This window comes from Sapajus apella, unplaced genomic scaffold (assembly GCF_009761245.1).
Source record: "Sapajus apella isolate SASKATOON/1434 unplaced genomic scaffold, GSC_monkey_1.0 scaffold6, whole genome shotgun sequence".
NCBI classification, from domain to species: domain Eukaryota; kingdom Metazoa; phylum Chordata; class Mammalia; order Primates; family Cebidae; genus Sapajus; species Sapajus apella.
Genome location: NW_022436946.1, coordinates 12,191,200 through 12,263,288, shown reverse-complemented (window position 1 = coordinate 12,263,288; position 72,089 = coordinate 12,191,200). Strand labels below are relative to the sequence as shown.

The following is a 72,089-nucleotide window of genomic DNA, read 5'->3' as shown; positions in this document are numbered from 1 at the left end:
AATTACCATTTTAACCTTGCTGCTTGTTATTGGTCTGTTCAGGTTATCTAATGCTTCCTGACTTAAGCAAGGGGTTTGTATTTTTCCAGGAATTTATCCATCTTTCTAGGTTTTCTACCTTATGTGCATAAAAGTGTTCATAGTAGCCTTGAATGATCCTTTGTATTTCAGCGGTGTCAGTTGTAATATCTCCTGTTTCATTTCTTAGTGAGGTTATTTGGATTCTCTCTTTTCTTTTCTTGGTTAATCTTGCTTATGGTCTAACAATATTATGTCCTTTTCAAAGAACCAGCTTTTTATTTCATTTATCTTTTATATCATTTTTGTTATTTCTATTTCATTTAGCTTTGCCCTGATGTTGGTTATTTCCTTTCTTCTACTGGGTCTGGATTTGATTTGTTCTTGTTTCTCTAGTTCTTTGAGGTGTGACCTCAGATTGTCTGTTTGTGCTCTTTCAGACTCTTTGATGTAGGTGTTTAAGGCTATGAATGTTCCTCTTAGCACTGCCTTAGCTGTATCCCAGAGGTTTTGATAGGTTGTGTCATTATTGTCATTCAGTTCAAAAAATTTTTTAATTTCCATCTTGATTTTGTTTTTGACCCAATGCTCATTCAGGAGCAGTTTATTTAATTTCCATGTATTTGCATGGTTTTGAAGTTTCCTTTTGGAGTTGACTTCCAGTCTTATTCCACTGTAGTCTGAGATAGTGCTTGATATAGTTTCAATTTTCTTAAATATACTGAGTCTCATTTTATAGCTTACCATATGGTCTATCTTGGAGAAAATTCCATGCACTGTTGAATAGAATGTATATCCTGTGGTTGTTGGATGAAGTGTTCTGTATATATCTGCTAAGTCCATTTGTTCCAAGGTATAGTTTAAATCCACTGTTTCTTTGTTGATTTTCTGTCTTAATGAGCTGTCTAGTGCTGTCAGTGGAGTATTGAAGTTCCCCAGTATTATTTGTTTCTATCTTCTTGCTTAGGTCTATTAGTAATGGTTTTATAAATTTGGGAGCTCCAGTGTTAGGGGCATATATGTTAGGATTGTGATATTTTTCTGCTGAACAATGCCTTTTACCATTATATAATGCCCCTCTTTGTCGCATTTAACCACTGTTGTTTTAAAGTTTGTTTTGTCTGATATTAGAATAGCTACCCCTGTCCACTTCTGAATGAAATGCCTTTTTCCACCCCTTTACTTAAGTTTATATGAGTTCTTATGTGTTATTAGAGTCTCCTGAAGGCAGCAGATAGTTGGTTAATGAGTTCTTATCCATTCTCTGGTTCTGTATCTTTTAAGTCAAGCATTTAGGCCATTTACATTGAGTGTTAGTATTGAAATGAGAGGTACCATGCCATTCATCATGCTTTTTGTTGCCTGTGTACTTTGTTGTTCTTTGTTTTTGCTTTTTAACTTGTATTTTTGTTTTATACGTTCTGTGTGATTTACACTCTAAAGTGATTCTATTTTGATGTGATTTCAGGATTTGTTTCAAGATTTAGAGCTCCTTTTAGCAGTTCTTATTGTGGTGGCTTAGAAATGGTGAATTCCCTCAGAATTTGTTTGTCTGAAAAAGACAGTATATTTCCTTCTTGTATAATGCTTAGTTTTGCTGGATACAAATTCTTGGCTGATAATTGTTTTGTTTGAGAAGGCTGAAGATAAGGTCCCAATCCCTTTTAGTTCATAGGGTTTCTGCTGAGAAATCTGCTGTTAATCAGATACATTTTCTTTTATAGGTTACCTGGTGCTTCTGTCTCACAGCTCTTAAGATTTTTTTCTTTGTCTTAACTTCAGATAACCTGATTAAAAAAGTGCCTAGATCTTTCTGTGATGAATTTCCCAGGTGTTCTTTGTCCCTCTTGTATTTGCATGTCTATGTCTCTAGCAAGGCCAGGGAAGTTTTCCTCAATTATTTCCCCAAATATGTTTTCCAAGCTTTTAGAATTGTCTTCTTCCTCAGGAACACCGATTATTCTTAGGTTTGGTCATTTAATATAATCCTAGACTTCTTGGAGGCTTTGTTCATATTTTCTTATTCTTTTTTCTTTGTCTTTGTTGGATTCAGTTAATTTGAAGACCTTGTCTTTGAGCTCTGGATTTCTTTCTTCTACTTGTTCAATTCTATTGCTGGGGCTTTCCAGAGCATTTTGCATTTCTAAAAGTGTGTCCAAAGTTTCCTGAAGTTTTGATTGTTTTTTACTTAAGCTCTCTATTTCCTTGAATATTTCTCCCTGACTTCTTGTATCATTTTTTGGATTTACTCACATTGGGTTTTGCCTTTCTCTGGTCACTCCCTGAGTAGCTTAATAAGTGGCCTCCTAAGTTTTTTTTTTTTTTTTTTTTTTTTTTTTTTTAGGTAAATCAGGGATTTCTTCTTGGTTTGGATCCATTGCTGGTGAACTAGTGTGATTTGGGGTGGGGGGCAGTGTTGACAAGCCTTGTTTTGTCATATTAATAGGGTTGGTTTTCTGGTTCCTTCTCATTTGAGTAGGCTCTGTCAGAGGGAAAATCTAGGGCTGAAAGCTGTTGTCCAGATTTTTTTTGTCCCATGGGGTGTTCCCTTGATGTAGTACTCTCTCCCCTTTTCTGTGGATGTGGCTTCCTGTGAACTGAACTGCAGTGTTAGTTGTCTCTATTCAAGGTCTAGCCATCCAGCAAGTCTACCCAGCTCTGGGCTGGTACTGAGGGTTGTCTTCACAGAGTTCTGTGACATGAACTTCCTATGGGTCTCTCAGCCATACCCATACCTGTGCCAGTGGAGGTGACAGAATAGTGCCTGTTCAGTTGGAGGTGGTGGAGGGTGCAATGGACTCTGTCAGGGTCCTTATGAGCTCAATTTTCTGAGCTATATATGTGCAAATAAACTTCACTGAAGACCAAAGCTTTAAGTTAATTACATTAAAAGGCATCCTATTTCCTCCTATACTAGTTTAACTATGAATCAAAAAATATATGTGAGCACATATAATGAATAATTTATTTGGCTAGAGCATAGAGTAAGTGAAAATTAATGGTGGAAAGTTAGGTTGGGATCATCATATTGTGGATGGAAAAAAGGTTTAATGGAGAAGTTTATAAATTTGGCAGGCAATAAAAGGTATTTTCAAACTAGACTTTTATAAAATTACAATACTAAGCCATGATTATTGTACACAAATTGTACATTCTTATTAATCCTTCAAAAAGTTTTCTATGCAATCAGTTTTTTTTAACAGAGGCTTGGGGTGTTCTGAATTGGGATCTCAGGAAGGTTGATTTAGAGATTATATGAAGGCTGAATTCCAACGGAAAAGAGAGGATAGAGATTAAAGGCAGAGATCTGGCAGTACAAACATTGACAGGACTTGGTAACTAATGAGTGGGAAGTGCCAGAGAGATGATCAGAGCCAGGATGTAAGTCTGTGTGAGTGGCAGAAGGATGCTGTCATTGGCTGAAATATGGAACCCAAGAAGAGGGAAGTTTGTAGATTTGTTTTGGAGCTGTGGTGAGTTTGGGGTTACTGGCAGGATCCTCATTTGTAAATACACAGAAGACCAACATAGAGCTCAGAAAAAGGCTGAGGATAGAGGTGCAGGTTTGCAGTTCATTCACTTGGAGATCACAGTTGAAATACCTGGGATGGGTGAGATAAGTGGGTTGCATAGTGTTAGAATAGACTAGTTCCCAGAAAACAATTAAGAAATTGAGTGGAAGACGAGGGACCAGTGAAAGTAACCAGACGTGTGAGAGAAAAACCAGGTCACTGTATTGTTCTAGAAACAAGAAACAAAGAAAATATGAAGGAATGTTCATCAAACACCACAGAAATGGCAAGCCCATTGGGTTTGGTAACAAAGGAGTCATTGGTAAACATTGAAAGAACAATTTCAGTAGATCAGTGAGCTAGAAGCCAGAATGGGTTGGAAAGAGCACTGGAAGTGCAGATTTCAAGGGGGTTTGAAGAGAAAACAGATAGTAGATTTATTTTTTCATTCACTTATTCCCTCATGCATTTATTTATCCAACAAGTAAATTAAATAAATAGTGTCTCTGCACAAGGCAATGTGCTAAACATTGGAGATAGGTGCCAGCCCTCATGGAACTTATATTCTAGTGGGGACAAAAAAATGAGTCAACCGAAAAATAAAGTAATTGGGATAACTATAATTAAGAAAGTAATTATGAAAATGAGCAAGCAGGCACAGGGAGAGAGGCGGAGGGGGAGACTTCTGTAGACAGGATGATCAAGGAAAAGTTAAGAAAGGAGATTTTTTTATTTTAATAGGAAAGAAAGAGCCCATTTGTAGGCATGAAAGAAAAGATGAAGTGGAAGAAGAAACAAAAAGTGGAAGGCAGGAGCAATATTGATGGAGCGAAGCACAGGAGAAATGGGAGCCTGTTGGATCCTGGGCATGAGGTCTTCAGTGGACCTTGGAGAGGATCGGGGACACTCTTTCTTGAAACAAGAGTGAAGAAAGAGAGGAGGCATAAAGATCTTTCTCTGGAAAAGAAGTAGAGGAAAGAGATAGAAGGTTCCACATGAGGAGGAGTTAATCTGAGTAACGTAGACCATGAGATCATTCACCAAGCCAGAGATTGTCCTTTGGTCTGGTGACATATTTGAGTGACTGCTGCAGGCCAGGAGCTGTGCTGGGCACCAACTGTGCAGAGTCAAATCACACAGAAACCTATTTCCAAAGAGTATATAATGGCTTTAAACAAAAGAGATTTGAAAACAAATTATTACAACTAAGTATAGTAAGTGTTGTAATGGAAGTACCCACTGGGTGGAGTGGAGCACAGAGAAAGGAGAGATCAGGACTACCTAGGGAGGAGGGAGGGAAGGCAGTTCAGAAGAGGCTTCTTGTAACTTGTGAGCTGCATCGCAAAGATTTCAAGTATGTTGGGAGTTACCTGGGTGGGAGAATTCTGGCCAGAGGGAGCACCATGTCAAGAGGCAGCCAGTAGCACAGTGGGTTAGAGGAAGGGCAAGTTTGAACTGTTAGAGTGTAAAGCTCAAGGGAAAAATAGGGCAGGTGAAGGAGGTGGCATGCCTGGGCAAAAAAACAAAAAACAAAAATGGAGAGGTGAGTGAGGGCCAGGTTACAGAGGTCCTGTTTTCTGTATAAGGAGGCTAGACTTTCCTCCTACAGCAATGGAAGTCATCGATGAGTTTAAAACAAAGATTTCATGTCTGAGGCCATGTGGAAGAAGAATTGGAAGAATTCCTAATGAGAAGTAAGAAAAGCAATGACAGTGACAGTTTGAGTTTGGGAAACAACTGTTGGATAGAGAGAAGGCAATTGAAAAGAGAGGGGCTTAATTGATAGAATTAATGAGATTTGGTTTCTGTCTGAGTGTAAGGGTGGGGACGGAGGACCCAGTGGCTTCCCGGGCTCCTGGCATGGAGAAATCGAGGCTGGAGTGCCCATACCTGAGACAGTAAACAAATGTAGAGGGGAAAATGGGTTGGGAGTTATGATGATAAAGTCTGAAATTTAAAAGTGGTTAAGAGGAATGAAATAACCAATCATGAGTGGTTACAATAGGTAATGGTACAAGGGTCAAGTTGAAGCCAGCCACATGAATGAGTAGTAACATCACCAGGAGGTGACCTAAGCTTCCTAGCAAAGCTCAGGAGTGAAGTAGAGAAAACAGGTTCATCTTTCCTCTGGAGCAAAATGTGGGAATGTGAGAGTGAAAGAAGGCCAAGCAGAAAAAGAACTATCAGGCACCAATGAAGGTGCAGCTCAATGTGATTGAGCTTGAGCTCTGCACCAGGATAGGTGAGGGGCTGGAGGAACGCCTAGTAAACCAAGAGTTCCAGGACAGTGAAAGGAACAGAAGTTATTTCTGAGGTCAAACAGAAGTTCAGTGGGAGACAAAGGGATGAATGACTATGGTCAGGGTAGAGAATTTCAACATTTAGGCTGCCGGAGGTAGAGCATTTTCAGTTAACCTTGAGTTCCAAGACATGGCTGCATTCCAAGGGGGCGACTTGCGCTGTTGTGTCTCGAGTAGTGTCTGAAGTTAGATTTGAGGATTTGTTGAGAGAGGACAGTGGACATGGATGAGGAAGTCACTGTGACTCATGGAAGGAGGGGGGTAGAGAGCACCCCCTGAAGAAGATGGAGATGTATCGTGAATGCCCTGCCTGCGGTCTATGAGGCTGGGTGCCATCTGCCTCCTGCCAGCCTCCCTTCCTGTGGCCCCGGCCCAGCCTCCCCACTCCAGCCCAGTGGGCCTTCTTTCAGTTCCTTGAATGTTATGGACTTTATTTCACCCCAGGGCCCTCACAAGTGCAATTTCCTCTTCTCAGAATTTCTAACACCCTTCAGCTTCTGTTCTACCTTCCTCCACTCCCATCAGATCTCATTTTGAATATTACTTCCCCAAGAAGACTTTCCCCAAATCCTCAGGCCTCAAGTCTGTGTTAGAACCCTCTGTCAAATTTCCCCCTATTACCTAGTACTTCTTAGCATTTACCACAATTGTAACTTGGTATTTCGTAATGAAATGATTTGCTTACGCCCATCTCAGTGGATAAGCTTTTTGAGGGCAGACACCCTACCTGCCTTGTCTGTCAATATAATTCAGTCCCTAATAGAGGACCCATTGATGCTTTTTTACCTACCCCGGTCTGTGAGGACTGGAAGTGGCATGATGCAATGTATACGGTATTTTGATATAAAATATTGAACTAATATTCCATAAAATACATTTAAAATATTAGATTAAATGCGTAAGTGCATGCGAAGGTAAATGGTTCACTGGATGGTGAAATAGCTAATCTCCCAAATTAAGACTCTACAACTTATAAATATATAGGCTGCTGCTACCCAAAGGACAATCTCTCAGTTTCTCCTGGACTGATCTCCAGAGCAATCTTCTTTAAACACCAGTTTTATCACAGGACTCATGCTTAAAATTTTCAGAGGCTCCGTTTCCCTTCCCTACTGCAGCTGAAGTCCCCAGCAGACTTGCAGTGGCCTCTAGCGTGTCTGGGCCCCGGCTCTCTTCTGCTCATGGAAGGTTAGTTCCTTCATGATTCCATTAACCTGTCAGGCTCCTTTTCCCACCTTCATGACTTGGCCCACATTGCCTCCCTTCCTTGGAAGCCTTCACCTTTCTCCAGAACACATTGGACATTGTCCCTGTCATTTAAGACCGGCTTCAACTCTCAGTTCCTCCCTGGCACTTCAGCCTCTGGTCGTTTCTTGTCTCATTGTCTTAGGCTTCTTTGAATTCCTTTAGCCCCTGAGAACCACAACATAGTTCACAATGTGTACTGTCCTGGGTAGCTCAGTATAGGCTCTTGGGAGTTATCTCATACTAGATAATAAATTCCTCATCAAACCAAGGGAAACCAAAGCTTAAAATAACTAGATCACCCTTGTCTTCACCCAGACTATGATGCCGGTCAGGTTATCTGTTTACTGAAGCCCGAACACCCTGAGAAATCATTTTGCCTTAAGGATTTCTTTTCAAATTCAATACGTTTTATTTTATTTATTTATTTATTTTAATTATTATTATTATTATTATTATTATTTTTTGAGACAGAGTCTCACTCTGTCTCCCAGGCTGGAGCACAGTGGCGCAATCTCAGCTCATTGCAACCTCCGCCTCCCGGGTTCAAACAATTCTCCTGCCTTGGTCTCCCCAGTAGCTGGGATTACAGGCACCTGCCCACCATGCCTGGCTGGCTAATTTTTGTATTTTTAGTAGAGATAGGGTTTCGCCATGTTGACCAGACTGGTCTTGAACTCCTGACCTCAAGTGATCCACCTGCCTCGACCTCCCAAAATGCTGATTATAGGCATGAGCCATCACAACTGGCTGAAATTTAACATATTTTGAAAAATATATTTTAGCAATGCTTTCCTTGTTTTTTCCCCTAGTCTCCTGTGAGTAAATAGTTAATGGGATGTGTTTGGGATGAATTACAAACAATCCCTTTCTAGAAAAATCAACATTGACTGCCATAAGGATCTTACTTAAGGTCATATGATATTTACAAGTGAAGCTGGACTGGGGATAGGAATTCCTGGTATTCTGTGTATTTTTCTAATTGACTGCAGTTACTCTCATAACATATGAAGACATTGTAACAAAGTATGTTTAAGGCAATTTGGGACTTTTTAAAATGACTCTTATTAAACTAAACAACTATTTCCAGTGATTTTCTTGGCTGTGTATGCCACAGAAATTAGGCAAACTCTGTCTTTGAATCGCTGAAGGCATATTTCTGATAAAACGAAAACAGTTTTCATTTTTAAAAAACTCTACTTATTAAATCAGTAAAAACGAAAACAAAAAGAAAATCTACATAACAAATGCCAGTTAGTTACGTATGAGTGGTTAAGGGCTCACTATCATTATATTCATGAAAATGTTAATTATGTGCAGGGCTAGAATCCAAAACATATCTATAACTCCTTAGGAAATAATGTAGAGGCACATAGTCACTAAGCAGCTGAAAAAAAAAAAATCCTTGGAAGATTTAGAGAATGTAAGATTATTTTGCTTAACCAAGAGAAGTGACACTGAATGGCAGTCAAAGCTTATGGATACAGTTTGGATATAAAGATGGGCAGTTCATGTAACATTCTTCTTTGAGAAAAGGTAACATAACGTTTCAAGGTTCAGTGTCCCTCTTGCAAGTTTAAAAAAAAAACAAAAAACGTGGTGGAGGCAATTCTGGAATATCCAGGAAATCTGATCTCACGAATGAGGAAGCTCCCAAATATGGGCATAGAGTAAGACCAATTTTCCAGTGCAAATCCTCTGAGGTATATGTAGTTGGGAATACCCTTATTAAAAATTCCTTTTCCAAATCCAGTTTTAGAAGATCCGTTTAGTTGCTAGACAAAACAGAAAAAAAGGCTAAAACGCTTTTAGATTACTGATGGGAAAAAACAAGTCATGGCATGGGGAATCACCCAAAGTTTTCTATAGACTCATAGGATCCAAGTAACCAGAGGCACTAATTTCAGGAGCCCTGGGTCTAGTGACATTTCCTTCTGATCCATAACGGGCACCTTTCTGTTTCATATTGTCTGTGCACAGTCCACATATGAGGCCAGGGTCATCACCCACACAGAAAAGAGACAAAAATACATGTGCCACCCTTACCCGCTTCTGCAAATGAATCTACATCAAAACGCAGGATACAGTCTGAATTTGCACAGTATGCTGTGTGACTAGACAAGGACTCTGGCTTGAGAGGTTAGTAAATGTGAAAAACGAAGGCAAAAAATGTTATTTCCATTTGCACATGAATAAGATTTGCTATCCATCATAACCCAGTGGTGTAAAAGGATTGCAAATCCCCAGAGCCCCATTTGCTCCCTGGAAGGAAATCCCTGACCCTACCATCCCCAAGTATGGCCAAGCTAATTTTATCCAGAGGACCTAGAGAGCCTGGGGTAAAGATTCTCAGCCTGGTGACTAAGAACAAGGATTCTGCAGCCAGATGGTGCTGCCACTTAAAGAAGGCATGGCTTTGGGCATGTTATTTACCCTCTCTTGGTCTCAGTTGCCTTATCTGTTAAATGGAGCTAATAATAGTACTTACTTTACAAAGTGATCATGGGAGTAAACTAGACCTACATATTTTCTGCTTAGAAAACACTAGACCATCGCTGAGCAGAGGATATTAATCAATGCTATATAACTGTCAGCTATCTTCATTGTTCTAATAACTTTAATTACTCACAGCGTCCTTGTGCTTTGCCAACAGTTCTCCCGAGGGTTTCTGCTGCCTGCCCTGTAAAGGCATCTTCATAAGAACTCTGCGCTGACCTCACCTGCACTCTATAGAATTGTATTTCGTTCTGAATTCCTCAAAGTATTTTCCTCAAAACTGTATGATTATTGATAACTGCAGTGTAGCGATCAGCAAATTCTCTCAGGTCATCTTAGAGTTGGTTGGCTCTGAGGTCCAGGTTCTGAGGGGCTCTTGCCCTCACAGCCTGCTTCAGTCAGTGATGCTAAGATCGTACGTCTAACCTTGTAATTCATCTGTCAGGTATCACAAATGCTTTGCATGCATTCACTAATTTCTTTTCTTGCCACAATCACCCTGTTTTTAGCCTCACTTTGGACATGAGAAAATTAAGGTACGAGGACATTAAAAACATCATTGGGTCACCCTGCTGGAAGTGACAATCACAGACAAATCTGACCCCTGCCCTAGATGAGGTGCTCCCTCTTCTTAGTCACCTGCCTGCTACCCTTCATGGTTGCTGGTGATTTCGCAAAACCTCAGAACCTGGGCTGTCCTATTTGGGAAGCTCGTCAACTCCTTAGGATCAAGGACACTGAATTTTCTAGACTGGGGTTCAGGGAACTATGGCCCATGAACTAATTTTTTTTACATTTTTAATAGTTGAAGAAAATTAAAAAGTATTTTGTGCCATATGAAAATTATATGAAACTCAATTTTCAGTGTCCATGAATAAAGTTTTCTTGGCACACAGCCACACTCACTTATTCACATATTGTCTATGGATAATACATGGCTGCCTTTGCACTTCAATGGCAGAGGTGAAGAGATGTGACAGGGATCGTATGGCCCACAAAGCTGGAAACATTTACTATCTGGCTACCCTGCTGTAGATTCTTGCTACTCCACATGTGGTGCAGATACCACCAGCAGCGCCAGCAGCTGGGACTTTCTAAGCCAAGTACTACCTGTACGGATTACTGGAAGGAATAGAAATACTGGCTACACTGAACTCATCACAGTCCCTGCCACCACAGAGCAAGCAAACAAATGGAAACTAAATGGTAGCTCATAAAATTGTGAACCCTGGACATTTGGGACGTGTGACTTCCTTAGTAAGAAGTTCCACAGAAAGTGAGGAAACTGGAGAAACATTTTCATTATATTTGATCAAAAGTGAAGATCAATAATGTGTAAAGCTGTCACAGAATGAGTAAGGAACTTCCTGGCTACTCCTCATCCTCCCAATTTCCCCCACCTATGCCCTGCACCCAGCCACTGCACATGCCATCTGCAGCTTCAGCCCCACCCGAAGCTCTGTAATAACCATGTCCTTAGTCATTGCTCAGGTGAGTTAGCATCAAGTCAACCCCACTCAGACACCTGCTTTCACCACGTGTCCTACATTCTGAAACAGGGTGTCTGCCTTGTGCCTCATTTATTCACTCAACAAATGCTTAATTGCCTCCCATGTGCCAAGCAGAGGGCCTCCTCTTGGAAACAATATAGCAACAAGCAAAACAGACATATAGTTCCTAGAAACAAACCTTCCCCTTCCACCCCAGTGAGTCAGTTCTTTTGTCCAAGTATCTGCCTTGCTAAAACCCTAAATATTCCATTTCCTCAGAGAATAAGTCACAGATTTGCTCTCCCAATTCTTCTAGGAATGAGGTCCTTTGACATCTAGTCCAGCCACCATCTCCTGCCAGCTCCGTAACTATGCATGTCTTCATATGCTTCTGCTCCCAGACTCCAGGCCCTTTCCCCCATTGGACCATCGATGTGATGCTCACCTTTCAAATACCTGGCCCACCCACCCAATGCTGCTTCCTAGGCCCTAGGCTCTCCAATCCTACTTGGAGCATCCTCCCTGACAGAGCAACCCTTTGGGTACTTTAGTGACAAATTTTCATTCTTTACACAGCAGGCATCACCAGCCTGTGTGGGAACAATCCCATGCTGATTGCATAGATGGAAACTATAAAAGGAATCCTGGCTTTGTTCATTCACCTTTTTTGATCATGGGGTAGTCCTTATGTTTGGTGACTCATGTTGAAAGGCCCTGAGTGTTCTCTTCCCTGGGCAATCAGTTTCCCCTGATTCATTGGCCACATGTTTTTCCCTTGGGGAATAACTAATTTCTAGGCCATTTTTCCTACTTGCTGATGTATTTCTCAGAGGTTGAATAGGTTACCTGGAAAAGGCCAAATGGAAGTGTGACATAAATAAAGTTTGCTGCCAAATGAAGGCATTAAAAAATTAAGACAATTTAGCAGAGTACTCCTTGGATATTGATGTGATGGCATTTCCAGATCACATAAAAATAAAAACCTTATCCTCCTGCAAATGCAGCTGAAAAGATAGTTAAATTTCCTAGGATATTTTTCAGACTGATTTTCAAGATAGACCAGGAACTATAGCCCTCAGTCAAGGTGTAATTTTATTAATGAAAACAATGCATACACTAATAATACCTAGCATGACAATGCTTCTGTTCCAGATGAAGGAGCATGCTCTGACATGCAGTCAAATCATGTTTCAATTTATTTTACAGTTGGTTTTATTTAGCTTCTTCAAAATGGGCTAAATTAAGCATTGTGGTTAGTAGCACAGACTCTGAAGACAAGCAAATTTCCAGCTGCAGTTTTACTAGTTTCTAGAGCTGTGATATTAACCCTCCGTTCTTTTGTCTGTACCATGGGATAAAGATACCTACTTCAGAAAGTTAAATATGATAAAGCAAATAAAACAGTTAGCTCAATAGCTACTATACAGTGGGTGTGCTGTGAGGTCTATTACATATGTGGATATGGGGTGCTGAGCATCCAGACTCTCCATGTGATTGACAACTGAGCTATCTTATCAACCCTGCCGCTATCCTATGGAAGGAGATCCTCTACCTTCCAAACAAAAATAAAGTAGCTTTGAAAGCTATAATGTATCTTTAATATTTTCTTCCTTCCATCCAGAGTTGTGGAGAGAGATGTGAAATGTAACTCTTATGCAGCCACCTCTTTCTGGGTGCTGATACTTCCCTTGATCAGCAGGGCAGCCATACCCTGAATATCTCCTGTCCAAAAATGGCCACAGATATCCCGATGGGACTTCTGGTTGCCTCAATTCACCTTTCGCAGAGGTGAGCAGGACACAGTGAGTGTGACATAAGTAGAAAAAGAGTTCCTATTTCAAGGGTAGAGCCAAGTGTGAGTCACAACCATGGAAATTTGAGATTTCTGAAAGACTGTTTTATCTTATTAGATTAGTCACACATAGTCCAGGATATGGTGATAAGTGTGCATTTGTCATGCTTTAATTTTTTAAGTGTGTGCTATGACCAGGTACTGAGTATTATCTTTGTTTAATCTTTAAAATAACTCTTTACAGGAAGTACCATTATTATCCTCTTTTCATTTTTAATCACTCTGTGACATCTATACATAGAAACTTCAAAATACTACTGAGAGACACAAAAAGTTAAATAGAAAGACATATCATAGGCTTTGGTAAAAAGGTCCAATATCATGAATATGAAAAGTCATCGTAAGTTAATCCATAAATTTAATCCACTACCCCTCACAAAATAGTAATAATTTTGTTGGGAGTTGGGGGAAGACTAGAAAAATGGATACTAAAGTTCATATGAAAAAATAAACAAGTAACATGAGCCAGGAAAATTCTAGAAAAAAAAGTAGAAGATCCTCTATTAGATAGTAAAGCATTTTACAAAATTCCAATTTAAACAATGCTTTATTTGCACAAGAACAGACAAAAAATCAGTGGAACTGACTAGAAAGTCCAGGACATCAAAATAAACACAGAAGGGCTGAGCAAAGCGGCTCACGCCTATAATCCCAGCACTTTGAGAGGCTGAGGCGGGAGGATCACATGAGGTCAGGAGTTCAAGACCAGCTTAGGTAACATGTCGAAACCCTGTCTTTACTAAAAATACGAAAATTAGCCAGGTGTGGTGGCAGGCACCTACAGTACCAGCTACTCTGAGGCTGAGGCAAGAGAATCTCTTGCACTTGAGATGCAGGGGTTACAGTGAGCCAAGATCATGCCACTGCACTCCAGCCTGAGTGACAGAGGGAGACGCTGTCTCCAAAAAAAAAAAAAAAAAAAAAAAAAAATGCACACAGTAATTTAGTATATGCTAAATTCAGTTAGCAACTGACATATTATTTAGTAAATGCTACTGTAACAACTGGATAGCCATCTGGAGAAATAAAATAAAATTAGATCTCTACCTTACAGCTTAAAATAAAACAAATTCCAGATGGAACAAATATTTATATGTGAAAAACAAAGTCATAAAATATTTTTTTTAAATCGGGACATTTTATTTATTTATTTTTTTAATTTCAGAGTGAGAAAGTCTTTCTAAATATAACTTTTAAACCCAGAAGCCATAAAACAACTTTTTAAAAACTCTGCTTGGTACTCTGGAAAAACAAGCAAGATGAAAAATAAAATAAAATAAAATAAAATAAAACTATACTTGGAAAACTATGCCATATACAAAGTTAAAAGACAAACTGCATATACAAATAAAAATACATGTATATTTGCAATCCATACAACAGACTAAGGGTTAATCCCTATACATAAACAGTTGTTAAACTTTGATAAGAAGGCCAGTGTCCAAGGAAAAATGCACAAAAGACTTGAGTTACAGAAAGGGAAATAAAAAGTTATTTAAAGCTGGGCACAGTGGTGCATTCCTGTAATCCCAGCACTTTGGGAGTCCCATCCACTGAGGCCAGAAGTTCAAGACCAGCCTGGTCAAAACAGCAAGATCCTGTTCGTCTCTACAAAAAATTAAAAATATGACTTGGGCATAGTGGCACACATCTGTACTCCCAGTCACTCTGGAGGCTGAGGCAGAAGGATTGTTTCAGTCCAGGAGTTTGAGGCTGCAGTGAGGTATGATCATGCCACTGCACGCCAGCCTGGATGAAATATAAGACCACATTTGAAAAAAAAGAAAAAGTTATGACCCACCACATTGCAGTGCTGGCTCCTGTAGAAATAGACTGGAAACTGCCTAAATGTCCATCGATAGCTAAATAGTGGTACACTCATATCATGGAATGCTGCGCAGCCATTAAAAAAAATAACAATGTAAATTGCTTGTGTTGATATGGACAGCTCCAAGATATTTTCAGTTAAAAACTATGTACCCAGAGAAAAGAACCTTCCAGAAGTTGAGAAACTTGCCCAAAATAACACTGCTATAAGCAAGGTAGTTGGTACTAGAACTCAGCTCTGTCTTAGTGCAGAGCCCTGCTTGTACCAGGTGCTAGGCGCTGCTGTTGTTATGCTGTGCTTTTCCCTTAACATCTGTCAAAGACATCCAGGATAAGCAGGGAGGTAGGGTTTCCTGGATCCTCTCAGGATCACTGAAGCCAACTTGAAGCTGAGAGATCTAGTATTGGTGATATGGTTTGTCTCTGTCCTCACCCAAATCTCATCTTGAATTGTAGCTCCCATAATTCCCACTTGTTGTGGGAGGCAGTTCCCCATACTATTCTCTTGGTAGTAAGTAAGTCTCACGAGATCGGATGATTTTTATAAGGGATTTCCTCTTTCCCTGGCTCTCATTCTTTTTTTGCTGGCCGCCACAAAGATGTCCCATGGCTCTTCCTTCATCTTCTGCCATGATTGTGAGGCCTCCCCAGCCATGTGGAACTGTGAGTCAATTAAACCTCTTTCCTTTGTAAATTACCCAGTCTTGAGTATGTCTTTATTAGCAATATGAGAACAGACTAATACAACTGGGAAACATGAAAGTTTATTCCCTCTGCCCTCTGCTCCTTGGAAAGCATTTTGTACCCTGAAGAAAGCTAAGTGCTTACGGCAAAATCTTTTCCGTAGATTCTGAAGGAAAAAGCACTCAGCAAACTAGAGCATTGATAGTAGTTGAAGGGCATGTGGCAACATCCCAAGTCAGTTCACAAAAGGAAATGAAGGCAGAGTTCTTATCTAGTTAAAACAGCTTGGGGAAAGAAAATGGGGCAGGGGTTATTACCTACCTTGGCATTTGGCCCAGAAAAGAAAGGTTGCTATTTCTTTTCTTATAAAAACTGTCAGAAAACCTCAAATTATAATCCTTGCTTTAGAGCTATAGGGAATTTTTCTTCCCTGAATCCCAGGGTACTTGACACATATGAATTACTTGGCTCTTAAAATGCTTCCTTAAAAACAATTACTGCATTAGTTTTTGTATAGATGGAGAAGTTAAATAAGATTAAGGTTTGAAGAATTTACAAAACAATGTGAAGGTCCAATCTCTGGCACCTTTTCCGGAACTCCTGACTTTAAGTGATCTGTCAGCTTGGCCTCCCAAAGTGCTGGAATTACAGGCATGAGCACCCACTAACACACCTGGCTAATTTTTGTATTTTTAGTAGAGACAGGGTTTCACTATGTTGGCCAGGCTGGTCTCAAACTCCTGACTTCAGGAGATCCACCTGCCTCAGCCTCCCAAAGTGCTGGGATTACAGGCGTGAGCCCCACACATGGCCAAATCTCTGGCATGTTTTCTAACCTCCAAATTCGCGTTCCCTTGGTTTATTGTTTATTGCACTTATGAAGTGGAAGAAATCCCACACGGCAAAGGCACATTGGTATATCCGAGATGCTCTGGGCTTTTTGTTTTTTGTTTTTTTTAAGTTGTTGTTGTTTGTTTGTTTTTACTTCCATCTGTTTTAAAGTTTCCATGGTAGCATGGTGGAATGTGGTCTACTGAGCAGTCAGGAAGCCTGGGTTTTATTTCTGGTCTGCACTAACCTGCTGTGTGTTCCTGTGCATTCTGATGTACCTCACTGAGGCCCAGTTTCTTCATGAGGAAGAAACTCAATGAGAAAATTTGTGTTAAAGTAGATCAGTTATCAAGAATTGCAGTATTACATAAAGTCAATGGAAGCAAGGCTGCTTTGGTTGAATTTGAAGAGAGACCATGTAGCCACATCCTTTCTTGCCCATCGTATGGCCTGGAAATAACCTTCATATCCTCTCCAAGGAACTCTAAGATTCCTATGTAGAAAGTAGCTTGAAAATCATCCGTCTTGATGGTTTCTAAGATCTCAAACGCTACCATTCAACAGTTCTATACCTATAAAAATAAGTAAACGTATAAAGGAATTCTTGCACTCCCTTACAAAATACCCGTTACCCCAAGATATGGAAAACAACCATAAAATACCTTTTTGTAGCTTTTAGTTTTATTAGTTCCAAGCAAACCTTAGAATAAAAGACTTTTCCGGCTGGGCGCGGTGGCTCATGCCTGTAATCCCAGCACTTTGGGAGGCCGAGGCAGGTGGATCACAAGGTCAGGAGGGCAAGACCAGCCTGGCCGAGATGGCAAAACCCCGTCTCTACTAAAAACACAAAAATTAGCTAGGCGTGGCGGCATGGGCCTGTAGTTCCAGCTACTCGGGAGGCTGAGGCAGAAGAATCATTTGAACCCAGGAGGCGTAGCTTGCAGTGAGCCAAGATGACGCCACTGCACTCCAGCCTGGGCAACTCCATCTCAAAAAAAAAAAAAAAAGACTTTTCCTGTCAATAAAGTGAGCAAATAATAACTAACATTTATTCAATGCTTACTATGTGCCAGTCACTGTTCTAAGCACATTGTGTGTATTAACTTATTTAATCTTCCTAATAACCATAGGTCCTATTATTATCTCCAGATTTTCAAATTCAAAACTAAAGCAGAGAAGCAAGTAACTTGCTCAAGTTCGCTTAACTAATAAGTGGCAGAACGAGCTTTGAACCCAGCAGTATGATTCTGACTCTATACTCAGATTCCTATACTAAATGTTATCCACTGTAGTATTAAATCATACACAATTTTCTTGATGGAATCATAAAAAGATAAAATAGTGGAGTTGGAAAGACTTAGGGACCAATGCAACCAGATCTTTCGTTTTATAAATGAACAAAATGAGGTCAATTTAAGAAGGGAAAAAATAATCTCTTAATCTCTTGGTTCAGCTGAAAGTTCCACCATTTTTTCTAAAATTTCTCAAAATGATTTCTATAAGAATTTGTACCTTAAAGACATAATTTTTTAAAAATGTAAAAACAGGTATTGGCAAGGCACATTGGCTCACACCTGTAATTCTAGCACTTCAGGAGCCCAAGGAAGGAGGATTACTTAAGGCCAGGAGCTCAAGACCAGCATGGGCAACAAAGCAAGACCCCAACTCTAAAATAAATTACAAATTAGCTTAGTGTGGTGGCGTAAGCCCGTAGTTCCAACTACTCAGGAGGCTGAAGCAGAAGGATCGGTGAAGGTTACAGTGAGCCATGAGCATGCCACCATACTCCAGCCTGCGTGACAGAGTGACACCTTGTCTCTAAAAAAATAATCTATAGAAATTCCATTTGACCCAGCAATCCCATTACTGGGTATATATCCAAAGGATTACAAATCATTCTACTATAAGGACACATGCACACGAATGTTCATTGCAGCACTGTTTACAATAGCAAAGACCTGGAACCAGCCCAAATGCCCATCGACGATAGACTGGACAGGGAAAATGTGGCACATATACACCATGGAATATTATGCAGCCATCAAAAACGATGAGTTTGGGTCCTTTGTAGGGACATGGATGAACCTGGAAACCATCATTCTCAGCAAACTGACAGAAGAGCAGAAGATCAAACACCGCATGTTCTCACTCATAGGCGGGTGTTGAACAATGAGAACACATGGACACAGGGAGGGGAGCACTACACACTGGGGTCAGTTGAGGGGAAATAGGGGAGGGATGGTGGGGGGTGGGGAGCTGGGGAGAGATAGCAAGGGGAGAAATGCCAGATGTAGGTGATGGGGAGGAAGGCAGCAAATCACACTGCCACGTGTGTACCTATGCAACAATCTTGCATGTTCTTCACATGTACCCCAAAACCTAAAATGCAATAAAATAAATAAATGGGGGGGAAAAATCTAATAAAAATTTTAGAATTTGAAAATTAAAAAAACAAGTATGAACTCAGACAAACAGAAGATTTAAGTCTTAGAGTAAATGATCATTAGCTTAAAAGGTTATTAATGTTTTGTTGTTTTGAATTTTTTAATTTAAATTATCCAGTTTAGCTCTAGAAAAGCACTTTGAAAGCAGCAGCATCCAGAGTTCTGCACTGATTGTTCAGTCATCGCAAAGTAACTACTGTAGCAAGGGAATAAGACATAGCAGGCTGTGCAATTCCAAACAATTACAGTTACAATGCCCAAGGCCAAGAATTTTTCAGCCACCCAAGAAGTACAATAATTATCTCGAAGTTCAAAGCCAGGGATGTATATATGAATTAAGTTCTTTCATAAAAAACCTTTTTCAAAAATCTCAAATCCCATACTTGCTCACATTAGAATGTTTGACACCATTGAGAACCAACCAAACAATGACTGTTTAGTTCAGCCAGAGAACCTAAGAACCAACAGGAAAGCCTCTAGAATCAAGGCATCTCTTACAGGTTTATTTCACAGCTGAATTGTAACAAGTTGAGTTTTCTGAGTGGTACTTCTGCAAGATATCATAAAAGTAACTTGTTTAAAGAAAAAATACATTTCATTGTAGAGATGAAACATAATGCCCCTTGAGTTGTTTTCTCTAGAGAGCTGAACATGTCTCAGAACAGATTCAGTAGATTTATTTCAAGTATAAAAATTGAGGAACCCCTCCCCAGCCCTCTCCTACTCCCTGCAAAACATATGCTGAAAATATGGCAATTGCGGGCCGGGCGCAGTGGCTCACACCTGTAATCCCAGCATTTTGGGAGGCCGAGGCGGGCAGATCGCGAGGTCCAGAGACGGAGACCATCCTGGCCAACATAGTGAAACCCCATCTCTACTAAAAATACAAAAATTAGCCGGGTGTGGTGGCACATACCTGTAATCCCAGCTACTCAGGAGGCTGAGACAGGAGAATCACTTGAACCTGGCAGGCAGGGGTTGCAATGAGCCAAGATCCTGCCACTGCGCTCCAGCCTGGTGACAGAGTGAGACTCCATTCCCAAAAAAATTTAAAAAAAAAAAGGCAAATGCAACAGTTTCTTCTAAGTTTCCAAATGCTCTCTAATAACAACTAGAAATCAACAAGGCTAAATTCTGGGGATTTCATGAGAACAGGACCAGCTAAGAAAAATAAGAACTTTTTTCCATTAACATAAAACAAAAGATTAACACTTTTGCATATAAGTTCATTTACAAATAGATTTTTAAAAATTAAAGTGCATGAAAAAAAATTTTAAACTTCTAGACATTAATATGGGAAAACAGCCCATATTACTGTAAACAAAACAATAATAAATATTGTCAACAAAAAATAAAATCCTAAGCCCCTGAACCATTGAATCCCTACTTTCAGGCAAGGGGATTTCAAAGAAACCTAAAAAACTAGCTCAGACCATGATGGGAAGGAAGAGTGGGGCATACTTCATTATACTCTACCCTCTTTGGAATTCAGGCACAACTGACCCGCATTAACATTACGACAGAGATCTTAAGACTGACGCAACACTCTTTGTAGCGATAAGATAGCAATGTGAAGCAGGCCCTGAACGAAATCGGAGTATTTTACTTCCAAACATATTTATTTGACATATTTTGAAATGGCCTGGCAAAGCTGTCTCTTATGAGGAAAATCTCCATCCCCAGATAATTCTCCCGACTTTCCAGGTCTTTTCCTGATCCAGGAGAGATCCAACTAAGAATCTGACATCTTTTAAGGTCTGATAAGAGATATTTACCACCTATTACTGTTCCAGAAGCCTGATATTTGGAGGCTTTATCTTCATCACAAGAACCTTGGCTTCCACAAACCCCCTTATCTTAACCCTAAGCATTTCTTGCTTAATGCTTTAGGAAGAAGCTTAACTGGGCCGGGCTGGTGGCTCAGCACTCTGGGAGGCTGAGGCAGGCAGATCATCTGAGGTCAGGAGTTTGAGACCAGCCTGGCCAACATCATGAAACCCTGTCTCTATTAAAAAAAAAAAAAAAGAAAAAAAAAGAAAAAAGAAACTTAACTATTTCAACCAATTCCACTCAGAAAACCTTTGAATTCAACTATCACCCGTAAGCCCAACGCCCTCCATGAAGCTGTCCCACCTTTCCGGACCAAACCAGTGTATATGCTACATCCATTGATTGATGTCTGCCTATCAATTCTGTCCCCCTGAACTGTGTAAAATCAAGCAGTAACCCAACCACTTTGTTTGGATACATGTTCTCAGGACCTCCTGAGACTATGTCATGGGCCATGGTCCTCACATTTGGCTCAGAATAAATATCTTTAAATATTATACGAGATTGGTGTGGGGTTTTTTTGTTTTTTGTTTTTTGGTATTTTTTGGTCAACAGCATATAAACATCCATACTAAACATACCTGGCAGAGGGTCATTGCATCTCTGCCTGCAGATGGTTATTCATTGAAACATGAAAGGGGGAAATAGCTGGTCTAGACCTCCTCAGGAACACACACTCTTTTTTAGAGTCAGACTATTTTCTTCTTCAATGAGTTAAGTTTTATTAGAAACACTTACTAGTATATTAGGAAACTTAAAACGTAAAAGCAGTACCTCTTCTTCTCTGATCTTCTGTTTATTCCCTTACCTACATAAAAAGATAAATCACTTACGACGATTAACCCAACACTTCAGCTCAGTAAACTTCATTAACATGTTTGGACTCTCAAAATACTATATTTCCTCAATTTTATGACATACTTTTTTTAACATTTTAAATTTTCTAACATTGTGATTAGTTTACATTTTTATATAAAAGGCCTCAAATGCCAGGGAGTGAAGAGAGGTGGTTCTCATTGCCTGTGCATTTGCAAGCAAGCTTAGAAATGTCCATAGGAAAGGTATCTCTTCATTCATTCATCCAATGCTTTCATTCATCTAACAAATTGTTATTCACTGAATACATGTTTTGTATCATGCACATTTCTGGGAACAGAGAACAATAATAGGCAAGAATCAATGATAGGTTCTCAAAGAGTCTCATTCTAGTAGAGAAAGGTAGATGATAAACAATTAAACCAATAAATAAAGAATTTCCAGTTGTGATCAATGCGGCAAAGAAAACAAAACAGAAAAATCGGGCCGGGTGCGGTGGCTCAAGCCTGTAATCCCAGCACTGTGGGAGGCCAAGGTGGGTGGATCACGAGGTCGAGAGATCGAGACCATCCTGGTCAACATGGTGAAACCCCGTCTCTACTAAAAATACAAAAAATTAGCTGGGCATGGTGGCACGTGCCTGTAATCCCAGTGACTCAGGAGGCTGAGGCAGGAGAATTGCCTGAACCCGGGAGGCGGAGGTTGCGGTGAGCCGAGATCGCGCCATTGCACTCCAGCCTGGGTAACAAGAGCGAAACTCCGTCTCTAAAAAAAAAAAAAAAAAAAAACCAGAAAAATCAGGAAGTGGGGTAAGTCAGGGAGGTTTCTCTGATTAAATAACATGTAAGCAGAAAGCTGAGTGCTGAGCAGTTGAGAGGCCAGTCCTGGTAGATAAAACAGTACGTGCAAGGGCCCTGAGGCAAGCCGGCCTGTGCTCAGCAAAATAAAGGAACATGGAGACTCACCCTGTTAAGTCGTTTCCATGGCTAGCCAAACAAGAAGTTCCATTTAGCTTAAATTTGGATTTCTATCTGTTGAACAAAATATCTTTCAAAAATACATTATGATGCTGGACTAAAGCTAAAAGAGAAAAACACAGAACTAAAGTGTATTGTTTCTGATAAAGCAATGGCCTTTTTGGACCCCATGTAAACATAAAGCTGTTTAAATATGTCATGGAACTATAGACCAACTCTCATGATCAAAGGCTTAGATGGAGCCACATTCCTTTCCAAAGCTAGAATAGCTGCCTGTTATGGAACAGAGCATCTTAAAAGGACTATCTCTGTTTCCAGCAGATCTTCAAGAGAAGCTTAAAGGAGTACGTAATGTTATAGTCAATTCTAAATTACTGTAGGCAGATTACTGTAAACAGCCTATCTGAGCACTGCAGTACACAATTGTCAAGCATCAAAATCAGCTCAGAGGAATCATAAAACTCCAAGAAGCCTTCAATCAAACATGAATGGTGACAGAGAAGAAGAAAGAGAAATGTCATCACATCAATAAATGTAGGCTAAGTGAGTAAAAAAAGAAACGTGTGTACATTTCATACAATGAGGTTGTCCTCCTTCCAATCTTGTTATTAAATCCACAGTGTGTCTTACAAACAGGGACTCTCAGAATCGTAGAAATGTCACAGCTCTTGCTCTCTCCTCCCACCGCCAAAGATGCTGAAAGGAAAGAAGGCCAAGGGGAAGAAGGTGGCTCCGGCCCCTGCTGTTTTGAAGCAGCAGGAGGCCAAGAAAGTAGTGAATCCCTTGTTTGAGAAAAGGCCTAACAATTTTGTCATTGGACAGGACATCCAGCCCCAAAGGGACCTCACCCACTTTGTGAAATGGCCCCGCTATATCAGGTTGCAGCGGCAGAGAGCTATCCTCCACAAGAGGCTGGAAGTTCCTCCTGTGTTGAACCAGTTCACCCAGGCCCTGGACCGCCTACAGGTACTCAGCTGCTTAAGCTTCCCCACAATACAGACCAGAGACAAAGCAAGAGAAGAAGCAGAGACTTGGCCCAGGCCGAGAAGAAAGCTGCCGGCAAAGGGAATGTCTCCACTAAGAGACCACCTGTCCTTCAAGCTGGGGTTAACACCGTCACCACCTTGCTGGAGAACAAGAAGGCTCAGCTGGTGGTGACTGCACATGACGTGGATCCCATCGAGCTGGTTGTTTTCTTGCCTGCCCTGTGTCATAAAATGGGGGTCCCTTACTGCATTATCAAGGGGAAGGCAAGGCTGGGATGTCTAGTCCACAGGAAGCCTTGCACCACTGTCGCCTTCACATAGGTTAACTAGGAAGACAAAACACTTTGGCTAAGCTGGTGGAAGCTATCAGGACCAATTTACAATGACAGACACAATGAGATCCCCTGTCACTGGGGAGGCAATGTCCTGGGTCCCAAGTCTGTGGCTCCTATCACCAAGCTCGAAAAGGCAAAGGCTAAAGAACTTGCCACTAAACTGGGTTAAATGTACACTGTTGAGGTGTCTGTACATAAAAGTAATTAAAATATGACAAATTTTCCTCAAAAAAAAAAAAAGAAAGAAAGAAATATCACAGCTCTTTCTCCAGCCTCCTAAAGTGCTTGGAATTTCCAACATTAAGCTCTAGAAAGGTCTGTAAGAACATTTTCTCAAGAAATACAACACAGTAACTCACCGCAATCTGTTTGGAAAATGAGCATAATTTATCTTACCAGCCAGTCCCGGAAAACAGGTCTCTGAAAAAATGGAAGCCTTTAAAATTCCTTTTTTATGGAGATGGCCGGCAGCCAAAGGAGCAGGATTATGGAGACCCCAAACGAGATTGAAGGGATTGAGGGACAAATGAAGAGAAAGAGGAATGTCAAGGTAAATTTTCACAATAGCTTGCACTATTCCAAGTAACAGGAGCTCATTTATCTCAGAAACACCTGGCTTACTGCTAAAACCAACACTGCATTCTAGCTAGTTCCTAATAACACCCATTTCTGGGCTGTCATCCTATTTGGTCATTAATAGCAGCCTCCACAGACACAGAAATGAAACTAAGAATTAAATATTTATATTCATGATGTAAAATAAAATTACTTTGCCGAGTGTTTCAGCCAAGTGTTGACCGGAAATGAAACGGAATTCACAGGGACAGTATGTTTTCTGACAAGTTTGAGATTTCAGCATCCATGCCTTCAGGCAAAGTGGAACAGGAGGAACTGTACTTGTCATTACACCAACTGCTTCCCTCCCAGTGGAGGGTCTTTGTTCCTGGTACTGTGACACACTGGGTCACTAAGGACTTCAGTTGTCCCTCTAGCATGGTGGGTCTTGGGTTTCTCTATTCAGCCCACCTGTAAAGGATCTGAGGTCCCTAGATAAGAAGCAACATTCAGTAGAATTTGGCGTTCATAGGATGATGGAATCTATGACATCATTATCCCAGTTCTCACGGTTCTAATCCACAGAAGGCTTCTCTTGATTCTCAGAACCAGCACTTGTAGTGCCCTTGAATGTGCAAACATTACTCTTTAGTAATGTTTGAAGCAGGATTTGAAAAATCTGAAGCATGATTCAAAGCTACCCTATAATAACTAAGCTGCCATGCTTACCTAAGGCTGCTTCCAAATACGTTTTCCATGAGTCTGCCTTTCCAATAGGGCACAGTGCAGGGAAAGGGGGAGGGGGCAGTTGTAAAAAAAGACACAAAATGTCCAATTTTAGTTTGGCCCATGACTGCCATGCCCTGGAATTATGTACATTCTCCAAAAGAGACTGTCACTGATTTTTAAAATATATAATTTAGAGGCCAGGTGCGGTGGCTCATGCCTGTAATCCCAGCACTTTGGGAGGCCGAGGCGGGCAGATCATGAGGTCAAGAAATCGAGACCATCCTGGCCAACATGGTAAAACCCCATCTCTACTAAAAATACAAAAATTAGCTAGGTGTGGTGGCATGCGCCTGTAGTCCCAACTACTAGAGAGGCTGAGGCAGGAGAATCTCTTGATCGCAGGAGGCGGAGGTTGCAGTGAGCCGAGATCACGCCACTGCACTCCAGCCCGGTGACAGAGTGAGACTCCGTCTCAAAATATCTCTCTCTATATCTATAGATATATATGTATATATAATTTCTTTTTTATTTTTTTTAATTTTTAGTGAAAGGGGTCTTACTATGTTGCCCAGGCTGGACTCAAACTCCTGGACTCAAAGGACCCTTCCCTCTCAGCCTCCCGAGTAGCTGGGACTGCAGGTGCCTGCCAGTTAAGAATCAGCAACCAATTCAACTATTGCTGACTCTTGATTAAGAAAGCTCATGAACTATGTTTGAGCTGAGCAGGGTCACCTCCCACTTGTCACACGTGGCGCTCTCGCTCTCTTTCATCAGGTTCCTCCTGCTCCCCCCACCTTGGCATGCACATCTTTTTTACTGCATGGTACAGGGATACAGGTTGCAAGCACAGTCTCAGAAACCGTTTAATTCTGAGAGGTCACGTGTGCTCATTTTACACAGCTGATGACCCATAAACCCTGGCATTGGTGTGAAAATGGCACATAACTTAGCAACTCTCCAAAAATATTTCACATAATCAGAATTCCTTTTTCATCTAATAAGGAGACATATTTTATCTCCTAAGTGTCCACCAGATGTTAATAAACATTCTCTCTTCATTAAAGAGCTCTGTCTATCTTGGCAAGGCCTGTAGCTCAAATTAAAGTCTCCTTCAAGGCTTTTGGGTACTCTATATCTCTTTGGTTCCAACTTATTCAACAAATCTCTCCAAATTGTATTTCCCCTTTTTTTTCAGAAGAAGTCACTCCACTATACCCTCCCCGTCTCTTCTATTCTTTCCTTCTGATTCATCAAGAAAATTGTCATTGGTCTTGTCCATGTGTTACATAATAGAAGGGGAAAAGCCAAGGGCACAGCTCAACACAGCTGCTGATTTGAAAGGTGGAAAGGGCAGTAAAACCTGCCTGGAGGTGGGAATGGGCAATTCACAAGCCCAGTAGCAGAATCATGGAAAGTGGAGTCTGAACAAAACCGAGGGCTACAGACCACTCCTGCATCTGACTGCTATTACCTTGTCATTAATCCTGGCAGGCAAGATGACAAAGCAGCTACGTCAGGACAGTCAGCAGTGGCAGGTATGAACATGGCCCCTCGGGCTTGTCACTCCTCCTTACTGCACTCCCAGCTCATCACACCACACAGCAAGACGTGAGCCAGACAGGGCAGTGGAAGCTGCAGGAGGAATTGAAGCCATGGCGCCAGACAGAGCTGAGAGGGAGCAGGCCAACTCTGTTTATAAAGGAGCACCCTCCGGAGAGCGGTGTGAGCATTAAAGTTCCAGGCAGGGTGTTTTTTCAGATGCGTTATCTTCTTCTACCAGCTCAGCTGAAGCCCAGGAGGTTTCCTGAAGGTGGAACCAAGACCCTTCTACCTCTGAAGCCGCATTCTGTCCAGGATGCATGCTGGGCTGTTTGATTTGAGAGGCTGGGGATCAGGGCACCAAAAGATCCCTGTCTCACAGGATCTTTCCTGAGAATGCTCTAATAAGACTGATCAATATGGGCTTTGGAGTATCACAGGCTTAATGCCACTGGCAACTCTGCCCCTTTTGGTTGTGGAAACTGGGCAAATGCCTCAAGCTCCTTAACCCTTCATATAAAAATCATCATTGTTTGCCAAGACCTGGTACCCAGACATCTTCATGCAAGAGGAGGTGGCACTGAAAATCAACTTGCCCGAGTCCAGGGTGCAGGTATGGTTTAAGAACCGAAGAGCTAAGTGCCGCCAGCAACAACAACAACAACAGCAGAATGGAGGTCAAAACAAAGTGAGACCTGCCAAAAAGAAGACCTCTCCAGCTCGGGAAGTGAGTTCAGACAGTTGAACAAGTGGCCAATTCACTCCGCCCTCTAGCACCTCAGTCCCAACCATTGCCAGCAGCAGTGCTCCCGTGTCTATGTGGAGCCCAGCTTTCATCTCCCCGCTGTCAGATCCCTTGCCCACTTCCTCTTCCTGCATGCAAGGTCCTACCCCACGACCTATACTCAGGCTTCAGGTTATAGTCAAGGATATGCTGGCTCAACTTCGTACTTTGGGGCATGGACTGCGGTTCTTATTTGACCCGTATGCATCACCAGCTTCCCGGACCAGGGGCCACACTCAGTCCCATGGGTACCAATGCAGTCACCAGCCATCTCAATCAGTCCCCAGCTTCTCTTTCCATCCAGGGATATGGAGCTTCAAGCTTGGGTTTTAACTCAACCACGGATTGCTTGGATTATAAGGACCAAACTGCCTCCTGGAAGCCTAACTTCAATGCTGACTGCTTGGATTATAAAGATCAGACATCCTCGTGGAAATTCCAGGTTTTGTGAAGACCTGTAGAACCTCTTTTTGTGGGTGATTTTTAAATATACCGGGCTGGACATTCCAGGTTTAGCCAGGCATTGGTTAAAAGAGTTAGATGGGATGATGCTCAGACTCATCTGATCAAAGTTCTGAGAAGCATAGAAGGAAAAAATGAAGGGCCTTAGAGGGGCCTACCAACCAGCAACCTGAAACGGACAAACCAATCTACTTAAGATCCTGTCATAATTTTAGATAATTGGTTTTCCTGATTTGTAAAGTAATCAAACGCATTCTTGCCACGTGCAACCAAACACCACCAAAAATAAAATCAAACAAAACTAAGTTGTGAAGGAAGGGAGGGAAGATCATAGCCTTCTTAAGCAGAGGTGTTCCAATGTTTTGGCCAATCCTTGGTTGAATCTTAGGAATGAACAGTGTCTCCAGCTCATTCACGTTTCATGACCAACTGGTAGTTGGCACTGAAAAAACTTTTCAGGGCTGTGTGAATTGTGCGACTGATTGTCCTAGATGCACTACTTTATTTAAAAAATAATGTTCATAAGGAGTCAATATGTAGTTTAAGAGACAATCAGTGTGTGTCTTATAAATGGTACATCTGTGGTTTTTAATCTGTGCTAGACTTCAAAACTGTGATCTCCTGTTATTGTATGCAACCTTGAACTCCACCTCTGCAGGGGTTCTTCTGTGATTAAATTGTTTATAATTATAAGCAAAATTCAGAGCAACTGAGTACTCATCTAAAAAGATTACCTTTGGCTGGAGGTGAGCTGCACTGAAACTTTACGACAAAATGTCTCTGGACAAGGAGAGTGAGAGAAGAGAAGCAAAAGGACACTAATTCATCTGTAATTCACTGTGGTAAGCCTAGCAGTAAAGAGGCATTGGTCAATTGCCCTGACCCTGATGGATTATTAAACTGAGATCATTGTCGTTTATGCTTGCAGATGTTAACTGGAAAAGTTATACATGCATAAACCTTTTCTTCCTGGATTTGGCAGATATGTGTAATTATATTAAAATTATATATATATATAATTATAATTTTAATTATATTAAAATTATAATTATATAAACCTATATACAGGTCTAGCACACACAAAAAAATCATATACGTATTCTTAAATGTAATTAAAGGGCCCATAGTACAGAGTATTTCCATCTGGTTCTAGTTTAGTCAATTTAGTAAATGGTCCAAAGGGTCCGGTGCTTAGAGGGCACTAAGGCAATAAAAGCGCCCTAAAACTGCTCCCTGCACAACACCTGCACTCCCACTGCCCAGGGGGCTACACCCATCTCCACATGAGTCACCCTCCCTGTGCAACGCGTGGGGTGGTGAAGGGAGCTCCAGTATTATCAGCCATCAGCACCCTAGGGTGAACTGATTATCAGGACAACTAAAAACACACCTACTAAAGCCTTGGAGACACGTGCCAAGCACCGTGATGGACTAGAAGCGATTTCTAAGCTGAAATGCTGCTTGAATGCAATGCCAGCTGGATGCTTGGTGGGCAGAAATAGAAAAGGGGAAATGAAGCAAGCACGGCATAGGGGTGAGGGTTGTTCTCATTCCTAAGTTTACCTAAGACTGGGGCCACGGGGTCGGGTGTGCCCTGGGACCTACATCTCACACAGCCTGGGGTCCAGAGCTGGCAGGAACAATGCAGTCAGCGACCAAAGGTTGTCACTGCTGGTTTTTCTCCAAATCCCCGCCCGGGTCCTGTTTGGGGTTCCCGCCTAAGGGCTTATCACGTGCACAACCCAAACTTTTCAAAACCGGCGCAAGGCCTGCTGGCCCGGGCGCCAGGGTGGTTTTTAGGGTTTTCTTTCTTTCTTATTTCCCTTCTTCTTCTCCACAGTTGATGATTTTCTGCAGAAAAACAACTGCGAAAAAGAACCTATTTCATTTCCAGTTCCCATCACCGCGATTTCCACATGGATGTGACGTGACCCCAGCTTCCGAAATGCCCAGGTGACTCACGCGGGGACACCCCGGGGCGGGGCGAGGGAGTTTCTCCAGCAGGAACCAGGCGGGGCTGGGAAGGGGAGGGCCGGGAAAGAAGGGGCGGGGCCTGGGGCTGTGCCGTGCCGTGCCGTGCCGCGCCCGCACTCCCCTCACCTCCTGCGCCCCCTGGCGGCCGACAGCTGAAGGGACGCGATTCGCAGCCCCTGACCAGAGAGTGTCACGTGACTTTGGAAAGTCCCGTGGAAATCCCCGTCAGTACATCTGAAACGGGGAAACGCAGACTGCGCAGTCTGCAGCCTCCGTGGCGGGCCGAGCGCAGCCAGCCGCCAGGAGAGATCACACCCCCGGCCGACCCTGCCAGCGAGCTAGCCCGACTACGGGCGTCCATGGAGCGTCGCCTCCGCTGGGTCCCTGCCCCGACCCCCGCCTGCGGCGCGCGCCTGTTCTGACCAGGACTTGGGACTTTGCGAAAGGATCGCGGGGCCCGGAGAGGTAACCGCCGCGCCTCCCCGAGCCGCCTGCCTTGTGCTCACCGCGGCCAGGGGCTGCGGGTGCATGTTGAGCGGCGACCCCCAGGCTGGCACCGTCTACCTGGCATTGGTTTTGCAACTGTCCTTGTGGGGGAGTTTGTTGGCCGTTTGTTTCTGTCTGGGTTTTGAAGTGCTGGGAGTTGAGGTCGCCGCTCCAGATGTTGGAGTGACATCCCTGGATACCTCCAACCAGCTGTTCCTTTCAGATAATGCACCGAACTTAAGCTGCAGCGGACTGGTGTAGAGGCGCCCCTCGGGCCCTCTGATCGGGTGGTCGTTGGTGATTTGCTTCTGGAGTCGTTTTTGGAGTCAAGCGCTGCATGCCTATGGCCACGTAGGAATTGCAGAAGCTCTGGGGCTTTTTCCCAGATTGTGCAGAATCAGCCCGACGGGGCGTGGGGTACCGCAGTGGCCGGCTGCCCTGCGGAGGTGTGGGGGCGGGGCTTCAGTTTCAGAGACAGCTTCGCAGACGCTCAGAGGTCGGTCCACGGGGGCTGAGGTCCCGGCGCGGGGTCCAGCTTTTCCAGTTGCAGCAATGTGAGAGAAATCTGCATGTAAACGTGGGGTGCTGGCCTGCCTTTGGGGGGCGCCACTTTAGCAGCGAGCTGCAGGCCTCTGCTCCAGCCCCTACCCCACAGTCAGACTGTCTTTGTCAGCTGGGGTCGTCCCACTTCCTGCCACCTGGCCTCTCAGGAAAGCAGTGGCATTAAGTAAGGAAGGAGCTTAACTCTTTTTGAGCCCGCTTTGTTTTCAGCTCTGTTTGCCTCAGATCTTCTTTCCTTGGAAAGCCAGTCTGGTCAAGTGTCTCAGGGCAGCATTTTGGCAGAATCATCGCTACTTAAAGGGGCTTCTGGACTCGCAATCTTAATGTACCAGATTATTGAGCAGCCAATGAATGCCTCATTCTCATTGTTTAAGGTGCTGCTTTGATTTTTTTTTTCAATTCTTTGTACTATTTTTGATTTTTTTTGGAGAGGCATTTCCCCAAATTTGGATGAGGTATTTGTTGATAAATAATTCATCAATTTCCACAACACGGACAAAAATGCCCCCCTATAGTGGAAAAATAAAACAAGGAGGAGAAGAGTTTGAGGAATGGAGAATTTCTTTAGAATCCCGTTAATCCTAGTGACAGAAATTGAGAAATTAAATAAGACGGTGAGGTAACAAATGTTAAAAAAAAAAAAAAAAAGCTAAGGGTAATATTGCATTGTTTGCCACTTTAAAATGTATCTGAAACATTTGTTCTTTAATCTTAACTGTGGAGAAGTCCAAGAACTAGAAACCTGGGCAGTGGGTTTTGATTTCTAAGGATTTGATTTCAGTTTTACAGGCTGTGCAAGGCTAAACCTCCCAGTGAGAGCCCACTGGGGTATCCAGTATTGACATTTGCATATCTTGCCTATGGTCTACAGCCCTCACTATTTTAGATCTTTGGTGAAAAATCTTTAGATTCGGAAGAGAAAAATAAAAGAGTCAGACAAGCAAAAAGAGATAACACCTCTTTTGTTTAAAATCTTCCTCCTGCCCATCTCTTTCCATCTGATTGTGGCAGGCACTGTAGCTGCAGCTTTGGTGTTGTGGGATTGCAAGGGGCAGGTATTGAAAGACCTGGCTCCTAGGCTAAACTTTGCCCCTGAATAGCTGTGGGATCTAAGCAGTACCTGTAACTCCATTGCCTTAGCCGCACACTAAGGTAATAGTGTGGTTTCAAGGAAGGAAATAAGGTCATCTTTGACTTTTAGTCCCTCATCAAGCATGGTGTTGGCCTTCATTAGGTGGTCAGGTAGAGCTTGTTGGGTGGGTAGGCGGGGGGATGGATGGAGGGACAGACAGATGGATGGACAATATTGTGAAAGAGACTTTTGCTGTGCCGCAAAGGAAAGGTATATGTGTTATTTTTGTCCTGCTATGATTTTGCCCAATTTCACCTGTAGAGGATGGCTGATATCAAAGGAAAACACCGTCCGATCTGGAGAGTGACTCCCCCTATGCCTTTCCCAGCAATCAGATTAAGAATCCCAATCTAAAACTATCACCAGAAAACTCCTCAGGAGAAACCATGGGTCATCTAAGTCCAACCTCTCTTGAGTGGGCCACAAGAATTTAGACCACCTTATCAATGGCGTTAAGGGAGCCTAGACCCACCCAAGAGTAGCTACCCTAAAATCTAGGTTTCTTCTCCTCCCTCTTCCAGAGGTTTAACATTTTATCAACCGGAGAGTTGCCCTGACAAATAGGTTGCTGCAGAGGTGGAATTAACAATCACTGAAATTTCCTAGGGGATGTCTTTGTGCTCTGAAAACATCTTCATCGTCTTGGAAATTAGGAAGTGTGGCCAGGCACCCAAAAAGGGCTGGTAAACCAGAGCTGGCTCTCCACACGGTTCCATACTGGAGAGATCCCATATCATGTTAATTCACATCATCCTGCGCTGTTGGCATGGGTTGTAGATGCTGGTCTTTGCCCCCTTTCCTCCTTCATTTGCTGGAGTGGCCTCCTGGTGGAAACTTATTCCTTGTCTGCTTCTAGACTTTCATTCCTTCTACTAGTTGCTTACGCTTAAAGATTTCAGGGTGAAAACTGGGCAGACATGCATCTGTGTTAGGACCTGGAGGGTGATGACAGAATTTTATTGGCAGTTGAGTTGAAATGATTGAGCTCCAATATCTGTTCTTGGAAGTATAGAATTTATTGTTCTGTTATTATTTTGTGATTTTTCATTTTTTGTTTTTGTAGAGACCCAGGTCTCAGTATGTTACCCAGGCTAGTCTCAAACTCCTGAGCCCAAGTGATGCTCCCACTTCGACCTCCCAAAGTGCCAGGATTATAGGCATGAGCCACCGTGCCCAGCCTATTATGAGTCTGTTTCTTATTCTGATATGAAGTCCGGTGGGGAAGTTCTGAAGGAATGTTGACTGCTCTTAAAATTGCAGCGCATCTTGCTGGAAGTGGTTTTTTTTTGTTGATTAGAAAACATTCGGCTTTAACTCTTTATAAACATCAGAATAAACTTTATGAATAAACACTTAAATACTTCTCTTTGGGGCTAAAGAGGAAACACCAACCAGCAGCCTAAATGACAGCATAAAATTGCAAGATTTTTCATAAAATAGTTTACCAGCATAGGGAGGGAGTGATTACTCAAGAGTTTGCCCAAGAGCAGGGTGGCTTGGTGGTGGTCTGAAGGGGAGGAGCTACAGACTTGTCAGGGCTATGTTGAGCCCTTAACTGGCATCTGGTACTCCCCAAATCCAGTGCTGTTCGGCGTGGTCTCAGAATGAAATGGGAGCTTCAGTTGATTTTGAGGAGCAGTACCTGTTGCTGACAGACAGGCTTGGCTCCCTGACAAACGTTACTGAAAACACGGGTTATTCCCCTCCTCCTCAGTACCCACTCTCTGCCTTCCGTCCCTTGTTTAGACTAATCTTTTAAAGTGATGTAACTTAAAACAGCCCAGTGTGAGTTAATCTCTGGGCCAGCTAGTATCCCGGGAGTAGAGGTGCTAAGATCTTTTGCCTACAGATCAGGGTAATGACAAGATCAAACACTGGGGTTTCCTGCAGACAGGTATATAGGAGTCATATCAAAGTCAGGTTAACGGAATGGCTTTTTTTTTCTTTCCTTTTCAGGTGTTGGAGAGCACAATGGCTGAACAGGTCCTTCCTCAGGCTTTGTATTTGAGCAACATGCGGAAAGCTGTGAAGATACGGGAGAGAACTCCAGAAGATATTTTTAAACCTACGAATGGGATCATTCATCATTTTAAAACCATGCACCGATACACACTGGAAATGTTTAGAACTTGCCAGTTTTGTCCTCAATTTCGGGAGATCATCCACAAAGCCCTCATTGACAGAAACATCCAGGCTTCCCTGGAAAGCCAGAAGAAACTCAACTGGTGTCGGGAAGTCAGGAAGCTTGTAGCGCTGAAAACGAATGGTAAGACTTGCTCTGTTGTGCTTCTTTCACCTGGGTGATAGCTTCTGCCTGCTGGGTCCCCATTCATGGAGCTTGAATAGCACAAGCCCAAACTCAAATCTCTTGAGATTTAGTATAGACACCTTAGTGTAGAAACTCTATACGGGACATGTGATAAGAGCTGACTTGTTTTGTGAATCTATTTATTAAGGCTATTTTCTGATTGTGTATATTGCAGAGCACATTGAGGCTTGGAGAATGCATTTCTAATACTCCAATTAAGTGATTTGTTTCTAATTCTTGCAAATGTTTAATCATCTGTAAAATACCCTTCACTGGCCCGTAATGGAAATGTTAAAAGCCTTTAAGTTCAAAAGGAAAGCATGGTGTGAAAACTGGTAGTACGTTTGTTTCCCACTGTCATTAGAAAATGCGTGTGATGTTCTTATGCCTCTCAAATTGATAGCATTTTATGGGTTAACCAGTGAATGGCTGTTGAAGACATGAGGAACTTCTTTTGTCTCCTCCTCCTCTCTGGCCTGTATTCTACTGCCTATGCCCTGCAGTGTGAAACAGATAGATAGCTGAGGTTTTTAGCATGAATTTTAGACTTCACCTTCATTATTTTTAGGAGTTCCCAGTCACTGAAATCCTTCCTGCCTGTGCTGTTCTGCCAACGGCCTTTACCAGGAGTGCTATTTCCTATTCCAAGCTTTACTGTTTTGTTTTTTAATCATTTCCCTTGGCTAAGAATTTGTGCATCAACAGGAGTGTCTGTTGCATACTGTTTCATGCAGGCACAAAATTCTACTCTGTGGATGTGGATAATAATTACAATAAGCAAGTAGACTGTACAAGATCAATTAAATGCTCATGGACTACATAAGACCAGGAATCTCAGATACTTAAATCTTTGACAGTCCCAAACCATCCTAATAGAAGTGAGATGTCCAAGAGCAGAAAATCATTGTTGACAATGATTACCATAAGAACACTAACTTAATTAACTTAATTGGTACATTAACTTTGGCCTTTTTTGACTTGGGTAACTTAGAGTGATTGGTGGATATGGGTTTTTAAATTTTGATTCTGGGGGCTCTTGTACATTGCTTCAACATCTTGCCTAGATTTATGAAACACTGATTCTTAGAAACATAAGTAGAAAGAAAACTAGGGATAGCTACTGTCTGCATTATTCCTGGCATTAAATTAAGTGATACATAGAGGCAGGTAATTATGTAAAGTCATCATCATGGGGTTTATGTGCCTGACAATTTGTGGTTTTAATGCTCTCCCATTTTGTTACCAAAAAGAGATAGAGTAAACTTTGGGGGAGTTGGAAAGAAAGATTCTGCTGAATTAAAAATGTGGTAGGAAGGGGAAAGCCTTATTAAGAAAATTAACTGATTTTTTGCTTTGTTTCCTTAAGATAGGAAATGCTCGATTTCCACTAGGGAAAAAAAGGGAACATAAATAGGAAACACTTACTTTGCAAACATGTCATTTAAATCAACAAGGAGTCACACTACAGATAAAACTACAAAAGCAGGTGCATTTTGGTAACATTTTTTGGGAAATCATTTTTAGACTCAGAATCCTTTTGTTTGTTCACTTTCTAGAAAACTCCTTAAGATTCTAAATGTGGAAGAAAGGATATCGGGGAGGGAGGAATACAAATGACTTTTTTTTCTTTGATTTTGATTAGCACCTTTTTTTAAAAAAATTAATCTTTCCCCTGATAGGAGGCTTATTCAAAGGCAATATCTGGGGAGGGGGTGATTCACAAGTTTGCATTTGAGGATATGAGACTGTGGTGAATGAGGAAGGGAGTAGGTGGCATAAAATTGAAACTTCATGTGAAAAATTCCAGCGTCTATTGGCTGCAGCGATTTCACTTGTATAATGAGTAGCCCTATTCCAGCTCACCCTGACCACACCCACTTGGAAAGTCCAGGGTGCACCTCGCAGTTTAAATGTCTACACACCAGAACAAAAAGTACAATAGCTGTTGCTCAATTGCTAGTCAAATAACTTAGCACTGGGGAATTCCAGATGTTACTTAGGGAATTTTATACTGGTGCATCTCAATAAAGAACTGAAAGTAAGCACAAGAAGAAGAAAAAAAGCCTTATCTTTGCTCTAGATTTTGCAAAGGGGAAATTTCAACAGAATGCAATCATTGCTCCATGTCTGCCAAGGCACAAGGCTTGGGCGATCTTTTTTGTCCATTTGTTTGAATACTTACTTAGCTAGTTTTTCTAAACGTATAACTTGAAGGAATACTGGCTGTGGATACATATTTGAGCGGTTTTTTGGTCTCTTTATGGTTTGACTATAATTATAATTTGATAAAATTTCAAATAGCATTATTGCCCTACTTATAGAGTAATATAAGAAACAGTTTAACTTTTCTTTATAAGGATTATTTTGTATTTGCCAAAAGATACTAAGGAGTTAACTGTTTTTGTTTTAAACATTTCCCCAAAAGATTTATTGTTTGGAGGTTGAAAAAAATGCAGCCCATTGAATTGTGAGTTTTAAACTGGAAAGGTCACAAATTAATTGCATACAATTCAACCTGCTTTTTTTCTTCCTCAAAATGTCAGCCCTAAACACTGAATTATTTTCAAATGTAGACACCCAGGTGCTTTTTAACTTTTGTACTTTACAGTTACTAACAAGCAGGTTTGCATAACGCGTTTTTGAGAGCTGGACTGGCAGGCCATAGGTGATTCAGTGTTGCCAACCTCACTTTACACACCAGGATAAGAAACTCCCAGGGCCCAAAGGCTAAAGGGGAATGGTCAAGTCATTTGCCATTGAGTCATAGCCAGACCATCCCAGTCTAGCAAGCCATGCCTGCTTCCTGGTTTGTGCATGTTGCCCTGTGTGCTCTTCCTTAGGGTTAGACAGCAGCAATGCCTGTGCCTTCACCAGCAAATCAAGGGATCGTAGAAAGGGATGGGACCTTAGAGATCATCACTCAGTGCCCTCATTTCACAAAGAGGAAAAATGCCCAGAGAACCTAAGGAATTTCCCCCAGGTCACCTAAACGAGTTGGGAGCAGAGTTAAGCTAGATCTAAGGTCCCCTGGTTCCTTTGCTGTTGGTGTCATTCATTAAAAAGAAGAATAAAAAGAACTGGTTTATCTTTAAAGCTGTCATTATCTTGTGAAATACCAATTTGTCCTTGACTAGGAAATTAAACCAAATTAAACCACTCAATGCCCTAGCACAGTAGCAGGGCTGGTTTATTCTGAAAACCTTTGCTGGGTCTTAAATGCAGATAACTTGACTTTCCTTCTCTTCTCCTCCTTTCTGTCCTCAGGTGATGGCAATTGCCTCATGCATGCCACTTCTCAGTACATGTGGGGTGTTCAGGACACAGACTTGGTACTGAGGAAGGCGCTGTTCAGCACGCTCAAGGAAACAGACACACGCAACTTTAAATTCCGCTGGCAACTGGAGTCTCTCAAATCTCAGGAATTTGTGGAAACGGGGCTTTGCTATGACACTCGGGTATGTAGTGCCCCCTAATTATCTATTGACAGAACTCCATGGTGGGCATAGGGTACCCCTGGGTGAGTCCCTGCCCTCTGGTAGCATCTAATGGAATAGGTCATATGAATTTGGCTAAGTGAAGCATACTCAGTGGAAAACACCAGAAACCTATGGGACTAACCCAAGGCTTTTGCCACTGCTTTTGGTTAGCAGATTCCCAGCTGTGGATCTGTTCCCTCTAGCAGCAGGTCTTCTGCTCATGGCCTTTCCCATTGGTGTTTTGTTGTTTTTCAGTTTGATTGCCCTTAGCTTTGCTGAGCCAGCCAATAACATGACAACACGTGCCTCACCATCCTCAGTCACAAGTTTGGAATTTTTGTGAACATTTGGATGAGGGGCTGCAATGTGATACCTCATCAGGGATTTTTTTTTGAAAGCAGGTGCTGTCCCTGTCCTCCCCAACTTTTGAGTTTGCCTTGTAGTAGAAAAAAGTAAAGGAAGAAAACCAAAATGGGACAAAAAGGGTGATCATTTGAACGATGGTTTCATGAAAGGAGAAAAATAAGCTGAGTTATATAAGTGAATAATTGCAGAGTGATGTCAGAATGACTTTTTAGTATAGGAGTACAGGGTATATTCAAGCTTTTTTTCCTCTTTCACCCTCCTCCCCTTAGAACTGGAATGATGAATGGGACACCCTTATCAAAATGGCTTCCACAGACACACCCGTGGCCCGAAGTGGGCTTCAGTACAACTCACTGGAAGAAATACACATATTTGTCCTTTGCAACATCCTCAGAAGGCCAATCATTGTCATTTCAGGTGAGACGCCTGCAGATCATGTATCTGCACTTAAATGCTTTCAGCTTTAATGCCTTGGCCCTTAGAGAAAACCACACTGCCCAAGTTCAAGCAACAGAGTTAAATGGAATTTGATGAAAGTCGCTTTAAGGGCCTCATTTTTCTTTTCTTTCCTTGAACAGACAAAATGCTAAGAAGTTTGGAATCAGGTTCCAATTTTGCACCTTTGAAAGTGGGTGGAATTTACCTGCCTCTCCATTGGCCTGCTCAGGAATGTTATAGATACCCCATTGTTCTCGGCTATGACAGTCATCACTTTGTGCCCTTGGTGACCCTGAAGGACAGTGGGCCTGGTGAGAAAACTGCATTAATTCACATTTGTAACTTCTGTGAGATACTGAAACATCAGAGTTTTCTCTTTTGCTTCTTATTGAAACACTCTTATTTAAGTAGATTATTTTTATCTAAATATATAGTGCTGTGACTTGGTTAGTAAGAGTAATATAATAGCAGTAATCATAATACCCCCATATCGTTTTGACTATGACTTGGCAAGTCAAGTCCTTTCATACATGATAAATCAAGGTGCATAATGCCCTTAATACAGTGCCTGGCATGGAGCAAGTAAATGCCTGTCAGGTTAGCTTTTTTAATTTCTTTTTGAGACAGGGCCTCCCTCTGTCATTCAGGCTAGAGTGCAGTGGCACAATCATGGCTCATTGCAGCCTCCACCTCCTGGGCTCAAGCAGTCTGCCGCCTTGGCCTCTCAAATTTACAGGCATGAGCCACCATGCCTGGCCTGTTAGCTGTTATTTTAATAGCTTCATGTGGAGTAGGTACTCTGCTTTAGGTGTATTATTTTATTTCCTTTTTATCCTCATAGCATTCTTGTGAGATGTAGGCCTTGGTAGCCTTATATTTTATAGATTAAACAGTTAAAGCTCAGCGAGGTCAAATAACCTGCCTAATGCCATACAGCTTATTAGTGACAAAGCCAGGATTCAAACTCAGGTCAGTCTGATTCTAAAGCCTGAGACTTTTAGCCAATAAGATCCACCACCTCCAGACTGGTTGATGTTCTGTGAGTTTCCTGGAAGCAATGCCTTTTTTTTTTTTTTTTTTTTTTTCCAAAAATTAATTTTTTTTTTTTTTTTTTTTTTTTTTTTTTAATTTATAGAGACGAGGTTTCTCCATGTTGGTCAGGCTGGTCTTGAACTCCCAACCTCAGGTGATTCGCCTGCCTTGGCCTCCCAAAGTGCTGGGATTACAGGTGTGAGCCACTGCGCCCGGCCAACAGTGCATTTTTATATTAGAGTGTAGCACATTCTGTTTTCCCATTTGGGTTTCACTGTGGCTCAGAACACTTTTCTGTTCTGTAAATTATATCTGTTACACATTTTCAAAATGAGATCTACTTACATATGGCATTGTTTAGTAGAGTAGTATTTTACTTATGTGTTATTCTTTTTCCTTAGAAATCCGAGCTGTTCCACTCGTTAACAGAGACCGAGGAAGATTTGAAGACTTAAAAGTTCACTTTTTGACAGATCCTGAAAATGAGATGAAGGAAAAGCTCTTAAAAGAGTACTTGATGGTGATAGAAATCCCCGTCCAAGGCTGGGACCATGGCACAACTCATCTCATTAATGCTGCAAAGTAAGCAGTTTATGTTCAGCTCTCTCCTGTGTCATCTGTAGCTAACTTCAACCTCAGCCACGTGAGCTGCTGCCACCCTGAAGCTCAACAGTAGAGTGATTTGCAGCCAGTTTCTGCCAATGGGAAACAAATTCAGAGTCTTGTGCATGGTTAGAGAGGATTATCTAAGGCACTACTAACTCTGGTTTCAAATCGAAACAAGTAATTTATCCATAGTGATTTTCCTGTATATCTGGACACTGAAAGTTAGAATTGCAGAATTATGAGTTTTTAAAGTGCATTTACACATCCAGGATAGTTGTTGTTTTTTGTTTTTTTGTATTTTAATTACTCCGGTACATATTAAAAAGGCTAGCAAGCGAAAACACTTGGAAACAAAAGCCTTTCTGTCTTGGCTTCTTGGTAAGAACAAGCACATCAGACATAGAAGGGACTGTAGGTTGTTTATGTTGCAGCTCATGATTCTGCCATGTGGAAATGGGAGGAAAGCCCCAGAATGCCCATTGTGTAGGTATCCGGTCTTTAAACATTGGCTTTATGTTGAAGAGATGCCTGTTTCTGAGCACTTGAAGAGCATCTGTCTCTCAAAGTGGAGATTAGCAAATTACAGAGTCAACAGTAGACAGACAGTGCCTTTGAGTGTGTCCGCGTCTTAGTCACTCATGGCGGCTAATGCTGGCGAAGACCAGACACAGGTTTAAAGTTAGTAACAGCAAAATACCCAACCTAAAAAGTTTCAAAGTAGTTTGTACTATAAAACAGACTAGTCCCCAAACGAATAGCCTGAGTCATGTTTTACTCAGAATTTGGTCTCTGAGAAATTAGAAAGTAAACTGATTTTTTTTGAAGCCCTTGTTTTAAAACTATTATAATTTTGGGTGGACCAAGATTGATTAAATGAAACTGTGACTTTAAAAATAAGGGTCTTAGCAAACTACCTGACATCATTCTTGACTCTAGAACGTGTTAGAAAATGTGTCGGATCATGTTATGTGAAAAGTGTGAGCTCTTCATCACAGGCCTGCACTTCAATGAATGGTTCTACGATTCTTGCCGTAATCCACATTCTAAAACTTTGTCCTATGGGCTAGTGATGTAAAACTTTGTGTGTGATTTTGTTTCGTCTCAAATGTATTTTTTCCTTTTGGCCTTCAGGTTGGATGAAGCCAACTTACCCAAAGAAATCAATCTGGTAGATGATTATTTCGAACTTGTTCAGCATGAGTACAAGAAATGGCAGGAAAACAGCGAGCAGGGGAGGAGGGAGCTGCTTGCCCAGAATCCCATGGAACCTTCCATGCCCCAGCTTTCTCTCATGGATGTAAAATGTGAAACGCCCAACTGCCCCTTCTTCATGTCTGTGAACACCCAGCCTTTATGCCATGAGTGCTCAGAGAGGCGGCAAAAGAATCAAAACAAACTCCCAAAGCTGAACTCCAAGCCAGGCCCTGAGGTGCTCCCTGGCATGGCGCTCGGGGCCTGTCGGGGAGAAGCCTATGAGCCCTTGGCGTGGAACCCCGAGGAGCCGGCTGGGGGGCCTCATTCAGCCCCACCGACAGCACCTAGCCCCTTTCTGTTCAGCGAGACCACTGCCATGAAGTGCAGGAGCCCCGGCTGCCCCTTCACACTGAACGTGCAGCACAATGGATTTTGTGAACGTTGCCACAACGCCCGGCAACTTCGCGCCAGCCACGCCGCAGACCACACCAGGCACTTGGATCCCGGGAAGTGCCAAGCCTGCCTCCAGGACGTTACCAGGACATTTAATGGGATCTGCAGTACTTGCTTCAAAAGGACTACGGCGGAGGCCTCCTCCAGCCTCAGCACCAGCCTCCCTCCCTCCTGTCACCAGCGCTCCAAGTCAGATCCCTCACAGCTCGTCCGGAGCCCCTCCCCGCATTCTCGTCTCAGAGCTGGAAACGATGTCCCTGCTGGCTGCCTGTCTCAAGCTGCACGGACTCCAGGGGACAGGGCGGGGACGAGCAAGTGCAGAAAAGCTGGCTGCATGTATTTTGGGACTCCAGAAAACAAGGGCTTTTGCACCCTGTGTTTCATCGAGTACAGAGAAAACAAATGTGAGTGAAATGTTGATTTCTTAACAGAGTAGCTACTGTCAAGAAGGTTTTGCTCCTGAACTTAAAGGGGAGAAAAGCCAGTGTGGGCAGTCAGGCAGAATGGTCAGAACCTATTGTGCTGTTCTCCCGGCTTGTGCATGGGACCCCGCCCATGGAGGCAAAAGGCACTGCGTGATTGCAGCAGCTCCTGATACCACATTCCAAAAACCAGAGCGCCCTGTAGACAGAGCTCATGGGATTTGCTTTTATTAGACCATTCAAGTCTGGGATATCTAAGATAGTCTAAGTTTAAACTAAACTTCTTTTGCAACTTGGATATAATAGAACAGTCTTAAAATCTGAAGAGTAGTAACTGGAGAGAAGGAAGGTGTCTAGGGACACCGCAAGGAAATAGTCGTGGTTTTGGAAATCTCCAATTCAAAAGAAGGGTGACCAGGTAATGCCTGCTCTTTGCCCTGTTCCTGTGACCGATCAGTGCTCCAAGTTCAAAACGAGAGATTTGTAAAGCCAAAGATGTTTCCATAATAGTGCTGTTATTTCTTCTGCTGAATTTATACATTTAAATATATGTCTATTTTAAGTGGGTAAGTAGATAGATAGACACAGCTAGCTGGCTATATATATACCTAGATAGATAGATAGCTAGTTAGATAGCTAGCTAGATATTTAAGGCTGGCCTAGTCTGTAATTGGGACCCATTTATTTCTCTGATATCAGCATTTCTCTATCTGGGGACCCCTGTGTGGTACTAATTAGGATCCACTCTCCTGTAGATTTTGCCGCTGCCTCAGGGAAAGCCAGTCCCACAGCCTCCAGGTTCCAGAACACCGTTCCATGCCTGGGAAGGGAATGCGGCACCCTTGGAAGCACCATGTTTGAAGGATACTGCCAGAAGTGTTTCATCGAAGCTCAGAATCAGAGATTTCATGAGGCCAGAAGGACAGAAGAGCAGCTGGTGAGACATTTTCAGGAGCTTCCCCTCCCTCCCTTGTGTTCGGCACTTTTTGTTGAAACGTTTTCTTCCGACAGTGACAAGCAGACTGTCCTCTCTGCCAGGTTCTGTCACCTCATGATAAAGGATTAGTTCAGAACCTGAAGGGAAACGTCCGCATCACTGTGGCCCCCCAGGTCAGAAATGCTACCACCGATCTTCATGTCCCACGTATACTGCAGAATTTATTTTAAAAACAAAGAAACACAGGCATTGCATAAAACTTCTTCAAGCCTCTAAAACACCAGATAGTAATCAGAGGCTTCTTTGATTTGTAGAAGCACAGACATCTAAAAAGCAGCCCTTCTTAAATAATCCTTTATCACAAGGAGTGAACAGGCAGAGCTTCCCAGGGGCCTCTGGTTAATGGCACATCAGAAAAGCCACTTAGACAGATAGGTGTGTCACCTGTTCTAGAATGGTGGGGAAGCTATCTAAGTAAGAACAGTGGTTATTGGTCCCAACAGAAGAGAGCCAGGGCACGTTTGCAGGCCAACTTAGGCTTGGTGGTTTTCCTCAGCCTCCCTGGGGGCCCAGTCAGCTCTCGTTGGGATTGGAAGGAAACGTCCTTGGAGACCTCTGGCTCATAGACGGCAGTGCTGTCTTGTTGCCTAGCTCAGGCATGCACAGCTCTTTGTAGACTCCACACTATCCAGTGAGATTTCACTGTGCTCTCTCTAAGACACGTGAGCAATAGTTCTGTCTGTTCTTTCCACTCAGAGATCGAGCCAGCGCAGAGATGTGCCTCGAACCACACAGAGCACCTCAAGGCCCAAGTGCGCCCGTGCCTCCTGCAAGAACATCCTGGCCTGCCGCAGCGAGGAGCTCTGCATGGAGTGCCAGCGTCCCAACCAGCGGATGGGCCTGGGGGCACACCGGGGCGAGCCTGCCCCTGAAGAACCCCCCAAGCAGCGCTGCCGGGCCCCTGCCTGTGATCACTTTGGCAATGCCAAATGCAACGGCTACTGCAACGAGTGCTTTCAGTTCAAGCAGATGTATGGCTAACCGGAAACAGGCGGGTCAGCTCCTGCAGGAAGAGGGGCCTCGAGCTGCCAGTCATCATGGTGCTATCCTCTGAACCCTCAGCTGCCACTGCAGCGGTGGCTCAAGGGTGTCTGAGCAGGAGAGGAAACATAAGCTCTTCGTGGTGCCCATGATGCTCAGGTTTGGTAACTGGGGCGTGTTCCCCGGTGGCCTTAGAAAGCAAAGCTTGTAACTGGCAAGGGATGATGTCAGATTCAGCCCAAGGTTCCTCCTCTCCCAGCAAGCAGGAGGCCAGGAACTTCTTTGGACTTGGAAGGTGTGCGAGGACTGGCCAAGGCGCCTGCATCCGGCCCATGTCTTGGCTGAGAAGGGAAAAGATGTACAGTCAGGTGGGCTGCGGAAGCCAGAGCCATTCTCCCTGCTCTCTCCCAGCATGTCCTGGTGATATGAAGCCAGATGCTCATGGCAGCAAGGCCCTCTGCGAGAATCTCAAGGAAGCTCAGGGAAAACGGGCGTATTCAGAGAGTGGTTGTAGTTCGTGGTTTTTCCCTACCGGCCTGGTTCCTTTCCTGAGGACCCGGCAGAAATGCAGAACCATCCATGGACTGTGATTCTGAGGCTGCTGAGACTGAACATGTTCACATTGACAGAAAAACAAGCTGCTCTTTACAATATGCACCTTTTAAGAATCAGAGTATTTTAGGGGGAAGACGTGTAACTCTTTGGGTTATTATTGTCTTTACTTCTAAAGAAGTTAGCTTGAACTGAGGGGTAAAAGTGTGTACATATATAATATACCCTTACATTATGAATGAGGGATTTTTTTAATTATATTGAAATGCTGCCCTAGAAGTATAATAGGAAGGCTAAATAATAATAACCTGTTTTCTGGTTGTTGTTGGGCATGAGCTTGTATATACACTGCTTGCATAAACTCAACCAGCTGCCTTTTTAAAGGGAGCACTAGTCCTGTTTGTGTAACTCATTTTATTTATTTTATTACAAACTTCAAGGTTATTTAAGTGAAGATATTTCTTCTGCTCCAGGGAAAATGTTGCAGTGTCCTCTTGAGAGAACACTTTGCTTTGCTTGAGGTTGTGGGCAAGTTCCTGACCACAGGGAGTACACTGGCCTCTTTGATATGCTTTGCCTCCCCAGGAAAGAAGGAATTGCATCCAAGGTGTATACGTTCATCAAAGTTTCATGCTTCTCCTTATGAAACTCCAGCTATGTAATGCAAAACCATCCTCTGTGTTCTGTTAATGCCTCTGAGTGTCCTACCTCCTTGGAGATGAGATAGAGAAGGAGCAGGGATGAGACTGGGGATGACCACAGGGAAAGATGTGGCCGTTTGTGAGGGGCCACCGAGGTGAGCCTGCCACCGAAGGCCCCCCACAACAGCACTGCTGCGCCCCTGCCTGTGATCACTTTGGCAACGCCAAGTGCAACGGAATTTATTTTGTGTGTTAACACTGTGTCCTGGGGGCTGGGAAGTCCCTTGCCTCCCATGGTACCCCAGTATTGGGACAGCAAAAGCCAGTAACCATGAGTATGAGGAAATCTTTCTGTTGTTGGCTTACAGGTTCTCTGTGTGCTTTGTGGTTGCTGTCATATTTGCTCTAGAAAAAAAAAAGGGAGGGGAAATGCATTTTTCCCAGAGATAAAGGCTGCCATTTTGGGGGTCTGCACTTATGACCTGAAAATATCTGTGATTGATAACTCTACACAGCCTTTCCTCATATTATTAAACATGCTTTCCCCTTAAAGCTCCCTAGGTTTTTTCCCAGACAAATCTTTATAATTTCTTTCCAAAGATATCAAGTAGACTTCAGTGTTTTCACCGAATTCTCTTAAAGTCAATATCTTAATATTTTGTATTGATCATTATTTCCATTCTTAATGTGAAAAAATGGACTTATTTATACTTGTTTTAAAAAGTATTTGAAATTTGCACATTTAATTGTCCCTAATAGGAAGCCATATATTGTTGGATTTCTTCAAGTTTTCATAAATAAATGTAACTTTTCACAAGAGACAACATTAAAAAATAAATTATTTAAGAACGGATTGTGATGTTTTCAATTGATGAATACCGAAAGAAAAAGAAAGGATATTAAGACCGTGCTTCTGAAGCAGCTTGATTTTCAGGCGCACCTGAGCACTGCACACATCTCTCATCCGCGGTAGCAAGGCAGCTTTTCACAAATCATAGCCGTATGAGGGCCAGGCCCGGTCCTCAAGCACAGGCCCCCGCTCACAATGAGGACACTGAGGATCTGTTGGGAAGAGGAAAGAGATGTTAGGACCCTGTGCCCCTTCTAAGCTTCCTGCCCTAAACTTTCATAAAGTGAAGAAAGAGAAAACAAGAGGGAGGAGGAGGGAAAGACAGGAAAAAGAGAAGTAGGCAGGGAGGAAGGAAGACTGATGTAAGATGTCCTGGGTCAGAGAAAGCAGAGGAGGCAGCGTGGCTGTGCTGGCTGCCAGAGCTAGGAAATTAAAAAATAACACATTCCCCCACACACAAGCCTTCATCCCCACCCCCATCCAGTACAAACGGACTCACAGAGACTGATTGAGCAGGACTGTGCAGCTCCCAGAATCTATTTTGTTAACCTCCTCAGGTGATTTGGATGATCAGTCAGATTTTAGAATCACGCTAAAAAATGTATTTATAATCATGTTTTTAACTTGTAGAAAACTTTAATAAGCAAACAAAAAAAAAATGTCAAGTACTATAAAGAACCACTCTGTATCCATCCTCCAGTTTCCATAATCACCAATGTTCTGCCCAATTTGTTTCATCTATTACAGTCTCTTTTTTGTTTGTTTTTTCCTGTACTACTTGAAAGCAAATCCCAGATACTGGGTCTTGATACCCATAAATATTTCAGTGTGCGTCTCTAACTGACCAGACTCTGTCCTTTTAACAAAACTGCCATTGTCACAGCCAGCTAAATTATTTTCTTCTTTAATATCCAAATTCCAAGCATGTATCCAAATTTCTCAGTTTATCTACCATATAAGACACAGTCTTATCACTTTTGTTTATTAAGGCTCTTTTTTTTTCTTTTTTTAATGTTTGGGAATATTTATTAGGACATATGCCTACCCTATGATCCAAAAATTTCAATTCTAGGTAGATGCTCAGTGGTATATACTCTATTGCTAGGTTTACACCCATAAAACAGAAATGCATACAGATGTTCACCAAAAAATAGGTACTAAAATGGTCATCTCAGCAATATTTATTTTTATTTTTATTTATTTTCAAGATGAAGTCTCACTCTGTCACCCAGGCTGGAGTGCAATGGCATGATCTCAGCTCACTGAACTTGTGCCTACCAGGTTCAAGCGATTCTCCTGCCTCAGCCTCCTGAGTAGCTGGGATGACAGGCATGTGCCACCATGCCTGGCTAATTTTTGTATTTTTAGTAGAGACAGGGGTTTCACCATGTTGATCAGGCTGGTTTTGAACTCCTGACCTCGTGATCCACCTGCCTCGGCCTCCCAAACTGCTAGGATTACAGTTTTGAGCCAACGCACCCAGCCCATCTCAGCAATATTCATAACAGCTCCAAACTGCAAATGATCCAAATGTCCATTAACAGGAGAAAAGAGAAATATGTTGTGGTATATTCATAAGATGGAATATTATATAGCAATAAGAGTGAACACATGCCTGTAGTCCCAGCTACTCAGGAAGCTGAGGTGGAAGTTCTGCTTGAGGCTGCAGTGAGTTGTAAAGCTCTTTCTTTATTGAGACAAGTTTTTTTTTTTTTTAATTTATTTCTTATCATATTTTTAAGTTCTGGGATAGATGTGCAGAACATGCAGGTTTGTTACATAGGTATTCATGTGCCATGGTGGTTTGCTGCACCCATCAACTCATCATCTACATTAGGCATTTCTCCTAATGCTATCCCACCTCTAGCCTCCTCACCCCTGGACAGGCCCCAGTGTGTGATGTTCCCCTCCCTGTGTCCATGTGTTCTAATTGTTCAACTCCCACTTCTGAGTGAAAACGTGGTATTTGGCTTCCTGTTCCTGTGTTAATTTGCTGAGAATGATGGTTTCCAGCTTCATACATGTCCCTGCAAAGGATATGAACTCATATGTGAGTTTTTTATGGCTGCATAGTTTTCATGGTATGTATGTGCCACGTTTTCTTTATCCAGTCTATCACTGATGGGCATTTGGGTTGGTTCCCAGTCTTTGCTACTGTGAATAGTGTCGCAGTAAACATATGTGTGCGTGTGTCTTTATAGTGGAATGATTTGTAATCCTTTGGGTATATACCCAGTAATGGGATTGCTGAGTCAAATGGTATTTCTGGTTCTAGATCCCTGGGGAATCACCACACTGTCTTCCACAATGGTTGAACTAATTTACACTCCCACCAACAGTGCAAGTGTTTCTATTTCTCCACATCCTCTCCAGCATCTGTTGTTTCCTGACTTTTTAATGATTGCCATTCTAACTGGTGTGAGATGGTATTCATTGCGGTTTTGATTTGCATTTCTCTAGTTAACAGTGATCATGAGCTCTTATTCATATGTTTGTTGGCCACATAAATGTCTTCTTTTGAGAAGGATCTGTTCATATCCTTTGCCCACTTTTTGATGAAGTTGTTTGTTTTTTTTCTTGTAAATTTGTTTAAGTTCCTTGTAGATTCTGGATATTAGCCCTTTGTCAGATGGGTCGATTGCAAAAATTTTCTCCCATTCTGTAGGTTGCCTATTCACTCTGGTGGTAGTTTCTTTTACTGTGCAGAAGCTCATTAATTTAATTAGATCCCATTTGTCAATTTTGGCTTTTGTTGCCATTGCTTTTGGTGTTTTGGTCATGAAATCTTTGCCCATGCTTATGTCCTGAACAGTATTGCCTAGGCTGTCTTCTAGGGTTTTTATGGTTTTAGGACTTACATTTAAGTCTTTAATCCATCTGAAGTTAATTTGTATAAAGTATAAGGAAGGGGTTCAGTTTCAGTTTTCTGCATATAGCTAGCCAGTTTTCCCAACCCATTTATTAAATAGGGAATCCTTTCCCCATTGCTTGTTTTTGTCAGGTTTGCGAAAGATTAGATGGCTGTAGATATGTGGCATTATTTCTGAGGCCTGTGTTCTGTTTCATCGATCTATATATTTGTTTTTTCACCAGTACCATGCTGTTTTGGTTACTGTAGCCTTGTAGTATAGTTTGAAGTCAGGTAGCATGATGCCTCCAACTTTGTTCCTTTTGCTTAGGATTGTCTTGACTGTATGGGCTCTTAAAAGTTCCATATGAAATTTAAAGTCGTTTTTTCTAATTCTGTAAAGAAAGTTGATGGTAGCTTAATGGAGATAGCATTGAATCTATAAATTACTTTGGGCAGTATGGCCATTTTCACGATATTGATTCTTCCTATCCATAAGCATGAAATGTGTTTCCATTTGTTTGTGTCCTCTATTATTTCCTTGAGCACTGGTTTGTAGTTCTCCTTGAAGAGGTCCTTCACACCCCTTGTAAGTTATTCCTAGGTATTTTATTCTCTTTGTAGCAATTGTGAATGGGAATTCACTCATGATTTGGCTCTCTGTCTGTCTATTATGGTATATGGAAATGCTTGTGATTTTTGCACATTGATTTTGTATCCTGAGACTTTGCTGAAGTTACTTATCAGCTTAAGATTTTGGGCTGACACGATGGTGTCTTCTAAATATGCAATCATGTCATCTGCAAAGAGAGACAATTTGACTTCCCCTCTTCCTATTTGAATATCCTTTATTTCTTTCCCTTGCCTGATTTCCCTGGCCAGAACTTCCAATACTAAATGTTGAGTAGGAGTGGTGAGAGAGGGCATCCTTGTCTTGTGCTGGATTTCAAAGGGAATGCTTTCAGCTTTTGTCCATTCAGTATGATATTGGCTTTGGGTTTGTCATAAGTAGCTCTTATTATTTTGAGACATGTTCAATCAATACCTAGTTTATTGAGAGTTTATAACATGAAGGGGTGTTGGATTTTATTGAAGGCCTTTTCTGCATCTATTGAGATAATCATGTGGTTTTTGTCACCGGTTCTGTTTATGTGATGGATTACATTTATTGTTTTGTATATGTTGAATAAGCTTTCCATTCCAGGGATGAAACCAACTTGATTGAAGTGGGTAAGTTTTTGATGTGCTGCTGGATTCAGTTTGCCAATATTTTATTGAAGATTTTAGCATCAATGTTCCTTGGGGATATTGGCCTAAATTTTTCTTTTTTTGTGTGTCTCTGACAGGTTTTGGTATCAGGATGATTCTGGCCTCATAAAATGAGTTAAGGAGGAATCCTCTTTTTTCTATTGTTTGTAATAGTTTCAGAAGGAATGGTACCATCTCCTCTTTGTACCTCTGGTAGAATTTGGCTGTGACTCTGTCTGGTCCTAGGCTTTTTCTGGTTGGTAAGCTATTAATTACTGCCTCAATTTCAGAACTTGTTATCAGTCTATGCAGGGATTCAACCTCTTCCTGGTTTAGTGTTGGGAGGGTGTATGTGTCGAGGAATTTATCCATTTCTTCTAGGTTTTCTAGTTTATTTGTGTACAGGTATTCTCTGATGGTAGTTTGTATTTCTGTGGGATCAGTGGTGATATCTTGTTTATCATTTTTATTGTGTCTATTCAATTCTTCTCTCATTTCTTCTTTATTAGTTTGGCTAGTGGTCTATGTATTTTGTTAATCTTTTCAATAAAACAGCTCCTGGAATCATTTATTTATTTGAAGGGCTTTTTGTGTCTCTATCTCCTTCAGTTCTGCTCTGGCCTTAGTTATTTCTTGTCTCCTGCTAGCTTTTGAATTTGTTTGCTCTTGCTTCTCTAGTTCTTTTAATTTTGACATTAGGATGTCGATTTTAGATCCTTCCTGCTTTCTCCTGTGGACACTTAGTGCTATAAATTTCCCTCTAAACATTTCTTTAGCAGTGTCCCAGGAATTCTGGTATGCTATGTCTTTGTTCTCATTGGTTTCAAAGAACTTCTTTAGTTCTGTCTTAATTTTGTTATTTACCCATTAGTCATTCAGGAGCAGTGTGTTCAGTTTCCATGCAATTGTGCAGTTTTGAGTGAGTTTCTTAATCCTGGGCTCTAATTTGATTTCACTGTGGTCTGAGAGACTGTTTGTTATGATTTCCATTCTTTCGCATTTGCTTAGGAGTGTTTTACTTCCAATTATGTGGTCAATTTTAGAATAAAATACAATGTGGTGCTGAAAACAATGTATACTCTGTTTACCTGGGGTGGAGAGTTCTGTAGATGTCTATTAGGTCCACTTGGTCCAGAGCTGAGTTCAAGTCCTAGATATCCTTGTTAATTTTCTGTCTCATTGAGCTGTCTAATATTGACAGTGGGGTGTTAAAGTCTCTCATTATTATTGTGTGGGAGTCTAAGTTTCTTTGTAGGTCTCTAAGAACTTGCTTTATGAATCTGGGTGCTCCTGTATTAGGTGCATATATATTTAGGATAGTTAGCTCTTTTTGTTGCATCGATCCCTTTACCATTATGTAATGTCCTTCTTTGTCTTTTTTGATATTTGTTTATTTAAAATCTGCTTTATCAGAGACTAGGATTGCAACCCCTGCTGTTTTGTTTTTTTTTTTTTTGGCCTCCCATTTGCTTGGTAAACATTCCTTCATCTTTTTATTTTGAGCCTATGTGTGCCTTTGAACGTGAGATGGGTATCCTGAATACAGCACACTGATGGGTCTTGACTCTTTCTCATTTGCTTATGAAGCTTAGTTTGGCTAGATATGAAATTCTGGATTGAAAATTCTTTTAAGAATGTTGAATATTGGCCCCACTCTCTTCTGGCTTGCAGGGTTTCTGAAGAGAGATACGCTGTGAGTCTGATGGGCTTCCCTTTGTGGGTAACCTGACCTTTCTCTCTAGCTGTCCTTAATATTTTTTCCTTGATTTCAACCTTGGTGAATCTGACGATTATGAATTTTGGCGTTGCTCTTCTCCAGGAATATATTTGTGGTGTTCTCTGTATTTCCTGAATTTGAAAATTTGAATGTTGGCTTGTCTTGCTAGGCTGGGGAAGTTCTCCTGGATAATATCCTGAAGAATGTTTTCCAACTTGGTTCCATTCTCCCTGTCACTTTCAGGTTCACCAATCAAATGTAGGTTTGGTCTTTTCACATAGTCTCACATTTCTTGGAGGCTTTGTTTGTTCCTTTTCATTCTTTTTTCTCTAATCTTGTTTTCATGCTTTATTTCATTAAGTTGATCTTCAATCTCTGATATCCTTTCTTCTGCGTGATCAATTCCACTATTGATACTTGTGTGTGCTTCATGAACTTCTGGTGCTGTGTTTTTCAGCTCCAGCTGGTGATTTATGTTCTTCTCTAAACTGGTTATTCTAGTTACCAATTTCTCTAACCTTTTTTCAAGGTTCTTAGTTTCCTTTCATTGAGTTAGAACATGCTCCTTTACCTTGGAGGCATTTGTTATTACCCACTGTCTGAAGCCTACTTCTGTCAATTCATCAAACTCATTCTCTGTTCAGCTTTGTTCTCTTGATGGTGATGAGTTGTGATCCTTTAGAGAAGAAGAAGTGCTCTGGTTTTTGGAATTTTCAGCCTTTTTGCGCTGGTTTTTCCTCATCTTAGTGGATTTATCTACTTTTGGTCTTTGATGTCGGTGACCTTTGGATGGGGTTTCTGGGTGGATGTCCTTTTTGCTGATGTTGATGCTATTCCTTTCTGTTTGTTAGCTTTCTTTCTAACAGTCAGGCCCCGCTGCTGCAGGTCTGCTGGAGTTTGCTGGAGGTCCACTCCAGACCCTGTTTGCCTGAGTGTCACCAGCGAAGGCTACAGAACAGCAAAGATTACTGCCTGTCCCTTCCTCTGGAAGGTTTGTTCCAGAAGGGCACCTGCCAGATGCCAGCTGGAGCTCTCCTGTATGAGGTGTCTGTCAACCCCTCCTGGGAGGTGTCTCCCAGTCAGGAGGCACAGGGGTCAGGGACCCACTTGAGGAGGCAGTCTGTCTCTTAGCAGACCTCAAGTGCTGTGCTGGGAGATCTGCTTCTCTCTTCAGAGCCAGCAGGCAGGAACATTTAAGTCTGCTGAGGCCACGCCCACAGCAGCCACAGCAGATACACTGTACCAGGGAGACAGGAGTTTTATCTATAAGCCCCTGACTGCGGCTGCTGCCTTTCTTTCAGAGATGCTGCCCAGAGAAGAGGAATCTAGAGAGGCAGTCTGGCTACAATGGCTTTGCCGAGCAGTGGTGGGTTCCACCTAGTTCCAACTTCCTGGAGGCTTTGTTTACACTGTGAAAGGAAAACCGCCTACTCAAGCCTCAGTAATAGTGGACGCCTCTCCGCCTACCAAGCTAGAGCATCCCAGGTCAACTTCAGACTGCTGTGCTAGCAGCGAGAATTTCAAACCAGTGGATCTTAGCTTGCCGGGCTCTGTGGGTGTGGGATCCACTAAGCTAGACCACTTGGCTCCCTGGCTTCAGCCCCCTTTCCAGGGGCAGAAATGGTCTCACTGGCATTCCAGGCACCACTGGGCTATGATCCTGCAGTTAGCTCAGTGTCTGCCCAAACAGCCGCCCAGTTTTGTGCTTGAAACCCAGGGCCCTGGTGGCATAGGTACCAGAGGGAATCTCCTGGTCTGCAGGTTGCAAAGACTATGAAAAAAGCGTAGTATCTGGACCGGAGCGCACCGTCCCTCATGGCATAGTCCCTGACGGATTCCCTTAGCTAAAGGAGGGAGTTCCCCAACCCCTTGTGCTTCCTGGGTGAGGCAACGCCCTACCCTGTTTCAGCTCACCCTCTGTGGGCTGCACCCACTGTGCAACCAGTCCCAATGAGATGAGCCTGGTTACCTCAGTTGAAAATGCAGAAATCACCTGCCTTCCGCATTGATCTTGCTGTGGGCTGCAGACGGGAGCTGTTCCCATTCGGCTGTATTGCCAGCCACTGAAACAGTCTTGCTCCATTGCCCAGGTTGGAGTGCAGTGGTATGATCTCAGCTCACTGCAGCCTTTGCCACACAGGTTCAAGCAATTCTCATTCCTCAACCTCCCGAGTAGCTGGGACTACAGGCACACACCATCACGCCCAGCTAATTTTTGTATTTTTAGAAGAGATAGAGTTTCACCATGTTAGCCAGGATGGTCTTGAACTGCTAGCTTCAGGTAATCTGCCTGCCTCAGTCTCCAAAAGTGTTGGGATTACAGGCATGAGCCATCATGCCCAGCCAAGGTTTTTTTTTTCTGGAATATTCTCTTTAATTTTTCATGCTATTCATTTGTTAGAGCAGTGGAGTCATCTGTGCCATGGAGTATCCCATATTCTGGATTGGCTGGTTGCTTTCTTGTGGTGTCCTTTAACTTGTTCTTTTGTACTCCTTACTAGAGTCTGGTTCAGTGAGGCAATAATCATTTGCAGATGGTGCTCTGTGTTTCCTACTGCACTCTATCCTGGATGAGCCGTATGAATGCTGGCCCAGAGGAATCAAAGTCTCAGAGTGAACCTCCTCTTGTCTCAATTTTCTTTGCCATCTCACACCTGGCATTAGAAACCACAATTCATCAATCAGCATGATGAACATTAGCATTTGACCATAAGTCATGAGGATTTCCAAAATAGGAAGTGACTTAAATTAGCAAATTATCTCTGACTCAGAAGATTGGCACACAGGGAAACAGAGCAGGTTTTGAGGACATTGAAGGAGCCGGTTAGAGCAGGGCCCCCATCTGGACATGGACAGATTTCTGGGGCTGAGCATCCTATAAAGTACATGTACACATTGATGCTGTGGTCTATACATATACTTCCTTCTGAACTGGAGCCCACGGCTTGCTTCAGAGTCTCAAAGAAATGGATAACTTTCCAAAAAGACAAAGAGCCTGGGGATTAGAGGGCTGAAAAATGAAGCTCGGAAGGAACTGACTTTGCTTCAGCTTGCCCAGATATTCACTCCCCATGCTGCAGGAAGCCTCCCATATACCACACGGGGAGAGGGAAGGGGACCTTATATCATCTGAAACTGCACCCACCACATTTCATGCCCCACCCTCTTCTTCCCATGCTCAGGGAAGGGCATTGTCATTTTCCTAGCCACCTCTAGACTTTTCCCCACCTGCCACATCCAAACTTTTTTTTTTTTTTTTTTTGGGGGGGAGTTTTGCTCTTGTTCCCAGGCTGGAGGGCAATGGCACAATCTTGGCTCACCACAACCTCTGCCTCCCAGGTTCAAGCAACTCTCCTGCCTCAGCCTCCCGAGTAGCTGGGATTAGAGGCATGTGACACCATGTCTGACTAATTTTGTATCTTTAGTAGAGACAGGGTTTCACCATATTGGTCAGGCCAATATCGAACTCCTAACCCCAAGTGATCCACCCTCCTCGGCCTCCCAAAGTGCTGGGATTACAGGTGTGAGCCCCTGTACTTGGCCTCACATCCAAACTTTTAAGTGTACCTCCAAAATGTCTCTCAAATCCACCCTCCCCCTCCCCTTCTGCTGCTCTAGCTTGGACTGGTGCCTCCTTCATCCCTTTTTCCAGCCCACTCCTTGCCGTGTCTTTATTAGTGACTTATGCCTGTAAATCATGATCCTGGACATGTTTTTCCTTTAATTAGGACATGCTGGTGGCTTTGTATTGCTTCCAAAGCCCAAAGCAGGGTGCATATCCTCAGGAGGTGCAGGAACAAAATAGAAGACCTCTGAGTTTTTTTTTTTTAATCTTAAAAATTACAATATAAACCACATGTTACTAATATTGACATATGAGTTGACAGTGTCTATGGGTCACTGTCACTGTATGCTTTACTCAGCTCAGAGGGCAGTCCCAGAGGCACTTCACTCATTCATTCATTCATTCATTCAGAAGTGATGCAGATGTGCCACCTACAAACTCTATTATCTGTACACTTAAGCTTGGAAACCAAATTTTCTGCTGAGTTTTAAAATTACCCAAATGAAAGGTTTCTAGAGATTTTGAATTGATTTGTTCGGAATTTCAACTTATCTTTAGACCTTCCCAACTAGTTGACATCAAAGAAGATAGGAATTTACTAGCTGAATTTCAACAAAAACGTCTTCCTACTTGATAAGTGGCAATGAAATGTGATTCATCGTGAATTAGCAGGCACACCCAGTGATTTTTTTTCTACCTATCTTCTACTTTTTTCTGTTTTCTTAAGGTGTCTTTTTCAGCCCTGACAGTCATTATCATCAAGGATTACAATAAAATAAACTTAGAATCATTTTGGAATGGCTTTCTCACAGAGACAGACATTTTTTTTTCAATAATGCACATTAATTAATTAATTACTATTTCTATTGAGGTCAAAATATATTTTTATTATTAATAAAATAATTATTTCAAAATATTACCTACTTCATTTGTATCTCATTGTTTTAAATTCCTCTATTTTGTGATTTTTAATGTTTTAAATAATAGTGCATTATGATTGATTTAAAATAATTTATATTTTGTAAATGCATGCTCAAAAAATGTTTTAAAAGATAGCATGAGATAAAAAAGATTAGGGGCTGGGCGTGGTGGTTCACACCTGTGTTTGTATTTGTTTATATTTACCATTTTAGAAATTAAAGCTGAGACCATGTCACAGCAAGACCATTCACAAGCAAACACTCCATTAGCTTCCAGGACGCTGACGTCATGACATGTCATGAAACATCTGGAAAACTCTATTGTTTACTCCCTATGCCCTTTCTGTCATTCTCTCTTCTCTCCCTTAATTAGAACCTGATAGAGTTTGTGCCTTCTGCCCTGTATTCTCCTAGATATCATGGAAAGAGCGTGACATTTTAAAAAAGAAATATTTAGGTTCAAATGCTGGCTCCATTACCCGTTAGTTACTCAGCCTTGAGCAAGTTGCCGCATGTCTCTGAGTTGCAGTTTCCTCATCTGTAAAATGCTCATTAGATGCTTTCAAAAATATATCAGGGAATGTTTGCCCCTTACCCTACCAGATCATGCTGTTTTTATCAATAACCCAGCTAAGGGTTCTCAACTCTGGGGATGTAGTAGAAGCACCCAGAGGGCTTTTAAGTGATGCCAATGCACAGAGATTCCCAGCTTTAATTGGCCTGTGACGGCTCTCTTGGGTATTTTCTTTTTTTAAGTTCCCGTGAATCTAATATGCTGTCAGGGTTTGGAATTGCTAGTAGCCAAAAGAGTACTGTATTCAAAGAGCAATTGAGGGAAAGCAAATACAATTTCAGTGTGTACCTGGGCATTGCAAGAGAGCAGGCACCTTCTTCTGCAGGTGACCAGCTTGTCATGTGCACACACACTAGGTGGTATTTATTACCAGGGTAAATCCATTTTAGTATAAAAGTGCCCTAAAAATCAGTGTCCCAGAGGCAATATCATATTAACCAAGATCAGAGGTACGCTACTACTGTATTGATTCTTTTCATAAGATCCACTAATTACCAAAAAGGTACAAACGCTGCACTCTCCAGTCAGTGACACCCCTCCTTAGAGGCACACTCCATGGCAATGCTTATTATCAGGGTGCCTGATAAGCCTGGAGTCAGATTGAGGGGAGCTAGTGACAGTCTGTGCAATTGAAGCATCCTTCCGCGTGTTGGGATATATCCGTCTTTAGGTCCCAGTAAATGGAGTCTTCTCTCCTTGCTCAACGACAATCCTTCAGGATACTGTCTCCGCATACATGGCTTGATGAGTCCCGCCAATGTCTCTGCCTTTGAAACTCTGCTTGTTCTCTGTGTCAGCACCCCTATTTCCTGATTGGCCCACTTTCCTTTAATCCTGGTCAACGCTTTCAATTTTGAGCCACAGTCTGTCTCTTCTGGTAACTTCATACATATCCGAACTGGTTTATTATTTAACTCCCAGAGGAAAATCTATTTCCAAGGTACTACCTCCAGTTACTATCAAAAACTTTGAGTTAGAAGTCAGGAATCTGGGAAATCCTTAGCATTTGTTAGAGTAAGATTTGACATGTACAGTTTCAATTAGTATTGGCATACTTTATTACAGTAAGAAGGACATTCAGCTGCTCTCAGACCACACAGGAATCAAAACAAGAGGAGATATGATTTACAGCATGAAGAAGCACAGCAAACAAGCAGGAATTTCCTAATATTAAGAAACTTGATGACTGGGTGCGGTGGCTCATTCCTGTAATCCCAGCACTTTGGGAGGCCAAGGCGGGTGGATCACTTGAGATCAGGAACGTAAGATCAGCCTGGCCAACATGGTGAAACACCATCTCTACTAAAAATGCAAAAATCACCTGGGCATGGTGGCATGCACCTGTAATCCCAGCTACTAGGGAGGCTGAGGCAGGAGAAAAACTTGAACCCGGGAGGAGGAGGTTGCAGTGAGCCGTGATTGCGCCACTGCACTCCAGCCTAGGCAACAACAGCAACAATTAAAAAAAAAAAAAAACCCTTGGATTCCTAATATGAAATGACTAAGAAAAGAAGTAGAATAAATCTCTCTTGCACTGTCCCATCCACCTTCTCCCTGCCTTTAAAACAGCGCTTATCTACTTACCTGAGTGTTCTATCATCTTCCCAGTCCTATGATTCAGTGAACTTCTGCTCTGGTTTTAGGGCCCTGGACTTCATTCAAACACTTGCCGGTGAAATCCTCCATGTCCCGGCTGTTCCATGCCCCTTCACACCAACGGTTTCATGAAGGCGAAATTAATTAACATATCGGTTGGATACTGCACTAGTTTCCCAAATTTGCTTCTCTGTGAATTCCAATTTTATAGATTTTCCAGTAGAATAATGAGTCAGAAAATAAGAAGTAGCTAGTACTCAACACTTTTCATGACCAACTTTAGAAAACTTAAACTTTAAAAGGACTTTAAGTTTAGAACACTGAAAAGTCTGGTGGCAGTTTTATATCCCTTCTTGAGGGCTTAAAGACATAACCAAGTTTGTGGCTTTTAAACTAGATACTTTAAGAACAGTTATCACAGGTATTAAAAGGGAGCAGTCTTTTTCTTTTTTTACAGTGAAAAGAAAAGAGTAGTTTCAAAGAGTAGAGAGGAAATTGTTGACACAGAGGTTTCTGGTCCACAAGAGGTTTGACCCCACTGGCCCAGCACAAGCTACACAGATCTCAGAGGCAGCAAAACTGTAGAAATGTACTGTGATTATTCAACCACAGAGTTTAGAAACATATTGCTTAAACCAACTTTATGTTTCTTTTGTTATCTATGTAGGATTTTGTATTTTTAAGAAAAGAACAGCTTGACATTTCATGTCTGAACAAAACACATGAATGTCTCTTCAAATCTAAAAATATGTGAAGGATAATACCTGATTGTCAGAAAATTTGTTCACAGATGTGGTAATAATATAGCATGCATATATCCCAAGCCATCAGTAAACAGAAGATTATTAATTATGTACTATAAATGAAAAACATGTGCAGAAAAAATTTAATGAAAATATTTTAACCAAAAAAAGAGAAGAGTAGAGAGTGTTGATTTGGAGCCTGTTAAATCTGTCTAGCACACCGTCACCCGCACACCACATCAGTCCTCACCTCACCTCACCTCGCCTCACCTGGACCACCCCAAAAGATCTGTAACTAGTCCTCCTACTCTCAGTCATAAGCCCCCCAAGCCACCTCCCAAAGTGCAGCCAGTGGGATCTTTTTAAATATCCATCTAATTATGAAGAACACCCTAATTACAGAGAACTCCTGGGGCCCATGGAACACCCTAGAACTGAAGGATTTCAGAGACAAAGACTTAAATGAAGTCCAGGTCTCTAAGCTCTGAGCAGAATTCCACTGACCATAGGACTGGTTTTTAATGGCCCTCGATAGATTTCCAAAGTCCTAGTTCCTTCATGTGGCTCACAAGGCTTTTTGGTGATATGTGGGCCCATGGCTCTCTGCCTCCATTCATACCCACGGAGAATCTAGGAATGACCTGAGTCCTCAACTCAGAACCTGCTTCTGCCATTCCCGCCACCTGCACCACCTTTATTCCCTAGTCAGTCCCTGTGCAGCCTTCATAACTCAGCTCCAGGGTCCTTTAATCCAAGAGGCACGTAGTCTCACATTCTCCAAACTGATTTAGCTGCTTTTCCTAGGTATTTCCTTGAAACCTGTGTACTTTCTGTCACAATTTTGTAATCACTGGTTAAGGTTTATCACATATGTGAATTTCTTAAAGTATAGGAACTTTGTTTTTCTGTGTCTCAAATGCTTAACCCTATGTCTGACACAGTATGACTTTCTCTAAAAGTAAATGTTGAGACGATGTATGAGATGTAAGATGTTCGTTAGGGATCAGAATTCATGTTTTGCCCAGTGTGTGCCCTCTGTGCCTCCAACCACGGGCTGAAAAAATATTTAAATATGAGTAATTTCTCTTGTGGCGATCACCACTCATATACCTCAATTAGAAGGCATGTAACCTTTCAATCAAACATTAATGAAGCATGCCAATCTGAATTTGCATGATGTACAAATACTTTGTAATTTTTTTTTAGAAATCCAACTTTTCTATAAAGAAGAGGTTTTTGCATAGGATTTCTTCATCAAGGTAGTGCCCTAAATGCTAATAGCTGGTTGACTATACAAAACAACTCTAGAATTAAATAGTGACATTTTGAAGATTTCTTTTTTTTCCCTTACTAGGTATATTTGATTCTTTGTTTGCTCCAAAATATCTCATCCTCCTCCCACTCAAATTTATTTTTCATGTTCCCTTTTAACAACATTTATTGAATGCCTCTTATATTGAAAGCATTGGAGTTGCAAAATAAATAGGACACATCCATGCCTTGAAGAGCTCCTATCCAGAGAAACAAAAGTAAATGTAGCTGGGTGCCATGGCTCACACCTGTAATATTGGCAATTTGGGAGGAGGCCGAGGCGGGAGGAGCACATGAGATTAGGAGTTCGAGACCAGCCTGACCAACATGGGCAAAACCCTATCTCTACTAAGAATACAAAAATTACCCAGGTGTGGTGGTGCAGGCCTGTAATCCCAGCTACTCGGGAGGCTGAGGCACCAGAACCACCTGAACCTGAGAGGCAGAGGCTGCAGTGAGCCAAGATTGTGCCACTGCACTCCAGCCTAGGTGACACAGCCAGACTCTGTCTCAAAATGTATAATAATAAAATTCAATTAAATTTAAAAAATAAATGTAAAAATGACAAAATCATGGGAGAAAATATGATAATCAGTTGAAATTGGACCGGAGGAAAACAACACCACGTTAGAAATGCTAAGCAGGACAGGATTTTTAATAGGAAACGTGATGCTAAGATAACTGATAGACGTGCTGGGCAAGAGAAGCTCAGGAGAAACTGCTGATGATTTTCAAAAGTATGAAAATTCAGAAATTACATTGAACGACATTTCTTTCTCCCTACATCCACTACCTGCAGCTGTCACCAGAGGATAATGGGTTCTCCTTCTCCTTTGCTTTCCAAATCTCTGGTGAGGTTTTCTCAGAGGTGAGCTCTAAACAAGAACTCTGCTAGAAGCACAGGTCAGGAAATGCTTCCAGGCTTTCAGCCCCAACAAAGAAAGGGGAGCTGGGAAGCGCACTTGAAGGTGGTGGCAACCAACACTGCCATGTACTATGTATATTGGGATGGATGACTCCTCTACTCTCAAGTAGCCAAGTCAACTTTCAGTCTGTAGAAAGGCTATGGGATGTATATTCCGAAATAGCTAGACGAGATTTGCAATGTTTCTAGCACAAAGAAATGACAACTATTTGAGGCCACAGATACCCTATTTATTCTGACTGGATCACTACACAGCATATACCTGTATCAAAATATCACATGTATCACATATATATGTACAATTATGTTTCAATATAAAAATTAAATTAAATTAGTTTTTTAAAAAGATGCTATACAGAGCTTTCCTTTTGATAGGTCTATGCCTAGCTAAGAACCATATTCTCACGTTGCTCAAAGGTCTTTTCCATCTACTGATTTTTTTTTTCTTGAGACTGGGTCCCACTCTATCGCCCAGGCTGGAATGTGGTGGTACAATCTCAGCTCACTGTAACCACTGCCTCCTGGGTTCAAGCAATTCTCCTGTCTCAGTCTCCCAAGTAGCTGAGATTACAGGCATGTACCACCATGGCCAGCTAATTTCTGTATTTTGTATTTTGGATACAGACAGGGTTTCACTATATTGGTCAGTATGGTCTCAAACGCCTGACCTCAAGTGATCTGCCTACCTTGTCCTCCCAAAGTGCTGGGATTATAGGCGTGAGTCACCCTGCCTGGCCCTACGTCTACTGATTTTTATCCTTCTAACTATACAGTATCTAATATTTATGTGTTTTGAGTAATTTTTTAGGAGTTAAAATGTCATCCTTGCAGATCTAACACATTAATCTTTCACACCAAAGGGTTGGCTGCTTCCTGAATTATCTGGTCTGTTCAAAGTGAAGTTTAGCCACCGCAGCCCCCAGGGTAAAGAACACTAAAATGAGAGATAAGGTCTGAGTTCAAGTCCTAAAGAGATCATTTATTAAACGTAAATACATCATTAGGCTTCTTAAAGACAGCTTCCTCTTTAGTGAAACAGAAATTTAACAAGTCTCCCCTCCTCCCTCAAAGAGTTATTTTAAGATTCAATACTAGAATGGGAAAATACATATGAAGACATTTTTGTAAATCATAAATGTTATAAAGGTCAGAATCAAAGAAGGCTGATCTGGAAAGTCTGCAGGATCTTGGTGATGGAGACATGAGGACAGGAAAAGGAGCCAGAATTACTGGGGACTAACCTGTCTGTAGAACTGGGACCTGAGATGAATAGCTAGATTTTCAAGTTATGGTGTCAAAAGGGATATAGTAAGCTTGTCATGATATCAGTATCTAAGATGTCCATTTTGGGGCAAAACAGACTGTCCAGCCAATGGTGAATTTCAGAATCAGGCATTTGGCAGGGTTGACTGAGATCTCAACAGCAGATCAAAGTCCACACAGAAATATCCCCCACATAGTAGCTTGGCACGGAGTAGGCAATCAATATATTTTTATTGACTTGACCTACTGACAAACAGAATAAACGAACACATATCTGGCAATAAGAAACCATGTTGGCAAGGCCCCAGAGAAGCTGGGTGCAGTTCATGACCTGGCTCCAGGCCCAGATAGGGGTTTCAGTGTTAATCAGGGCAAGCTGCCTGACATGGACAGAGTAAGCTCAGTGAGGGTCAGGAGGAATATAAAGGATGCAGCTCAGGGGGCTCAAAGATGTTGGAGCTCAGCCCAGACACAATGGCCTTGGATCCGGTGCAAATTCAAGACTGTACCTAGGAGTAGGGTTAGAGCACCTGATGTGCTTCAAGCCTTGGTCAGGCTAGGTGCATCAGGACGAGGATGGAGCTAAGAATAAAGGTGGCAAGCTTAACAGGAAATGAAAACGTGTATTAATATATTCTTTACTGAGTTTTTAAACATTATTCACCTAAAAATAAAAATATTTATGTGGGATGCAAAGGGAGTTTAATTGGGATTTGTTTTAATATCAGCTTAATAGGTACTAAAATTTCTGTTTTTAAAGAATATTTACTGGCATGGGAAATTCTAATAATGAAAGAATTGGTAGATAATATACACTACAATGGTCAGAATTCTGTGTGTGTATACAGATATAGATAAAGAGGAAATTGGACATATCTTGCAGAGACTGACAAAAAGATCTAGAAGGAAATATGCCAAATATATTTAACAGTCCTTTCTGGATGGTAATGCCTATAAATTGCTTCTGTTGTGTTCTTTCTAATATTGGGTGTTTTTACAATTCCTGACAGTAAGTTTACATGACTTTTGTAATCTTTTTAAAAAGACTTTCTTAAAACCTATCTCTTATAGTATTCCTATAATTCATAGAGAAAGAAGAAATACTCCACACCTCATTCTATGAATTCAGTATGACCTTGCTACCAAAATTTGACAAGAATGGAATGGGAAAGGAAAATTGCAGCCCCAACTTGGCCATTAAGGTATATACAGGCCCAAATCAGCCATCAGGTTTTTTTTTTTCTCAACATAAAAGAAATAAACTCTTGGAAAACCAAATCTTACTGTGTTTAGAAAGACGATACACTAAGAGTTAGCTATTTTCATCCTACAAGAACAATTTATCACAAATAATAGTTTTGTACTGGCGTAAGAATAGACACATTTTCAGTGGAATTGAATAGAGAGGCCAGTTAACAGTGTGCAGATGACATCTCAACAGTCTTGATTTGAATTTCCTTGCTCACTAGTGAGATTAGCACTTCATATGACACATTTATACATATGACAAATACATGGAAATTTGTCACATGATGGGGGTAATATAGCTGAGCAATAGAGAAAGGAGGGAATCTTTAAAAAGTACAGTTGGAAAACTGATTATAAATATAGATAAAATTGAATTTGGAGTCCTAGCTCTTAGTATGCTCAAAAATCAATTGTAGACAGGATAAGTAATTTATATGTCAAAATCAAAACCTTATGAGAGGAATATATATGGGTGAATATTTTTCTGACTTGAAGATAGAAAAGAATTCCTTAAACAAGACCAAATATGATATCTTAAAAGAACATGTGGACAAATTTGTTAAACAACTACATCCAGGTCCTTCCTCCAAAATTTTAAACCCAAATCTCATCACGTTTTTCAGTGAAATAAAAATACCTTCTGTTTCCAGCAAACAACTTCCATAAAAGGCTTTGAAGTTATTAATATAATTAGCAAAAAAATTCAATACAGTATCTATTTTTAAAAAGCAGTATTAAATTATAAGAACTATTTGTCCATTTACCCTAGTTCCTTGAAGGGCGGCGTGGAAGAATAAAATGTTCACAGGTTAAATCCCACACTTTTCTTCTTGAAGTAAATGTCAGCATTGTTAAGAAATGGTTGAGGCCAATTTTCTTTTTTAACAGTGAGAACACACTTGTAACTAGAAGACAGAAGCTCTATTCAAGTATTTCACACTGTGCTTCTGTGAAATGCATATAATGGATAGGATCATAGTGGCTTGTGATGTCAAAAATCCAATGTAGCGATTCCATGGAGGAGGTAGAAGATAAGATGACTACTCACTATTGCTCTGGGCACCAAGGCCCAACCTCTCCTCCTCAGAGGAGGGCAGCTGTCCAGACACCTTTTAGCCCCGGCTCACATCTGGGGTTCTTTATTCCTGGGTGAGAGAGAAGCTTCTGGGCACTTTCTAGAATGCTCTATTATGTGCTAGAGAATGATAAAGGTGAATTTCACAGAGAATTATGCTTTGAGGATTCCCTCATTCTCTGCTCTGGGAGATAACCAACCCTGGTAGTTGGCTTAAAACAATTTTTTATCTATCTATCCATCTATCTATCGATCACCTATCTATCTATCTATCTATCTATCTATCTATCTATCTATAGATATTTTTGCCATGTTTTCCAGGCTGGTCTTGAACTCCTGAGCTCAAGCAATCAGCCCGCCTCGGCCTTCCAAAGTGTTGGCATGAGTCACCACACCTGGCCCTAGGTAGTTCTTTTTACACTTGTACTGCCAAAGTTTTCCATGAAGTGTTGCTTTTTCTCTGGTGGTCTGGAAGAGTTCACCCTGCCTGTTAGTGTGAATTTCACCTACTAGAAGTGTGTCTCCAACAGACATCATCCTGAGAATGTCATTGGGGGACTCAACAACAGGAGGGCATCTCCTTGTCAATGGGGCATCTCATAGTCGTCAATGCCACCAGTGGTTAAGAGGAGTACTTTTGGATATGCAGATTGTTTTAGGTAGGGCTTTTCAGGTTTTGACAACCCACAAAGCAAGTGAGGGTACCAGAAATTGAATTTATTCTTAGATCCTTATCTCAGAAGTGTAAGCACAGGGCAAGAAAGTCAGCACAGTCCCCTGGAGTCCTATCTGGTCTCTGGGTTTCCAGGTGGCACATCACAGAAGGTGCAGGTGCCACAGATATCCCTGCAAGGCTCAGTGGAAAAACTCTAACCACGATTGTTATGCTCAAGGGGCCACGCTGTGAGTGTCTATAGCTCCACAATCACACAGGTCTTCTCATTCCATGCCTAGATAAGGCAGTTACACTGAAACTATTGCATCACCTTGCTGCAGTCATGTATGATTAACTAGATATGCTGGAAAGAGAGAGGAAGGAGGCTGGTTACAGAGTTTAAGGAGTGTCATTTATGGTAAAACATATTTTTCCTATACTAAAATCAATCATAGGTAGTGGTAGTTACTACAGCATGCTTTAGTATTGGTTTGATTTCTCCATGTCTAGATAGTGTTTCCCATTAGGTTTTTTGCTGTTGTTGTTGTTGTTTTGTTTTTTTAATCAGCCCCAAAGAAACCTTAAAATAAAGTTTTGACTGAGGGCGGGTGAAGGGGACATGGAGTATGATAGTCACTTTGTTCCAGTGTTAATTTTCAAAAACTCCGGATGTCTAATACTGAAAGCCAGTCCAGAACGCTCAGTGTTAAAGAACTTGCTTCTTACTCGCCCCCCCCGCCACCCCAGCTGCGGGGCTGAATCACACGAGGAAGGAAAGTCTGGCTCACTGCTTTATTAATTCACTACTGTGATTTCTTTCTCTGTTGCTAAAGGGGACTGGGCGAGGGGTGGTGAATTGAGTGGGCAGCCAGGAAATGTGATATTTTTCTTGGTTTCTTGTGATTGGAGGAAATTCTGTCTTTTCCTTTTGGTTCAAAAGTTTTAGCAACTAACCTTTTCTTTTTGTTTTGTTTTGTTTTTCTGTGAAGTAATTTGACTTTTCAATGGAAGCTACCCCAAGCCCACCTCTCTAGGGTTGTAAAACCAACACGCTTTGATGTAATTTCATTAAATGAAGTCATCCAGATGGTGTGCCCATATAAAACCCTGACCTTCAGAGGAGCCGGGGCTCTGCCCGTCTCTAGGTCCTTGGGTAATTTGAAGTGTCACTTCTTGGCCTTTTCTGCTCAGACCTGTCACTTTAAATCTCCTCTTTGAACTTTATCTACTTTTCTCCTTTATCTTCTTTTGATGGGAGGTGAACTTTAATAGGAATGATCTTCAATGCCTGTTCTCTGAAGTTCCATCGTAATTCTTAGTAATCAAGCCTGATGCGATAAACAAAATACACATGATGTGTAAATGTCCCATGCAAAATGTGAGAAAGTTTAGATGATGTACAGCAATTATTTTTAGTCCTTTGAATAAAACATACTCCTCACATTTGAGAGAAATATTATAAATAACATAGCATTCATTTAATATAACCTCAATGTATTTAATTTCAAACAACCAATTATAATTCCCATTTCTGCTTATTTTTAAGGAACTCTTCACTTTTGTAATGTAATAAAAATAACAATGACCCGTATGTATTACATGCTTAATATATGACCATCCATAATCTAGGGTTTATAAAAAATACATATGATGAAATTTCATCCTAACAATACATTATGAGTTAAGTATTATCCCCATTTGACAAATGAGAAAAATGGGTCTCAGAAGTGTGACACAGTCATGTTTAAAAATCCTAACTCTGTATCTCACAAACCCATGCTATGCTGTCTCTAAGAGAAAGTTGTAGACTGCTCAAACTGGTTCTGATAAGGTTTTCCCTCATTTTCAATGTTTCTATTCTTTAATGAAAAACTGTAAATAAATAATACAAAAAGCATATTTATAACCTAAGTAACCTAAGAATAATAATAAAATGCATACTTGCATACCCACCGCTGAGCTTAAGAAATCAGACATTAGCAATACCTCTAAAGCCTCATGTAACTTTCCCCCAAACTATTCATCTTCCTCAATCCAGGGAAATGATTGAGTGCATGTGAGTGAGCCACCTCCCCCGTTAGAAAGGAGGCTTCTTGAGAAAAAAAAAAACAAAAACACCGAGTTTATCATTTCTTCTTTTTTCTTGTTAGTTTTACCACATAGGCATTTATCGCTAAACAATGTACTATTTGATTTTGCTTGGTTTTGAACTTCATGTAATTATTCTTTTGTAACATGCTCTTATCATTCAGTACCACCTATGTTGATGAGTGTAATATGTAGTTCTTAATCTTCACTGCTATATAATATTCAACTGTATGAATATACCACATTTATTTACCCATTATCCCATTTGTCTGATCTGTGTTGCTTCAGGTTTTTGCTGTTACAAATGGATATTCTTGTCCAAGTCTCCTGGTACACATATGCTAAAATTTCTTTTGGGCGTATATCCAGGAGTAAAACTGGCATACTGAAGGGTGTGTGAATTTCAATCTTACATAATCATGCCAATTTTGTTTATATTTTGAAAAAAATTTTCCCTTTGTTTCTCTACTGTTCTGTTTGCCACTCATTTTCTTATTAATTTGTAGGCTGCCTTTATATATTTTTATTACTTTTTTTGTTAGAAAAAAGTATATATATGTTGCAAATATCTTCCCAAAATTTTCAGCTGACTCTTCAGAGAAAGTTTTAAGTTTAACACAGTCACATTTTAATTTTTTTCCTTTATGAGTAAAAACCTTATTTAAGAAATCTTTTTCTTTCTAGAGGTGTTATTTATCTAAACTGTTTTGTTTTGTTTTTCATATTTAAGTGTTTAATATCTCTGAAATTGATTTGGGGATATGGTAAGAATAGGCAGGAATTTGATTTTATTTTTTTCTGTGAATTCAGGGGAGCCACACAGTCTGAAACCAGACCACGTGGGCTCCATAATTAAAAAATTACCACATTCTCCACAACATTCTCGCTCGTCTCTTGAAAAAGGTTTTTCTATGTATTTTATGTTTTTAATTGCTTTTGTAACTATTTTCCTTCTTTTTTTTCAATTTGGTTTCCTTTTCTAACTTGTATGTTTTCATGACTGCTGCCTTTAAAAATTTTTTTTTGTTGTTGTTTATATTTATTTCCTTTGTCTTTTTTAAGAGATAGTCTCACCATGTTAATCAGGTCCAACCTCTGACCTCAAGCCATCCTCCTGCCTCAGCCTCCCGGGTATCTGAGATTATAGGCTAGTCTCTTTGTCTTACTGTGTTTGCTGTTATATAAAAATACAATTGACTTTTATGTAAATATTTGTATTTTAATATCTATAGATTCTTCTGGGTTCTTCATAAACACAATTGTACCATCTGAAGAGTGACTTTCAAGATTTGTGTATGTGTGTGTGTGTGTTTAAAGATACATTAAAGATAAAAAAAATCATTATTCTGTCATTTTACCACTTAAAAATCAATTTTATTTTTATATATTTATTTCATTTTTCTGTCTATATATATACATTTCTGTTTTCTCATTTAAGTAATATTTATTCGTTGCAGAAAACTTAGAGAATAGACATAACAAGAAAATCACAATGCTCAGAATTCAACAACATATTTGAAAATTACTTATATTGTGATCTAAATGCACTACTTATTTCTTATTTTCAAGGATTTTGCTTCTGGTGAATAACTACTATAAATATTTTGATATTATACTCATTTTGGCTTTTTTCTAATAATAAATACACTATTTTTAACACAAACAGGTCATATTGTACAGGCAATTATGCAACCTAATATTTTTCACAAACAATAACATGTAACCATTTTTTTGACATTACTGAAAATCCTTCTGCCACATTATTTCTGATGAATGCATTGTATATTTCATTGTATGTATTATAATTAATTCATTTTATTGCATATGTACTGTATTCACCGTTTTGTTATTATAAAGAGTTATGACTTTCTATCATCCTATGGTGAGTCCCTCAGAGTAAATTTCTGGAAGTGGAATGCAAAATTTTACATTTTTAAAATAATGTTGCCAAACTGGCTTCCAGGCATTTTGTTCCAATACGGACTTTCGCCAGTTGTGTGTCTGATCCATTCTGCAATCATAATCTCTGTCTCTCTCTTTCTCTCTCAGAAACACACACAAACACACACACACACACACATACACACACCCTAGGATTCTAAACTTGAATCATTATATGGAACCAAAAACTTCCTAAAACTTTCACTAAAACTACCTAGGAAAACTTTGCAAAATTACCCACCCTAGAAATCGCTGTGCTAGCTCCCACTGAGTTTTTTTTTTTTTTTTTTTTTAGTGTATTTATTTTCTGGGTACTTTTCAACAAGATGACTAGTGTATAAAACTTTATTTTCCTTTTTTTTTAATAGGGTAGAGACAAGCTATTTATTTTAATTGTATTATGTCTGATAGAATTTCTTCATGTGTGTACTGCTTTGTTTCTAAATATAAGCGTGACAGGCTCAGCGCTGTCTGTGGTCACGTAGGGGTTTTTGGAAATAATTTTAACTTCGGGCATACCCCTGAACGTGGGCAGCGCCTACACATTGTCATCTCAGCCCCCTCTTACCCTTTTGGGAAGTCCTGATACCCTTATGAGGAAGGTTTTTTTCTGCCTCATTCTCAAATCAACGTGGGGTTTCCTTATATCCTCGGCCCAACTTTAACTTACACAATTGTAATGGGCAGCATTATTTTGAGAATGCATGTTGTAGAATACTGGTTCTCATATGTGGCTACAAATGTATTCACTTAGGGAATTTTTAAAAAATATCCATGTCTTAGCCTTTTCCCTGAGATTCAGTTTCATTTGCCTAAAGCATCACCTCTGATAGTTGATGGGTGTTTTAATGTGGATTCCACAGTCTACCAGTCTAGATGATCAAAATGACCTCTCCAAAGACAAACAGGCTGGATAAAGAAAGGAACTGAGTGGAAGAGAGGAGACCCATGAAGCAGGAGTGAAAGTCTCTTTCCTTTTTGTGGTTTTAAAGTAGAAGAAGAGGTTGGGCACGGTGGCTCACACCTGTAATCCCAGCACTTTGGGAGGCCAAAGCGGGAGAGGTCAGGAAATCGAGACCATCCTAGCCAACTTGGTGAAAGCCCGTCTCTACTAAAAATACAAAAAATTAATAGCCGGGCATGGTGGTGCATGCCTGTGGTCCCAGCTACTCGGGAGGCTGAGGCAGGGAAGTTGCTTGAACCCAGGAGGCGGAGATTGCAGTGAGCCGAGATCGCGCCACTGCACTCCAGCCTGGCGACAAAGCGAGACTCTGCCTCAAAATAAATAAATAAATACAATTTAAAAAATAAATTAGAAGAAGGTTAAATCGTGTCAGTTTATGAGAAGCAGATAACGTGAGATTGTAATCATTTCATCACCATCTTTGGTACATCCGATTCTGCTCAGTATTCTGCTTAACAAATCACGAGCACTTTCAATAGAAGGTGTAATTTCATAGTTTATTACCTGTTATTTTTCTTTAAAGAAAGGAGGGAAGGAGTAGAGGGGGAGGGGTGAGGGAGGGACAACACAACAAAATGAGAAGGACAAAAAAGAAGGGAAAGGAGGGAAAGGAGAGAAAGTGCAAGAGAAGCCAGGCGAGGAAACAGGCAGGCACACGAGGAGGAGAAGCAGTGCCATGGCAGAGAGGAGCCCTGTGAGGGGCAGGTAGGGATGCCAGCGAGGCACTTGTTGAGTGAGAAATTGATGGGAAAGAAAGAGGTCAAAGCAGAGGAAGGCAAACAGAAGAAGAAGAAGAGGTACAGGGAAGACCAATACCCAGGCCTCACTTCCAACAGAAAAATGAAGCAAAATGTAGGAAATCAAGAATGCAGCTCAGATGCTCCTACTCGGACAGAGCAAGTGGGTCTCGAAAGACGGCGTTAATTCAATCGCAGCTCTCAACAAGATGGCAACTACTGAAGACATCATAGGCAGACAGGCTATAACCTTCCTCAGTGATCTACTTATCTACTGTCCAGTTCCTTCCTCAATTCTTTTCTTCTTCAATAAAACCTACGCATACCTAAACAAAAAATAAACATCGGTTATTTATCTCCTTGTATACAACATTCACGTATATTTCTGGATCTGTCATAGAATGTCCATCCACCTTAACTGAAATGGTGAAAAGGAATGTGTGTGATGAGGGGCAGGATTGAGATTTAACAAAAAAAAAATCTTGCTTCT

At 41.4% G+C, this 72,089-nt stretch overlaps 1 protein-coding gene and 1 pseudogene across 3 annotated transcripts; both read left to right on the top strand.

Moving 5' to 3' along the window:
• Positions 1 to 23,015: 23,015 nt before the first annotated feature.
• LOC116548979 lies at positions 23,016 to 28,553 on the top strand (annotated as a pseudogene).
• Positions 28,554 to 29,821: 1,268 nt separating this feature from the next.
• TNFAIP3 (TNF alpha induced protein 3) lies at positions 29,822 to 46,181 on the top strand. 3 transcript variants are annotated; one of them, XM_032274651.1, is made up of 9 exons: positions 29,822 to 30,151; positions 33,822 to 34,131; positions 37,438 to 37,628; positions 38,285 to 38,432; positions 38,594 to 38,764; positions 39,887 to 40,067; positions 41,223 to 42,142; positions 42,916 to 43,097; positions 43,854 to 46,181. In XM_032274651.1, exons 2-9 carry the CDS (start codon positions 33,837 to 33,839, stop codon positions 44,136 to 44,138), a joined length of 2,373 nt encoding a protein of 790 aa, XP_032130542.1. In that variant the 5' UTR covers positions 29,822 to 30,151; positions 33,822 to 33,836; the 3' UTR covers positions 44,139 to 46,181. The 3 variants fall into 3 exon arrangements, with proteins under 3 accessions (XP_032130542.1, XP_032130543.1, XP_032130540.1); XM_032274652.1 differs by lacking the exon at positions 29,822 to 30,151 and adding an exon at positions 30,173 to 33,720; XM_032274649.1 differs by lacking the exon at positions 29,822 to 30,151 and having other exon boundaries at positions 30,173 to 34,131.
• The last annotated feature ends 25,908 nt before the right edge of the window (positions 46,182 to 72,089 follow it).

What these genes read in the sequence shown, in the direction of transcription:
- TNFAIP3 (XM_032274649.1), top strand. Translation starts at nt 33,795, where the DNA reads ATGGCTTTTTTTTTCTTTCCTTTTCAGGTGTTGGAGAGCACAATGGCT. An exon ending in GGCTTTGCTATGACACTCGG is followed by an intron (nt 37,629 to 38,284) that starts GTATGTAGTGCC and finishes TCCTCCCCTTAG; the next exon opens with AACTGGAATGATGAATGGGA. An exon ending in CATCTCATTAATGCTGCAAA is followed by an intron (nt 40,068 to 41,222) that starts GTAAGCAGTTTA and finishes TTTGGCCTTCAG; the next exon opens with GTTGGATGAAGCCAACTTAC.